The sequence below is a fragment of the Cherax quadricarinatus genome, chromosome 52 (genome assembly GCF_038502225.1).
Source record: "Cherax quadricarinatus isolate ZL_2023a chromosome 52, ASM3850222v1, whole genome shotgun sequence".
Taxonomy (NCBI): domain Eukaryota; kingdom Metazoa; phylum Arthropoda; class Malacostraca; order Decapoda; family Parastacidae; genus Cherax; species Cherax quadricarinatus.
Window position 1 is genome coordinate 11,847,754 of NC_091343.1, and position 72,089 is coordinate 11,919,842.

The following is a 72,089-nucleotide window of genomic DNA, read 5'->3' on the forward strand; positions in this document are numbered from 1 at the left end:
TTCAACACCTTCAAAACACCTTTGAACACCTTCAAAACACCTTTGAACACATTCAAAACACTCTCATAATCATTTGAACACACTCAAAACACCTTTGAATAACCTCAAAACACCTTCGAACACCTTCAAAACACCCTTGAACACCCTTGATCACCTTCAAAAAAAACAACATTTGAACACACTCAAAACACCTTTGAACACCTTTGAACATTTCCAAACAACACTGAAACACTTCCAAAAACACCATTTGAGTACTCCCAAATACACCACTGAATACTAAAACACCACTGAATACACTCAAAACACCACCAAAATCACCATAAACTAAGATCAACACCCACATCCCACAACACCCACAACCCACAACACCCACAATTTTTTCTCGTTTTATCTAATTTCATCAGAAAGTCACAACACCCACACCCCCCATTTTTTTTCTCGTTTTAACCCTTTTAGTTCATTAAAGTTAATAAGGGGCCACACTACATCAGAAAAAGTCACAAAAACAACCCACTTATAACGTCTTTTCGGTATCTCTAGTTCGACAACAACACCCACATCCCACATCACCCACATCCCACATCCCCCACACACACACACAGACACACACACACACACATCCCTAACCTAGCCTAACCTAACCTAACTTATCCTAACCTAACCTAACCTAACCTAACCTAACCTAACCTAACCTAACTTATCCTAACCTAGCCTAACCTAACCTAACCTTACCTAAATTATCCTAACCTAACCTAACCTAGCCTAACCTAACCTAACTTAACCTAACCTAACCTAACCTAACCGTACCTACCCTAACCTAACCTTACCTAACCTAACCTAGCCTAACCTAACCTAACCTAACTTAACCTAACCCAACCTAACCTAACCTAACCTAGCCTAACCTAACTTAACCTAACCTAACCTAACCTACCCTAACCTAACCTAACCTAACCTATCTTAACCTTACCTAACCTAACCTAGCCGAACCTATCCTAACCTAACCTAAAATATATTGGAACACTTCCAAAATACATTAGAGTACTCCAGAATTACTTTGAACGACTCCATTTTTGGATATTTCCAAATTAGTTTTGAAAACTTTATCGTAAAATCGAACATTATTTTCTTGTTGGTAAAACACACTCAATGGTAGAAATATTTACTCGATTTCCGAATAGAAGCACTGTCCTCGCTCTGAGAGACTCATTGTGGGTCACCCCAACACATGGTGTAATGCGCTTCACACCCAAGGTAGAACATAACACCTGCGTCAACTCAGGACAGACAGGCGCCATGTAATGCGGGTAACATCCAAGGTAGAAAATCATCTCTTTCCAGACCAACTGTCTATCCTAACCTAACCTAACCTAACCTAATTCCTAACCTAACCTAACCTCACCTAACCGAACCTAACCTAACTCCATCAATCACCTCTATCCTAACCTAACCTAACCTAACCTAACCCAACCTAACTCCATCAAACACCTCTATCCTAACCTAACCTAACCTATCCTAACCTAACCTAACTCCATCAAACACCTCGAATACTACCTAACTTAACCTAACCTAACCTTACCTAACCTACCGAACCTAACCTAACCTAACCTAACCTATCCTAACCTGTCCCAACCTAACCTAACCTAACCTATCCTAACCTAACCTAACCTAACTTATCCTAAGCTAACCTAACCTAACTTATCCTAACCTAACCTATCCTAACCTAACCTAAACACTGACTAACTTTGAACCAACTCTGAACACCACTGATCTTCTTCAAAAAATGCTCTGCACATCATTTGAACACCTTCAAAAAAAAAACACCATCAAACACCTCCGAATACTCCCAAAAAAACACTACTGATTACTACCAAATCACCACTGAATACTACCAATCACCGTCAAAATCACCAGAAACTAAGTTTAACATCACCATCTAACATCCTTTTTATAGAAATCCCCTCAAATCACTATAACCAAGAACTCCCTCCCCATTTGGCGCATAAAAAAAAAAGCATGAACACAAACCTAATACGCAAACACTTAGTACATGATCACCATCAACTGAAAACATATCTTATACACACACATAATATAAGACAATCACCAACTACAATCACCCATGTTCACTTACCTCAAAATCACTAATATCACAGAAAACAATCATTTTTATAAACATTTCACACACACACACACACACAAAAAAAAAATCATATTTGACAATATCTAAGCGCACTCACCTCACTACCACCAACACACGATGTCTCACCTCACAGGACCGACGAGCTCACCTCCAGTGACGTCACACTCCCATTGTGTTACTTGGTGGTTGGTAACATCACACCTAACCCCCCTTGTTTCAACCTGTTGTACCCTACATTATCTAAGAACACTATATCCAAGACGATTACCAGATTTTATGATCCCCAACACCAAGATCACAGAAAACACACATTTTTATAATTATTCACACAAAAATCACGATCACCAATTCCATATCATGTTTACCGTCATCTATCAACACTAATCACCAAGATCACCAAAAAATCTAAGATCATGCATCTCAAAACTACTATGATCACTGAAAACACTTATTTTTTAAACATTCGCACAAAAATAAGACATACACAAAAATACCACAACACTTCCACCAACATCTATAACATAACATGAGCACTATAACATATCACTATCACAAAAAAAAATAATACACAAACACCCACATATTATACATTTCAATTGGAAATTTAAGACATGAGACATACACACCAAATCTAAGACATTCACCTCCAACTAAGACATACACATCACCCTTAAAACTTCCTTCCTTATTCATTCCGCATATCTCCTAGAGCTGTTTTAACCCCGACGGTTCCATCACGACGTAGGAGCCAGAGGAACCATCACCACTCCAACACCACCTACTACACTCTGGCTCCTACGTCGTGGTGGAACCGTCGGGGTTAAAACAGCTCTAGGAGATATGCGGACTGAATAAGGAAGGAAGTTTTAAGGGTGATGTGTATGTCTTAGTTGGAGGTGAATGTCTTAGATTTGGTGTGTATGTCTCATGTCTTAAATTTCCAATTGAAATGTATAATATGTGGGTGTTTGTGTATTATTTTTTTTGTGATAGTGATATGTTATAGTGCTCATGTTATGTTATAGATGTTGGTGGAAGTGTTGTGGTATTTTTGTGTATGTCTTATTTTTGTGCGAATGTTTAAAAAATAAGTGTTTTCAGTGATCATAGTAGTTTTGAGATGCATGATCTTAGATTTTTTGGTGATCTTGGTGATTAGTGTTGATAGATGACGGTAAACATGATATGGAATTGGTGATCGTGATTTTTGTGTGAATAATTATAAAAATGTGTGTTTTCTGTGATCTTGGTGTTGGGGATCATAAAATCTGGTAATCGTCTTGGATATAGTGTTCTTAGATAATGTAGGGTACAACAGGTTGAAACAAGGGGGGTTAGGTGTGATGTTACCAACCACCAAGTAACACAATGGGAGTGTGACGTCACTGGAGGTGAGCTCGTCGGTCCTGTGAGGTGAGACATCGTGTGTTGGTGGTAGTGAGGTGAGTGCGCTTAGATATTGTCAAATATGATTTTTTTTTTGTGTGTGTGTGTGTGTGTGAAATGTTTATAAAAATGATTGTTTTCTGTGATATTAGTGATTTTGAGGTAAGTGAACATGGGTGATTGTAGTTGGTGATTGTCTTATATTATGTGTGTGTATAAGATATGTTTTCAGTTGATGGTGATCATGTACTAAGTGTTTGCGTATTAGGTTTGTGTTCATGCTTTTTTTTTTATGCGCCAAATGGGGAGGGAGTTCTTGGTTATAGTGATTTGAGGGGATTTCTATAAAAAGGATGTTAGATGGTGATGTTAAACTTAGTTTCTGGTGATTTTGACGGTGATTGGTAGTATTCAGTGGTGATTTGGTAGTAATCAGTAGTGTTTTTTTTGGGAGTATTCGGAGGTGTTTGATGGTGTTTTTTTTTTGAAGGTGTTCAAATGATGTGCAGAGCATTTTTTGAAGAAGATCAGTGGTGTTCAGAGTTGGTTCAAAGTTAGTCAGTGTTTAGGTTAGGTTAGGATAGGTTAGGTTAGGATAAGTTAGGTTAGGTTAGCTTAGGATAAGTTAGGTTAGGTTAGGTTAGGATAGGTTAGGTTAGGTTAGGTTGGGACAGGTTAGGATAGGTTAGGTTAGGTTAGGTTAGGTTCGGTAGGTTAGGTAAGGTTAGGTTAGGTTAAGTTAGGTAGTATTCGAGGTGTTTGATGGAGTTAGGTTAGGTTAGGATAGGTTAGGTTAGGTTAGGATAGAGGTGTTTGATGGAGTTAGGTTGGGTTAGGTTAGGTTAGGTTAGGTTAGGATAGAGGTGATTGATGGAGTTAGGTTAGGTTCGGTTAGGTGAGGTTAGGTTAGGTTAGGAATTAGGTTAGGTTAGGTTAGGTTAGGATAGACAGTTGGTCTGGAAAGAGATGATTTTCTACCTTGGATGTTACCCGCATTACATGGCGCCTGTCTGTCCTGAGTTGACGCAGGTGTTATGTTCTACCTTGGGTGTGAAGCGCATTACACCATGTGTTGGGGTGACCCACAATGAGTCTCTCAGAGCGAGGACAGTGCTTCTATTCGGAAATCGAGTAAATATTTCTACCATTGAGTGTGTTTTACCAACAAGAAAATAATGTTCGATTTTACGATAAAGTTTTCAAAACTAATTTGGAAATATCCAAAAAATGGAGTCGTTCAAAGTAATTCTGGAGTACTCTAATGTATTTTGGAAGTGTTCCAATATATTTTAGGTTAGGTTAGGATAGGTTCGGCTAGGTTAGGTTAGGTAAGGTTAAGATAGGTTAGGTTAGGTTAGGTTAGGGTAGGTTAGGTTAGGTTAGGTTAAGTTAGGTTAGGCTAGGTTAGGTTAGGTTAGGTTGGGTTAGGTTAAGTTAGGTTAGGTTAGGTTAGGCTAGGTTAGGTTAGGTAAGGTTAGGTTAGGGTAGGTTCGGTTAGGTTAGGTTAGGTTAAGTTAGGTTAGGTTAGGCTAGGTTAGGTTAGGTTAGGATAATTTAGGTAAGGTTAGGTTAGGTTAGGCTAGGTTAGGATAAGTTAGGTTAGGTTAGGTTAGGTTAGGTTAGGTTAGGTTAGGTTAGGATAAGTTAGGTTAGGTTAGGCTAGGTTAGGGATGTGTGTGTGTGTGTGTGTCTGTGTGTGTGGGGGATGTGGGATGTGGGTGATGTGGGATGTGGGTGTTGTTGTCGAACTAGAGATACCGAAAAGACGTTATAAGTGGGTTGTTTTTGTGACTTTTTCTGATGTAGTGTGGCCCCTTATTAACTTTAATGAACTAAAGGGGTTAAAACGAGAAAAAAATGGGGGGGGGGGTGTTGTGACTTTCTGATGAAATTAGATAAAACGAGAAAAAATTGTGGGTGTTGTGGGTTGTGGGTGTTGTGGGATGTGGGTGTTGATCTTAGTTTATGGTGATTTTGGTGGTGTTTTGAGTGTATTCAGTGGTGTTTTAGTATTCAGTGGTGTATTTGGGAGTACTCAAATGGTGTTTTTGGAAGTGTTTCAGTGTTGTTTGGAAATGTTCAAAGGTGTTCAAAGGTGTTTTGAGTGTGTTCAAATGTTGTTTTTTTTGAAGGTGATCAAGGGTGTTCAAGGGTGTTTTGAAGGTGTTCGAAGGTGTTTTGAGGTTATTCAAAGGTGTTTTGAGTGTGTTCAAATGATTATGAGAGTGTTTTGAATGTGTTCAAAGGTGTTTTGAAGGTGTTCAAAGGTGTTTTGAAGGTGTTGAAGGGTGTTTTGAGTGTGTTCAAGGGTGTTTGAAGGTGTTGAAGGGTGTTTTGATTGAATTCAGCGGTGTTTTAGTAGTAATCAGTGGTGTAATTGGGAGTACTCAAATGGTGTTTTTGGAAGTGTTTCAGTGTTGATTGGAAATGTTCAAAGGTGTTTTTGAAAAGTGTTCAAGAGTGTTTTGAAGGTGTTCAAGGGTGTTTGAAGGTGTTGAAGGGTGTTTTGATTGAATTCAGGGGTGTTTTAGTAGTAATCAGTGGTGTAATTGGGAGTACTCAAATAGTGTTTTGGAAATGTTCATGGGTGTTGTGGGATGTGGGTGTTGTGGGTGTTGTTGTCGAACTAGAGATACCGAAAAAAAAATGTTATAAGTGGGTTGTTGTTGGGACTTTTTCTGATGTAGTGTGTCCCCTTATTAACTTTAATGAACTAAAAGGGTTAAAACGAGAAAAAAATGGGGGGTGTGGGTGTTGTGACTTTCTGATGAAATTAGATAAAACGAGAAAAAAATGTGGGTGTTGTGGGTTGTGGGTGTTGTGGGATGTGGGTGTTGATCTTAGTTTATGGTGATTTTGGTGGTGTTTTGAGTGTATTCAGTGGTGTTTTAGTATTCAGTGGTGTATTTGGGAGTACTCAAATGGTGTTTTTGGAAGTGTTTCAGTGTTGTTTGGAAATGTTCAAAGGTGTTCAAAGGTGTTTTGAGTGTGTTCAAATGTTGTTTTTTTGAAGGTGTTCAAAGGTGTTCAAAGGTGTTTTGAAGGTGTTGAAGGGTGTTTTTATTGAATTCAGCGGTGTTTTAGTAGTATTCAGTGGTGTAATTGGGAGTACTCAAATTGTGTTTTTTTGGAAGTGTTTCAGTGTTGATTGGAAATGTTCAAAGGTGTTTTTGAAGGTGTCAAAGGTGTTTTTGAAGGTGTTCAAAGGTGTTTTGAAGGTGTTGAAGGGTGTTTTGATTGAATTCAGCGGTGTTTTAGTAGTATTCAGTGGTGTAATTGGGAGTACTCAAATTGTGTTTTTTGGAAGTGTTTCAGTGTTGATTGGAAATGTTCAAAGGTGTTTTTGAAAAGTGTTCAAGAGTGTTTTGAAGGTGTTCAAGGGTGTTTGAAGGTGTTGAAGGGTGTTTTTGATTGAATTCAGTGGTGTTTTAGTAGTAATCAGTGGTGTAATTGGGAGTACTCAAATAGTGTTTTGGAAATGTTCGTGGGTGTTGTGGGATGTGGGTGTTGTTGTCGAACTAGAGATACCGAAAAAAGATGTTATAAGTGGGTTGTTGTTGGGACTTTTTCTGATGTAGTGTGTCCCCTTATTAACTTTAATGAACTAAAAGGGTTAAAACGAGAAAAATTGTGGGTGTTGTGGGGTGTGTGTGTGCGTGTGTGTTAGGTGTCATAGAGTTTTTTTTTTTTTTTGTGAAAATCTTGGTTACAGTGATGACATTAGTTAAAACGTGTAAAATTTGTTGGTAATTGATGAGGGTAGTGTAGTCGAATTAGAGTTACCGAAAAAAGATGATGTAAGTGGGTTGTGGTGAAATTAGTTTAAAACGATATTCAAAGGTGTTTTGAAGGTGTTCAAGGGTGTTTATGTGAGTATTCAAATGATTATGAGAGTACTTTGGGGGTGTTCAAAGTAAAGTGTTTGAGTTAGTTTTTGTGACTTTTTTCTGATGTATTGTGTCCCCTTAATAACTTTAATGAACTAAAAGGGTAAAAACGAGAAAATGCCTAGTCTGGAGACTGAGGGATGAGTTGTAATTTAATGAAAGTGCAGATAAATTAGAGATGTAAAATCTTATTTGGGAGTACTCAAATAGTGTTTTGGAAATGTTCAAAGGTGTTTTGAGTGTGTTCAAATGTTGTTTTTGAAGGTGTTCAAGGGTGTTTTGAAGGTGTTCAAGGGTGTTTTGAAGGTGTTCAAAGGTGTTTTGAGGTTATTCAAAGGTGTTTTGAGTGTGTTCAAATGATTATGAGAGTGCTTTGAAGGTGTTTTGAAGGTGTTCAAGGGTGTTTATGTGAGTATTCAAAGGTGTTTTTTGAAGGTGTACAAATGATTATGAGAGTACTTATGAAGGTGTTCAAATGATGTGCAAGAGTATTTATGAAGGTGTTCTGGGAGTATTCAGAGGTGATTTGGGGGTGTTCGAATGATGTTTTTTGGAGTATTTCAGTGTTGTTTGGAAATGTATAAAGGTATTTTTTGTGAGTATTCAAATAATTTATGAGAGTGTTTTGAAGATGTTCAAAGTAAAAGTGCGTAATTTAACTTCGTAATATGTAAAATTGTGAGTAGTGAATTTAACGAAAGTGGATGCGGTGACTTTCTGATGCATGTGTCCCCTTATTAACTTTAATGAACTAAAAGGGTTAAAACGAGAAAAATTGGGGGTTATGAGTGAAAATTGTGAGGTGTTGGTTGGAGTGTGAGGGTTTGGGAGGGTGGGTAAAAGGGTAGACAAGATTCAACCTGTGTGCGCGGTCATCACGTGACGTCACTGACATAGGGGGCGACCTGATTCAACCTGTGTGCGCGTGACGTCACTGACCGTCGAGTAAACGCTTTTTTTAGTTCATTTAACTTAATGAGAGGAAACTTTTAGTTCATTTGACTTAATGAGCGGAAACTTTTAGTTCATTTTAAAATAATAAGGGGAAGATGTTTAGACCTGTAGTAAGCATGCCCCCATAGGAGGAGTTCATTTGAATGCTTACCCCCAGAGGGGGGATTCCAAAAACTTTGATCCGAGGAATTTCGAAAACCCCATAGGAGGGAATCCAAAAACTTGGTATTATCGAGAAAAATTTGAGGTTGGGGGGTGGGTGAAAGTGGGAGGGGTAATCCAAAAATTTGATCCAAGGTGATCATAAGAAATTCAAAACCCCCATAGGGGGGGAATCCAAAAACTTGTATTATCGAGAAATTTTTGGGATTGGGGGGGTGAAAGTGGGAGGGGGAACCTTAAAAATTTGATCTGAGGAGATGGAGTCATGGTATTGTCGAGAAAATTTGGGGTGAAAGTGGGAGGGGTAATCCAAAAATTTGATCCAAGGAGATGGAGAATTTCGAAAACCCCATAGGGGGGATCCAAAAAACTTGATCCGAGGAGATGGAGTCATGGTATTGTCGAGAAAATTTGGGGTGAAAGGAGGGGTACCCAAAAAAAAACTTGATCCAAGGAGATGGAGAATTTGATATTGAGAACCCCATAGGGGGGAGTATCCAAAACTTGTATTATCGAGAAAATTTGGGGATGGGGGTGAAAGGAGGGGTACCCAAAAAATTTGATCTGAGGAGATGGAGAATTTCGAAAAACCCCATAGGGGGGAATCCAAAAACCTTGATCCGAGGAGATGGAGAGCACAAGAAAAACCCGAGGAGATGGAGAATTTCGAAAAACCCCATAGGGGGGAATCCAAAAACCTTGATCCGAGGAGATCATAAGAAAAAAAAAATTCGAGGCGCGGGGGCGATCCGGACGACGCTGCAGAAGGCGCAGCAGAAGGCGCGGGCGGGCGCGCGGGCGGGCGCGCGGGCGGGGCGGGGCGCGCGGGCGGGCGCGCGGGCGGGCGCGCGGGCGCGCGGCGCGATGGTGGGGTCGCGAGGCGGGGGGTCGTGGGGGTGGGGGTATTGGTTGGGGGGGTCAAGGGTGAGGTAGTCTCGAGGGCGAGGTCATGGTCAAAACCGGAAGTAACACCTAGGTGTGAAAAGGTGACCCTCCAGCTGCTGGTCCTAGACCGGATACACCGCTCAGTGGAAGGCCTAGACCGGAAGGGACGCTCCAGTGAAAGGCCCTAAACCGGAAGGGACCCCCCAGAAGAAAAGTTGACTACTTATATATATATATACATATATACATATATATATATATACATATATACATATATATATATATATATACATATATACATATATATATATATATATACATATACATATATACATATATATATATATATATACATATACATATATACATATATATATATATATATATAGAACTTGCGATCTTGGCTTAAATAGCAACGCTCATCTTGCCATATAGGACAAGTGAAAATTTGTGTATGCAGTAATTTAGCCAAAATCATTCTGAACCTAACGAAAAAAATATATTTCACTGTGTTTGTTTAGTATTAAATTACTGTAAACAAATCTAAAATATATTTAGTTGGGTTAGGCTAAAATAAATTGTTCTTGCTATAATAAGGTTAGGTAAGTATTCTAAGATTCTTTTGGTGCAAAATTAAAAATTTTTACATCAATATTAATGAAAAAATATATCTTTAAACATATAAAAGAAAATTTCAGAAAGGACTTAAATTTAAATGAGTTCTTGCTAATTGGCCAGTTTTATATATTCGGCACGACATATATATATATATATATATATATATATATATATATATATATATATATATATATATATATATATATATATATATATATATATATATATATATATATATATATATATATATATATATATATATATATATATATATATATATATATATATATATATATATATATATATATATATATTCCAGCTAAAACGCTCCCCTAAACTAATCTGCTTGGACTTCATACTCATTTCTGCAACACTGGAAGCTCCTGATGATGTGTTGATTGCAACACGAAAGGCCTAGAACTATTAGTCAACTCCTCCTGTGGTTGATTTGCATATATTTACAGTACTCACACGCTGGCCGTCTCCCACTGAGGTAGAGTGACCAGAAAAAGAAACTATTTCATCGTTTACACTGTCACCGTCTTGCAGAGACGACCATTAAGATATTTGGTTTTGTAATCAACGTTAAGACGTAATTTTCACCTGTTTTAGATTTACGTTAATGTGTGAACGTGTGTTCCTACAGACAATGACTGGAGTCATCATCCTTCTGCTGGCCCTGGCGGCGCCAAACATGGCTGGTGGGGGCTTCGGAGGCGGCTTCGGAGGACCAGGTGGAGGTTATGGAGGAGGCGGTTATGGTGGAGGAGGTTTTGGAGGTGGGGTTTATAGAGGTGGCGGTTTTGGAAGTGGAGGCTATGGCGGTAGTGGTGGATTTGGAGGCGGCGGCTTCGGAGGTGGCGGCTTCGGAGGTGGTGGCTTTGGAGGTGGCGGCTTCGGAGGAGGTGGCTTCGGAGGCGGTGGCTTTGGAGGAGGTGGCTTCGGAGGTCGTGGCTTTGGAGGAGGTGGCGTCAGAGGAGAAGGTTCGGGAGTCCGCGCCGAAGTCTGTGAACCACAAGTGATCCTTAAGACCCACTACAAAACCAAGCTTAATGAGGTACGTTGTCCCCAGAGAGCGTAGTTGCCATACTAGTTTTGTGTTGTAGGGTGCCAGTGTCCGTGCCTGCCATGCTAGCTTTGTGTTGCAGGGTACCAGTGACCGTGCCTGCCATACTAGCTTTGTGTTGCAGGGTACCAGTGACCGTGCCTGCCATGCTAGCTTTGTGTTGCAGGGTACCAGTGACCGTGCCTGCCATACTAGCTTTGTGTTGCAGGGTACCAGTGACCGTGCTTGCCATGCTAGCTTTGTGTTGCAGGGTGCCAATGACGGTGCCTGCCATGCTAGCTGTGTGTTGCAGGGTACCAGTGATGCACCAGGAAACAGCGGTGTTACAGAAAACCATTCGTGGTACCTTCTTATACTGACTCAGTACCCACGACAAGGCAATGTGTACCACCGGGAGGTCGTGTAGTAGCGTGTATGTGTGTGTGTGTGTGTGTGTGTGTGTGTGTGTGTGTGTGTGTGTGTGTGTGTGTGTGTGTGTGTGTGTGTGTGTGTGTGTGTGTGTGTTTATGAATGCTTTTTGTAAGTACATTCATAAATTAGAGAAGTTGCAGAGGTTGGTGGATGAATTTGGTAGGGTATGCAAAAGAAGAAAATTAAAAGTGAATACAGGAAAGAGTAAGGTTATGAGGATAACAAAAAGACTAGGTGATGAAAGATTGGATATCAGATTGGAGGGAGAGAGTATGGAGGAGGTGAATGTATTCAGATATTTGGGAGTGGACGTGTCAGCGGATGGGTCTATGAAAGATGAGGTGAATCATAGAATTGATGAGGGGAAAAGGGTGAGCGGTGCACTTAGGAGTCTGTGGAGACAAAGAACTTTGTCCTTGGAGGCAAAGAGGGGAATGTATGAGAGTATAGTTTTACCAACGCTCTTATATGGGTGTGAAGCATGGGTGATGAATGTTGCAGCGAGGAGAAGGCTGGAGGCAGTGGAGATGTCATGTCTGAGGGCAATGTGTGGTGTGAATATAATGCAGAGAATTCGTAGTTTGGAAGTTAGGAGGAGGTGCGGGATTACCAAAACTGTTGTCCAGAGGGCTGAGGAAGGGTTGTTGAGGTGGTTCGGACATGTAGAGAGAATGGAGCGAAACAGAATGACTTCAAGAGTGTATCAGTCTGTAGTGGAAGGAAGGCGGGGTAGGGGTCGGCCTAGGAAAGGTTGGAGGGAGGGGGTAAAGGAGGTTTTGTGTGCTAGGGGCTTGGACTTCCAGCAGGCATGCGTGAGCGTGTTTGATAGGAGTGAATGGAGACAAATGGTTTTTAATACTTGACGTGCTGTTGGAGTGTGAGCAAAGTAACATTTATGAAGGGGTTCAGGGAAACCGGCAGGCCGGACTTGAGTCCTGAAGATGGGAAGTACAGTGCCTGCACTCTGAAGGAGGGGTGTTAATGTTGCAGTTTAAAAACTGTAGTGTAAAGCACCCTTCTGGCAAGACAGTGATGGAGTGAATGATGGTGAAAGTTTTTCTTTTTTTCGGGCCACCCTGCCTTGGTGGGAATCGGCCAGTGTGATAATAACAAAAATAAAAAAATATTCATAAATTATCACACACACTCTTGCAGGTACACAAAATATTAATTCAATTTAAAAACATCTGGTTTCTGATAATGGAATCATTTCAACGCTCTTATCAGGTCTCTATTATTTGCATTATAAATTTCCTTCGTAGCGAAATGATTGTAACATATCTATGCTTGAATTATATTCGTAAAAAAAACTTAGGAGTTTATAGAATCATTAGATCTTTGGTCTCGGGTTAGCGAGGTAATACCTAATAACACTGTATTACTACGGCGACAGGTACCTGTGTTGAAAACAGTGCTGAGTAAGAAGCTGGTACTGCAGCCGTACACTGAATATCTGTACAGCACTATCTACAAGGAGAACACTTTGTACCTCACCAAGACGGAATTTGTCACCAACACCGACTACGTCACCAGGGTTTGTATTGTAGTAGGAGTGTCTTATGTGGAGATAATGGGTGACAAGAGGAGTAATTGTAACAGTACTTGAAGTTATAGTAACAACAGACGTAGCAGTAGCCACAGTAGCAACAGCAGAAGCAATAGTAGCAGCAGTAGTAATAGCAGCAGCTGCAGTTTTAGTAGAAACAGTAGTAGTGGTAGTAGCTACAGTTGTAGTAGTAGTAGTAACAGCTGGAGCAGAAGTAATAGTAGTCGTTTTAACAAAATTATTAGTTGTCGTATCAGTAGCAGTGACAGTAGTTTTAACCGTAATAGTAGTACCAGTAATAGTAGCAGAAGTTGAATTTAATCAGACAAACGCACACACACACACACACACACACACACACACACACACACACACACACACACACACACATACCAACACATACAAACGCATACAAACACACACATGCACGCATCTAACCCTTTAAACTGGACTTAAAGAAAGACAACGTTTCGGTAGTCCACGAGGCCATTTTCAAGTACCGGATTGAATCGTTATCTTGTATTTCTAATTTTTACCTTATTTATGAACGACTCTAGCTAATGTATTGTAACCTTTAATCTTCTTTCCGACTCTTGTTCAGGTAACCCACAAGCGCTTCACGGAGACTCTCTCGAAGGTGTTGTACTACCCTGAGTACGCCACCTCCACGTACTCGGTGACACAATACCAACCGGTTCACTTAACCAACAACGTGTACACCACGGAGATCTCACCGTACGCCGTCACCAGCACTCAGGTGGAGACCGTCTACGACACCATCACCAAGGAAACAGTTATTACCCACAAGAGCGAAGTTCCCGTGGCCAGCACTTACGTACTTACCAAGACTTCCACTAAGTACCATAACATTGTGGTCACAGCCACCAAGCTTCCCTACGATGACCCCAAGCCAAACATTGTCCTCTTCACTAGCAAGATTATTAAACAGCAGCCCTCGTATTTCACCAGCACATTCGTGCACACTCACTACGTCACCACCACCAACATACTGAAAGTCCCATATTATGTGACGCAGACAGTGGCGAAGTATTGTGGCCCTTATGACTACGGGTACTCTAAAAAGCAAGTTTCCCTCCCAGGCAGCGGCAATGCTTAGTTTTGGCGCAGCTGTGAACTGTTTCTCAGGCAATGGGGTGTACGAGGGCCAGTACTTGCCCACACTCTGAGCGTCATACATACTCAGTGAATAAGTTTAGTATTGTCCACTTTTAAGAGTAATACTGGAAGAATTTACTCGTATTAGCTGCAGCGTCTGGCGAGGCACACGGGTCTCCAGTCTCACTCAGTCTTCTTAGTACTGTATATATAACAAAAGACCAGTCCATGGGATACTCAAGCTATGGGGGGAACTAAGATTTCGATTATTTTTTATATATCCAATATATTTTTTGCTACTGTTTGTTTAATAATTTCTAAGGATTTTTGTCTGAAAGGTTTCAGAACATTTTTAAAGTTAGTTATCTGTGTGTGTGTGTGTGTGTGTGTGTGTGTGTGTGTGTGTGTGTGTGTGTGTGTGTGTGTGTGTGTGTGTGTGTGTGTGTGTGTGTGTGTTAATAAAATAATAATACATTAATAGACTAATGCGTGACACATTAATGAGTTACAATACATTTTGCGTGAAGTCGTTGCCTGGACTATATTTCTGGCACCCCCCCCCCCAGCACCATAACATTCTCCCGTCATTCAACTATCACTCCCCCCAGCACCATAACATTCTCCCGTCATTCAACTATCACTCCCCCCAGCACCATAACATTCTCCCGTCATTCAACTATCACTCCCCCAGCACCATAACATTCTCCCGTCATTCAACTATCACTCCCCCCAGCACCATAACATTCTCCCGTCATTCAACTATCACTCCCCCCAGCACCATAACATTCTCCCGTCATTCAACTATCACTCCCCCCAGCACCATAACATTCTCCCGTCATTCAACTATCACTCCCCCCAGCACCATAACATTCTCCCATCATTCAACTATCACTCCCCCCAGCACCATAACATTCTCCCATCATTCAACTATCACTCCCCCAGCACCATAACATTCTCCCATCATTCAACTATCACTCCCCCCAGCACCATAACATTCTCCCATCATTCAACTATCACTCCCCAGCACCATAACATTCTCCCGTCATTCAAATATCACTCCCCCAGCACCATAACATTCTCCCATCATTCAACTATCACTCCCCCAAGCACCATAACATTCTCCCGTCATTCAACTATCACTCCCCAGCACCATAACATTCTCCCATCATTCAACTATCACTCCCCCAAGCACCATAACATTCTCCCGTCATTCAACTATCACTCCCCCCAGCACCATAACATTCTCCCGTCATTCAACTATCACTCCCCCAGCACCATAACATTCTCCCGTCATTCAACTATCACTCCCCAGCACCATAACATTCTCCCGTCATTCAACTATCACTCCCCCCAGCACCATAACATTCTCCCGTCATTCAACTATCACTCCCCCAGCACCATAACATTCTCCCGTCATTCAACTATCACTCCCCCAAGCACAATAACATTCTCCCGTCATTCAACTATCACTCCCCCCAGCACCATAACATTCTCCCGTCATTCAACTATCACTCCCCAGCACCATAACATTCTCCCGTCATTCAACTATCACTCCCCAGCACCATAACATTCTCCCATCATTCAACTATCACTCCCCCAAGCACAATAACATTCTCCCGTCATTCAACTATCACTCCTCCCAGCACCACAACATTCTCCCCGTCATTCAACTATCACTCCCCCAGCACCATAACATTCTCCCGTCATTCAACTATCACTCCCCCCCCCAGCACCACAACATTCTCCCGTCATTCAACTATCACTCCCCCAGCACCACAACATTCTCCCGTCATTCAACTATCACTCCCCCAGCACCACAACATTCTCCCGTCATTCAACTATCACTCCCCCAGCACCACAACATTCTCCCGTCATTCAACTATCACTCCCCCAGCACCACAACATTCTCCCGTCATTCAACTATCACTCCCCCAGCACCACAACATTCTCCCGTCATTCAACTATCACTCCCCAGCACCATAACATTCTCCCGTCATTCAACTATCACTCCCCAGCACCATAACATTCTCCCATCATTCAACTATCACTCCCCCAAGCACCATAACATTCTCCCGTCATTCAACTATCACTCCCCAGCACCACAACATTCTCCCATCATTCAACTATCACTCCCCAGCACCATAACATTCTCCCGTCATTCAACTATCACTCCCCAGCACCATAACATTCTCCCGTCATTCAACTATCACTCCCCAGCACCATAACATTCTCCCGTCATTCAACTATCACTCCCCAGCACCATAACATTCTCCCGTCATTCAACTATCACTCCCCAGTACCATAACATTCTCCCATCATTCAACTATCACTCCCCCAGTACCATAACATTCTCCCATCATTCAACTATCACTTCCCCCAGCACCATAACATTCTCCCGTCATTCAACTATCACTCCCCAGCACCATAACATTCTCCCGTCATTCAACTATCACTCCCCAGCACCACAACATTCTCCCGTCATTCAACTATCACTCCCGCAGCACCACAACATTCTCCCATCATTCAACTATCACTCCCCAGCACCACAACATTCTCCCATCATTCAACTATCACTCCCCCAATCACCATAACATTCTCCCATCATTCAACTATCACTTCCGGAAGCAACTACACTTTCTGCCTAAACTAAACTATAAAGTCTTGCTATATGGTGACCACGTTGGACGTAATATACAGCTGCCGCTGAAGAACTTCCAGAAGAAAACAATGAAAACAAAACATCTCTTAACATCAGTTTATGTTGCGAGTTTTAGCGAGTGGAATCAAACAATCTGAATTGTGTGTAAGAAATGTATAAAATACCGACAATATGAAAGTTAAGACACATGTGCAACATCTGGATATCTTTATTGTAGACGTTTCGCCAATCTGAATTGTCTTGGAATATAATTGTTTCAATGTGTTTTTCCTGTAGACTGGAAGATATAGTCACAATAACAATCTCCTTGACTATATAATTAATTTTTGTTAGTACTGTCATTATATATTTAAATTACTCTCTTTCGACTCATCTTCGCATAGTTGGTACAAATATTCGCTGTATGACCCTAGTGGGTTTAGCGCTTAGTTATGATCGAAATAATAAAAGAAAATGTTAATATATGTTAGTTGAGACAACGATCGTTGCTGTTATGTTTGTTGATAAGAGAGAATTTTATGTGTAAATATTTTTTGTATGTTTCCTTGTTAGCCGTGTTGTTAGGCAACGTTACTTTCTTGTTGAATATATCATGTTATCTGGTTATATTGTGTCTTTGTGTCAGTTATAAATATATTATCATACCAAAGTGATCTATTGTTTTACTTAAAGAACAAACTTACATGACAGACATTGATTTTTAGTTGCATTCAATTTGTGTAAGAACATCATGATGTGAAAAACAGCAAGACACATATTATATATATATATATATATATATATATATATATATATATATATATATATATATATATATATATATATATATATATATATATATATATATATATATATATATATATATATATATATATATATATATATATAAATATAGGGAGGTACCACTTCTAGAACTGTCGTAGGGACCCTCATCCTCAGAGAAAAGAATAAACTTGCTTCAGGGAAAACTTAAGGTTCTCCCTGAAGTTGTTTGAGAATTTTCTCCTACCACTTCCTATATTTCAAGTATGTTTTATTTAAAGACAAAATACATTGGCCAAACATTCACAAAAATACAACAGAAAGTAAAACAACATAGGTAACTCAGAGCTACATCTCGAATACTTCGTCCAGCTCCCCTGCGGTGGGCCGCGTGCCCAGAATGTTGCAGGCATTTCCTCTCTGGATCGCAACACTGAGTCTCTGAAAGAGGAAGCTGGTCGCCCTGTGGTCCTTGGTTTCTATCATGAGCTTTTCACCTAGCTCTTTGAGGAACTTTAGAGCACACTTGCCCCATGCTCCAAGCATCTCCGACCCTATTGGAATGAAGTTATAGCAAGGGGAAGGTCTTCATATTTTCGGATCTTCTGGGTCTCCCTGTGGCTGGCAGCTCCACCCCCTTCCACTACAGAGTATGGCAAGTAGGTGTCTGCCAATGTGGCAGCACAGGTGTAGTCCCATGCAATCTGCTTTCCATCCTTCCAGGGTAGCATAGTGGCTCCATCAGGACGCTTTTGACTTCCATCAAACCTCTGTACTTGGGGTTCCCGTTGAGCTGGGCAACGGGCTGTGGCGAGGCTTCTCTTTATTATATCATTGACCTCCTCATGTCTGGCATACTTCCCTTCTGCTGTGTGACACACGAGACCACGAAGTCCGAATTGATCAGCTGTCGCCCTGCCGCAAATACACCTATGTTCGGTGAGGATGGGGGCGGCTAGGCGAAGAGCAACACCAATCCGAATGGCCTGTGGGTCGAGACGGGTGCCCAGGGAGGAATTGGGAACAGCTAACAGGAAATCTCCTGAGTGTGGTGCCTTCACTGCCAGGAGACGAGCTTTGTTCTTTCCTGGAGCATTGGAGAGCATTGTGTTGGCGATTTTTTCCATGATCGGTTTGTCCCAGTGGGACTGTTTGTGCTGTTTGGGAGGAGCTGGTCTACTTGAGGAGTCTGTAAGGGTGTCCCACCGAATCGCTGCTTCAGTAAACCTGGGATCTTGAGCTCCTACCACATCTCTCAAGCGTTCGGGCACTATCTTCTTGACTAATGCACTGGAAGCCAAACACGAAGACAGAAAAGCAGGTAAAGCAACATGCGTTGCTTTACGCACCCTTATACCTCCCAGTCGCACTGGGAGGGTTGCCTGATCCCATTGCTCATCCTCTAGTGACAGGTTCAGTGCCTTCTTAAAAGTTGATCTCAGGTGTGCGTCATATTCATCGAGTGTTGGGTTGTCAAAAGAGGGTGCACACCTCAAGAAGTAAGTGAGTCTTGGCATAGTAAGACACCTTGTGAGGAGATACAGAGCATCATGGGCATCAAGATTGCTTATTCTCTCCTCCATTCTCATCAGGTCATTCAATTTGTCCCTGAGGACAGTATCGATGGCCTGATGACCCAGCGGTGTCCCAAGAGGGTACTGTTGGACGGAGTTGTATTTGAGACTTCTGGGAGGATTCTTCACACAGCATTGATTATTTCCTGGTTTGCTGTGATGATTTCACACTTGGAGGGATTGAGGATGAGTCCCAAGTCTTCTCCCTGTGTTTCCACCAGTTGTAGGTCCCCCACCAGGGACTCTTCAGTACCTGCCAGAGTGCCGTCATCCAGGTACCAGATATTGAGCTCACTGCGAAGGCTGGAAGTTAGTTCTCTTATTGCCAAGCAGAAAATAAGTGGAGCGAGTGGGTCACCCTGCTGAACACCCTCTGATGATTGAATTTCATGTTCTCCAAACAAAAGAATTGAGAGTTTGCTGTAGCCAGCTGAAATGAAGGGAAAGAGACTGGGGAACCGAACCCGAACAGCTGGCAAAATAGCATCTCTCTTCACCATATTAAAGACATTTCTAAAATCAAGTTTGACTATGGCCTTGTCTTCTGGTAGGTCCCTGATGTAGGCCCTTGCCGCATGAGCTGCAGCTTCACTGCCTCGAGAGACCCCAAAGTCCAGTTGGTGTGGCTGGAGTAAAGTGGCAGCTTCTAGGCGAATGTTTCTCACTGCTGCTTTAGCAACGAGACGGCGAAGAGTGTTTCCAACTGCAATGGGTCTGATTCCCCCATCCCTCTTCTTCAAAGCACATAGTGAGGCTCCAAAAAAGAAAGGTTTAATTTCTTCTGGGATTCGCCCAGCCAGGCAATTGTTGACGAAAGTTGTTAACTCGGTGAGAAGAATTGATGCAGATACACCGAGTACTGGATTTACCATCTCTTTGAGGTGCTGAGGTCGAATTCCAGTGTAACCTCCTGCAGATCCTGCTGGAAATGACACGATCGCCTTATAGACTTCCGATTCTGGCAAAATTAATTGTTCAGTGATGGGGTCTTCCTCAGGGTTGTCGTTGATGGCTATGGTGTCCCTGGTTGGATGCTTGTCTCTTAGTGCTTGGGCCGTGGTCTCATCCTTGGGGGCTATTGTGTCGTCACTTGTAATTATTCTTATTGCTCCCACTGTATTACCTTCTTCGATTTTTTTTTGCTAACCTGTGCGCAAATTTTCTCGTTTTCAGTAGGACTTTTCTTGGGTCTACCTCTTTGATTCCTGCGATGATGGGACAGAGGGACACAATTATCCGTTCTTGGGTAGTTGCGCACTGCCTTGATAACTGACGTGGTTAGCAGTTTGCCTCGTCTTTCAGGAACTGCAAGACAGACATTGCCGAACAAGAGTAGGTTGCGCCATGCTTGGATGGTGCCTCGGGCTTCTAAGTTGGTGGAACCTCCATTCACCCGCTTAAGAAGGTCTGTGAATTTCCCTGCTGCATATGGGCGAGCCGCTTTAGGGATGTGGGATAGTGTACTGCTAGCAGTGGATTTGAATGCCAACAGAAGGTTATCGCAAGTGACGAGGTTGCCATTGGAATTGTCATCTGCCTGTGGAGGCTGTGGGCTGCTCTCTGCTGGGGGCATATGTGATCCTGCACACCCATTGTGTGCACGAATGCGGCCATCATTGTTGCGTGCTCGAAACTCTCCACACACCTGACATGTGCCTCTTCTTTCATTGTTGGGTGCATTGTTTCCCTGGCTTTGTGGCTGGCTGGCTTCATCATCTACCATACCTCAAACTGTGTGGTAAGCCCAAGCTGAAGGGAAAATGGCGCATGGCACATACCGCATGTGGTTCATGGTGGTGGTGGAGGGGAGGAGAGGGATCTCCCGTCCTTGTACTCACCTATTTGTACTCACCTATTTGTGGTTGCAGGGGTCGAGTCATAGCTCCTGGCCCCGCCTCTTCACTGATTGCTACTAGGTCCTCTCTCTCCCTGCTCCATGAGCTTTATCATACCTCGCCTTAAAACTATGTATGGTTCCCGCCTCCACTACTTCACTTTCTAGACTATTCCACGACTTGACTACTCTATGACTGAAGAAATACTTCCTAACATCCCTTTGATTCATCTGAGTCTTCAACTTCCAATTGTGACCTCTTGTGTATGTGTCCCATCTCTGGAACATCCTGTCTTTGTCCACCGTGTCTATTCTGCGCAGTATTTTATATGTCGTTAACATGTCTCCCCTGACCCTCCTGGCCTCCAGTGTCGTCAGGCCGATTTCCCTCAACCTTTCTTCGTACGACAATCCCCGTAGCTCTGGGACTAGTCTTGTTGCAAACCTTTGCACTTTCTCTAATTTCTTGACGTGCTTGACTAGGTGTGGATTCCAAACTGGTGCTGCATACTCCAGTATGGGCCTGACGTAAATGGTATACAGTGTCTTGAACGACTCCTTATTGAGGTATCGGAACGCTATCCGTAGGTTTGCCAGGCGCCCGTATGCTGCAGCAGTTATCTGATTTATGTGCGCCTCAGGAGATATGCTCGGTGTTATACTCACCCCCAGATCTTTTTCCTTTAGTGAGGTTTGCAGTCTTTGGCCATCTAAACTATATTGTGTCTGCGGTCTTCTTTGCCCTTCCCCAAACTTCATGACTTTGCATTTGGCAGGGTTAAACTCAAGGAGCCAGTTTCTGGACCAGGCTTGTAGCCTGTCCAGGTCTCTTTGTAGTCCTGCCTGATCCTCATCCGATTTGATTCTTCTCATTAACTTCACATCATCTGCAAACAAGGACACTTCTGAGTCTATCCCTTCCGTTATGTCGTTCACATATACCAAGAACAGCACAGGTCCTAGGACTGACCCCTGTGGAACCCCGCTTGTCACAAGCGCCCACTCTGACACCTCGTCACGTACCATGACTCGTTGTTGCCTCCCTGTCAGGTATTCTCTGATCCATTGCAGTGCCTTTCCTGTTATGTGTGCCTGATCTTCTAGCTTTTTCAGTAACCTCTTGTGAGGAACTGTGTCGAAGGCCTTTTTGCAGTCCAAAAAAATGCAGTCGATCCATCCCTCTCTCTCTTGTCTTACTTCTGTCACCTTGTCATAAAACTCTAGTAGGTTTGTGACACAGGATTTTCCTTCCCTGAAACCATGCTGGTTGTCAATTATACACTTGTTTCTTTCCATGTGCTCCACCACTCTCCTCCTGATGATCTTCTCCATGACCTTGCATACTATACACGTTAGTGATACAGGTCTGTAGTTTAGTGCCTCATGTCTGTCTCCCTTTTTAAAAATTGGGACTACATTTGCCATCTTCCATACCTCAGGGAGTTGCCCAGTTTCAAATGATGTGTTGAAGATCTTTGTTAATGGCACACACAATATCTCTGCTCCCTCTTTAAGGACCCACGGAGAGATGTTGTCTGGTCCCACCGCCTTTGAGGTGTCAAGTTCGCATAGCAGCTTCTTCACTTCCTCCTTGGTTATATGTACCTCATCCAGCACTTGCTGGTGTGGTGGGCGGTGGAAGAAAGGGAGGAGTGGAAGATGTGTGATGAGGCAGAGTAGGGCACTCATTCCCTCCCAGGACAAGTCACTATACACCACAATGCTCTGTGCACATGTTACTATACACCACTATGCTCTGTGCACAGCCCCCACTATCAACGACACACCGCTATACACTTCACATGCTATGCGCATACCATGCACATACTATGCACTGTGCACTATTGACTATATACACTATACACACGGTGAACAAACACTCCATTGTTGTAACACGAGCACACGGTGTATGCCCGCCTGTGTGGGGAAGGGGGGGGACAGTTTTACCCCTCAACCTCCGCCTCCTCCTCCTCCTCCATGAGGCCTCCCCTCACGGACCTCTCCTACCCACAGGTGACCGTTATGTTCCCTCACTGAATTCACATACACAGAACTTTTCTTGATTCTGACGGAAGAGACGATATATATATATATATATATATATATATATATATATATATATATATATATATATATATATATATATATATATATATATATATATATATATATATATATATATATATATATATAAAGAGGGGCCACAGATATATTAGATCACTTTCTAGTTGTAGCTACACTGACAGCAAAAGGTAGATGGGATAATACAAGGAGAATAGAAGCATCAGGGAAGAGAGAGGTGAAGGTTTATAAACTAAAAGAGGAGGCAGTTAGGGTAAGATATAAACAGCTATTGGAGGATAGATGGGCTAATGAGAGCATAGGCAATGGGGTCGAAGAGGTATGGGGTAGGTTTAAAAATGTAGTGTTAGAGTGTTCAGCAGAAGTTTGTGGTTACAGGAAAGTGGGTGCGGGAGGGAAGAGGAGCGATTGGTGGAATGAAGAACATAAGAACATAAGAACGAAGGAACACTGCAGAAGGCCTACTGGCCCATGCGAGGCAGGTCCAAGTCTCCTACCGGCTTAAGCCAATGCACCCAACCTAGTCAGGTCAGGTCACATTGACTTAAGGGAGGAACACGGCAACCGACCTGGTAGCACAAGCTATCAGGTCTAACTCACACCCACCCACATCCACTCATGTATTTATCCAACCTATTTTTAAAGCTACACAACGTTCTGGCCTCTATAACTGTACTTGGGAGTTTGTTCCACTCATCCACAACTCTATTACCAAACCAGTACTTTCCTATATCCTTCCTGAATCTGAATTTTTCCAACTTAAAACCATTGCTGCGAGTCCTGTCTAGGCTAGATATTTTCAGCACACTATTTACATCCCCTTTATTTATTCCTGTCTTCCATTTATACACCTCAATCATATCCCCCCTAATTCTACGTCTTTCTAGAGAGTGCAGATTCAGGGCCCTTAGTCTATCCTCATAGGGAAGGTTTCTGATACATGGGATCAACTTTGTCATCCTCCTTTGTACATTTTCCAGAGAATTTATATCCATTCTGTAATAAGGTGACCAAAACTGTGCAGCATAATCTAAATGAGGCCTAACCAAGGATGTATAGAGTTGAAGAACAACCTGAGGACTCCTATTATTTATGCTTCTTGATATGAAGCCAAGGATTCTATTAGCTTTATTGCGAACACTTATGCACTGTTGTCTTGGTTTCAGATCACTGCTAACCAGAACTCCTAAATCTTTTTCGCAATCCGTAATATTAAGATCTACATTATTTAGTTTATATGTGGCACGGTTATTGTCCTGTCCAACATTTAGAACTTTGCATTTGTCTATATTAAACTGCATCTGCCACCTCTCCGACCACTGCATCAGTCTATTCAAATCTTCCTGGAGTGCTCGAATGTCCTCGTCAGAATGAATTCGACGGCCTATTTTGGTGTCATCGGCAAACTTGCCGATGTCGCTCTTTATGCCCTCATCTATGTCGTTTATGTAGATTGTGAACAGCAGGGGGCCCAACACTGACCCCTGTGGAACACCGCTCGTGACACTTCCCCACTCTGATTTCTCCCCATTTATGCAAACTCTCTGCTGCCTATTTGTCAACCATGCCTCTATCCAGGAAAAAATTTCTCCTCCTATTCCATGTGCTTTAATTTTCCTCAATAGTCTCTGATGTGGGACCCTGTCAAAAGCCTTACTGAAGTCCATATACACAATATCATATTCATTACCATGATCTACCTCCTCAAATACCTTAGTGAAAAAAGTTAATAAATTCGTAAGGCAGGAACGCCCCTTTGTAAAACCATGCTGAGATTCGTTGATTAATTTATGCTTTTCAAGGTGGCTACGAACTGCCTCGGCAATTATTGATTCCATAAATTTTCCCACTATGGAGGTTAGGCTTATTGGTCTATAGTTCGAAGCTAAGGACCTGTCACCTGTTTTGAAAATAGGTATCACATTTGCCATTTTCCACTTATCTGGCACCATGCCAGTTTGTAGTGATATGTTGAAAAGATTAGCCAAAGGTGTGCTAAGCACCTCTTTACATTCCTTTAGAACCCTTGCATACAGTTCATCAGGGCCTGGGGATTTGTTAGGTTTTAATTTATCTATTTGCCTAAGGACCATGTCACTTGTGACCCTAATAGTGCACAGTTTATTATCGTCCTGTTCTACATAATTTATCATTACTGGAATATCGCTGGTATCCTCATGTGTAAAAACTGAGAGGAAGTATGTGTTAAAAATTCTACACATTTCCTTATCACTGTCAGTGAGCTGACCCGAGGAACTTTTGAGTGGGCCTATCTTGTCCCTGATCTTACTTCTGTATACCTGAAAGAATCCTTTTGGGTTAGTCTTCGATTCTCTTGCAACTTTAACCTCATAATCTCTTTTTGCTTTTCTAATTCCCTTTTTTATTTCTCTCTTTAACTGAATATATCGATTTCTCAATTGCCCCTCTCCTCTTTTGATTTGCCTATATATGCCTCTCTTTTGACCAATCAGATATTTTAATCTATTGTTCATCCATTTAGGATCATTTTTGTTTGATCTGATTTCCCTATTTGGAACATAATTTGACTGAGCAGCTAGAACTATGCCCTGGAAAGCATCATATCGGCAACCATCACCACCTACCTGACCTTTAGTCAGGTCATTCCAGTTCAGCCCACCTAAGTAATTTTTCAGTCCTATGAAATCAGCCAAGCGAAAGTCAGGGACGGAGACTTGATTGAATGATGATGTAAAGAGAGTAGTAAGGGAGAAAAAGTTAGCGTATGAGAAGTTTTTACAAAGTAGAAGTGATGTAAGGAGGGAAGAGTATATGGAGAAAAAGAGAGAGGTTAAGAGAGTGGTGAAGCAATGTAAAAAGAGAGCAAATGAGAGAGTGGGTGAGATGTTATCAACAAATTTTGTTGAAAACGCAGGAGGGAGAGATACATGATTATATACACCTGGAAAATCCTAGAGGGACTAGTACCGAACTTGCACACGAAAATCACTCACTACGAAGGCAGAAGACTTGGCAGACGATGCGCCATCCCCCCAATGAAAAGCAGGGGTGTCACTAGCACGTTAAGAGACCATACAATAAGTGTCAGGGGCCCGAGACTGTTCAACTGCCTCCCAGCACACATAAGGGGGATTACCAACAGACCCCTGGCAGTCTTCAAGCTGGCACTGGACAAGCACCTAAAGTCAGTTCCTGATCAGCCGGGCTGTGGCTCGTACGTTGGTTTGCGTGCAGCCAGCAGCAACAGCCTGGTTGATCAGGAGCTGATCCACCAGGAGGCCTGGTCACAGACCGGGCCGCGGGGGCGTTGACCCCCGAAACTCTCTCCAGGTAAACTCCAGGTAAAATAAGAAAATGTTTTGGAGTGAGATTACCAAGTTAAGAAAGCCTAGAGAACAAATGGATTTGTCAGTTAAAAATAGGAGAGGAGAGTTATTAAATGGAGAGTTAGAGGTATTAGGAAGATGGAGGGAATATTTTGAGGAATTGTTAAATGTTGATGAAGATAGGGAAGCTGTGATTTCGTGTATAGGACAAGGAGGAATAACATCTTGTAGGAGTGAGGAAGAGCCAGTTGTGAGTGTGGGAGAAATTCGTGAGGCAGTAGGTAAAATGAAAGGGGGTAAGGCAGCCGGGATTGATGGGATAAAGATAGAAATGTTAAAAGCAGGTGGGGATATAGTTTTGGAGTGGTTGGTGCAATTATTTAATAAATGTATGGAAGAGGGTAAGGTACCTAGGGATTGGCAGAGAGCATGCATAGTTCCTTTGTATAAAGGCAAAGGGGATAAAAGAGAGTGCAAAAATTATAGGGGGATAAGTCTGCTGAGTATACCTGGTAAAGTGTATGGTAGAGTTATTATTGAAAGAATTAAGAGTAAGACGGAGAATAGGATAGCAGATGAACAAGGAGGCTTTAGGAAAGGTAGGGGGTGTGTGGACCAGGTGTTTACAGTGAAACATATAAGTGAACAGTATTTAGATAAGGCTAAAGAGGTCTTTGTGGCATTTATGGATTTGGAAAAGGCGTATGACAGGGTGGATAGGGGGGCAATGTGGCAGATGCTGCAAGTGCATAGTGTAGGAGGTAGGTTACTGAAAGCAGTGAAGAGTTTTTACGAGGATAGTGAGGCTCAAGTTAGAGTATGTAGGAAAGAGAGAAATAATTTCCCAGTAAAAGTAGGCCTTAGACAAGGATGTGTGATGTCACCGTGGTAGTTTAATATATTTATAGATGGGGTTGTAAGAGAAGTAAATGCGAGGGTCTTGGCAAGAGGCGTGGAGTTAAAAGATAAAGAATCACACACAAAGTGGGAGCTGTCACAGCTGCTCTTTGCTGATGACACTGTGCTCTTGGGAGATTCTGAAGAGAAGTTGCAGAGATTGGTGGACGAATTTGGTAGGGTGTGCAAAAGAAGAAAATTAAAGGTGAATACAGGAAAGAGTAAGGTTATGAGGATAACAAAAAGATTAGGTGATGAAAGATTGAATATCAGATTGGAGGGAGAGAGTATGGAGGAGGTGAATGTATTCAGATATTTGGGAGTGGACGTGTCAGCGGATGGGTCTATGAAAGATGAGGTGAATCATAGAATTGATGAGGGGAAAAGAGTGAGTGGTGCACTTAGGAGTCTGTGGAGACAAAGAACTTTGTCCTTGGAGGCAAAGAGGGGAATGTATGAGAGTATAGTTTTACCAACGCTCTTATATGGGTATGAAGCATGGGTGACGAATGTTGCAGCTAGGAGAAGGCTGGAGACAGTGGTGATGTCATGTCTGAGGGCAATGTGTGGTGTGAAAATAATGCAGAGAATTCGTAGTTTGAAAGTTAGGAGGAGGTGCGGGATTACCAAAACTGTTGACCAGAGGGCTGAGGAAGGGTTGTTGAGGTGGTTCGGACATGTAGAGAGAATGGAGCGAAACAGAATGACTTCAAGAGTGTATCAGTCTGTAGAGGAAGGAAGGCGGGGTAGGGGTCGGCCTAGGAAAGGTTGGAGAGAGGGAGTAAAGGAGGTTTTGTGTGCGAGGGGCTTGGACTTCCAGCAGGCATGCGTGAGCGTGTTTGATAGGAGTGAATGGAGACAAATGGTTTTTAATACTTGACGTGCTGTTGGAGTGTGAGCAAAGTAACATTTATGAAGGGGTTCAGGGAAACCGGCAGGCCGGACATGGGTCCTGGAGATGGGAAGTACAGTGCCTGCACTCTGAAGGAGGGGTGTTAATGTTGCAGTTTAAAAACTGTAGTGTAAAGCACCCTTCTGGCAAGACAGTGATGGAGTGAATGATGGTGAAAGTTTTTCTTTTTCGGGCCACCCTGCCTTGGTGGGAATCTGCCAGTGTGATAATAAAAAAATAATATATAAATATATATATATATATATATATATATATATATATATATATATATATATATATATTTATATATATATATGTATATATATATATATATATATATATATATATATATCTATATATATATATATATATATATAGATATATATATATATATATATATGTATATATATATATGATGAATGTTGCAGCGAGGAGAAGGCTGGAGGCAGTGGAGATGTCATGTCTGAGGGCAATGTGTGGTGTGAATATAATGCAGAGAATTCGTAGTTTGGAAGTTAGGAGGAGGTGCGGGATTACCAAAACTGTTGTCCGGAGGGCTGAGGAAGGGTTGTTGAGGTGGTTCGGACATGTAGAGAGAATGGAGCGAGACAGAATGACTTCAAGAGTGTATCAGTCTGTAGTGGAAGGAAGGAGGGGGAGGGATCGGCCTAGGAAAGGTTGGAGAGAGGGAGTAAAGGAGGTTTTGTGTGCGAGGGGCTTGGACTTCCAGCAGGCATGCGTGAGCGTGTTTGATAGGAGTGAATGGAGACAAATGGTTTTTAATACTTGACGTGCTGTTGGAGTGTGAGCGAAGTAACATTTATGAAGGGGGTTCAGGGAAACCGGCAGGCCGGACTTGAGTCCTGAAGATGGGAAGTACAGTGCCTGCACTCTGAAGGAGGGGTGTTAATGTTGCAGTTTAAAAACTGTAGTGTAAAGCACCCTTCTGTCAAGACAGTGATGGAGTGAATGATGGTGAAAGTTTTTCTTTTTCGGGCCACCCTGCCTTGGTGGGAATCGGAAAGTGTGATAATAAATATAAAATAAAAATATATATATATATTATATATATATATATATATATATATATATATATATATATATATATATATATAATATATATATATAATATATATATATAATATATATATATAATATATATATATAAAATATAGGGTGGTACCACCTCTAGAAATGTCGTAGGGACCCTCATCCTCAGAGAAAAGAATAAACTTGCTTCAGGGAAAACTCAAGGTTCTCCCTGAAGCTGTTTGAGAATTTTCTCCTACCACTTCCTATATTTCAGGTATGTTTTATTTAAAGACAAAATACATTGGCCAAACATTCACAAAAATACATCAGAAAGTAAAACAACATAGGTAACTCAGAGCTACATCTCGAATACTTCGTCCAGCTCCCCTGCGGTGGGCCGCGTGCCCAGAATGCTGCAGGCATTTCCTCTCTGGATCGCAACACTGAGTCTCTGAAAGAGGAAGCTGGTCGCCCTGTGGTCCTTGGTTTCTATGATGAGCTTTTCACCCAGCTCTTTGAGGAACTTTCGAGCACACTTGCCCCATGCTCCAAGGGTCTCCGACCCTATTGGAATGAAGTTATATCAAGGGGGAAGGTCTTCATATTTTCGGATCTTCTGGGTCTCCCTGTGCCAGTGCCATCACTGAATGGGAGACTCATGCTGCTCCATCACCAAACCCTAGTGCAGCACTGGCCTACAAACAGTCAAGCCGGGATGGCCCCATCCCTGAAAAGGCACTTACCAACATGTTCAGGGCTGTAACATCAGACAGGGAGACTGCTCGTATCCAAGCTGTGAGCACACATCACTCCGGGGACTTCCTCCAAACAGTTCCCATTTCAGCAACGGGAGTTTAATAATACATTGGACAAATAATAAACCTTATTTCTTGGGTAGAATATTTTGTTAGTGGGATGTCGTGAGGACCTGTCTAGTTGGACCAGCGGACCTACTGCAGTGTTCCTCTTTTCTTATGAGTCCGGTATTGTCGCGCGTCAGGTGTTTCTTTGTTGTGGGGGTTGACTGTGAGGTGTGGTCTAAGCCCTTTAATTGCCTTCCTTTGATGTATTACTTTCATAGTTCCTTGACAATGTGAGTAGTCACGAAAGCGCTTGGAATTTCACTACTCTTTCACAGTGGTTGTTTTGCATATTTTAAAATCACCTGTTTACTGTGATCTTATTGCATATATATATATATATATATATATATATATATATATATATATATATATATATATATATATATATATATATATATATATATATATATATATATATATATATATATATATACACATATACATACATACATGGAGTTGTAAGAGAAGTGGATCCTGGTATGTTGAGAAGAGTTGTGAAATTAAAAGATAACGAATATGAAACAATGTGGGAGTTATAACAGGTGTTTACTTTTTGTCTGTGGCACTGTGGCACTGTGGCACTGTGCTTCTGAGAGATTCTGGAAAGAAGCTGCGAAGATTGATGGAGGAATTTAGGACAGTATGGAAAAGAATGAAATTAAAAGCGAACATAGGAAAGAGAAAAGTAATGATAGTAACAAAAAATCTAGACAATAAAATATTGGATATTACATTAGAGGGAGGAAGAGTAGAAGTAAATGAGTTCAGATATTTAGGAGTGGACGTGTTGGCCGACGTATCTGTGAATAATGAGGTGAAATATAGGACTGACGAAGGAAAAAACATGGGTCGTACACTGAGGCATCAGTGGAGGCAAAGAATTTTATCCATGGAGACAAAAAAGGGGAATGAACCCTAGTATAGTGGTGCCAACATTATTATGTGGTTGTGAAGCATCGGTTGTGGCCAGGAACATCTCCATTCAAAGCAGGTGAAATCGCAGATCTAGAGAGTGTACAGAGATCCTTTACTGCACGTATAAGTTCTGTCAAGCACTTTAACTACTGGGAACGCTTGGAAGCACTTGACTTGTACTCGTTGGAACGCAGGAGGGAGAGATATATCATAATCTACACTTGGAAAATCCTGGAAGGAATGGTCCCAAATCTGCACACAGAAATCACTCCCTACGAAAGTAAAAGACGGGCAGGCGATGCAAAATGCCCCCAATAAAAAGTAGGGGCGCCATTGGTACACTAAGAGAAAACACCATAAGTGTCTGGGGCCCAAAACTGTTCAACAGCCTCCCATCAAGCATTAGGGGAATTGCCAATAAACCCCTGGCTGCCTTCAAGAGAGAGCTAGACAGATACCTAAAGTCAGTGCCTGATGACCCGGGCTGTGGCTCGTACGTTGGACTGCGTGCGGCCAGCAGTAACAGCCTAGTTGATCAGGCCCTGATCCATCGGGAGGCCTGGTCATGGACCGGGCCGCGGGGGCGTTGATCCCCGGAATAACCTCCAGGTAACCTCCAGGATGAGGCTGAAGTCGGTAAAGATGGCGTCCAAATTAGAAATAGATGGTGGCTTATTAAAAAATATTAATCAGAGGACATTCTTCAATTGCTCTGAATCCAACGATTCCAACATTTTTTAACAATTTCACTAAAATCCCAGATTTGCTCCTAAACAGCCTAGCCTTTTATAAAGGCTTCCATCTTTCCTAAGACTGTATCAGTGTTAATAATCTGAAGCCGATAATTGAGGCATTCTTTACTTATTACACGGACATTATTATCGCTATTTATTTAATAAAACTGGTATATTGAACCTTGCTTGCTGAAAATTTAAAACCAATCAGATCAGGCATTTTTATGACCATGATGACAGCTTAAAGAGAGAGAGAGAGAGAGAGAGAGAGAGAGAGAGAGAGAGAGAGAGAGAGAGAGAGAGAGAGAGAAATTTCCTGCCGTAGGTGCTACTACTGCTGTTGCTGCTGTTATTACTGTGATAGGCGTCGCTTCTATTGTTTCTTCTATACTGTTGCTACTGCCTTTGCTATTACTACTGTTGCTACAGCTTTTACTGCTACAGCTTCTGTTAGTGTTGTTGCTACTGCTGCTGCTGCTGCTACTGCTACTGCTGCTGCTGCTATTACTGTATTTGTTGATGAACTTCTGCTGCTGTTGCTACTGCTGCTATTGTTGCTGTGTATGCTGTTGTTGCTGTTCTTCCTGCTGCTGCTATTATTGTTGTTGTTGGTTTTGTAGCTGCAACTGTTGCTGTTCCTGCTTCTGCTACTGTTACTGCTATTGTTTTTGTTGCCGCTTATTCTGTTGTTGCTGTTGTGATGCTGTTGTTGTTGTTCTTGCTGCTACTTGGTGATGTTGCTGCAGTTGCTAGTGTTACCTTTGTTGGTGCTATTTCTTCTGCTGTTTCTGATATTGCTGTTATGACTGCTGCTTTTGTTGCTACTGCCGCTGTTACTGTTGTTGCTGGTGCTGTTAACACAGTTGTTGCTGCTGCAGTTGTTGTTGCTGCTGCAGTTGTTGTTGCTGCTGCAGTTGTTGTTGCTGCTGCAGTTGTTGTTGCTGCTGCAGTTGTTGTTGCTGCTGCAGTTGTTGCTATTGCTACAGTTGCTGTTGCTGTTACGTGTACAACTGCCGGCCACACACTGCTTCACCCGGGCGAGAACAAAAACTGGGTCTGGCGAGAGTGGCAAGTGAGAACCGAGCAGTTAAAAAGAAGCCACCAGCTGACCCGAGCCACAGTCGCCCGGTGAACGGCCCTTCAGTATGTGTTCGTCTGCAGGTAAGTAACAGCTCTCCGTCCCTCACACGGGTTTAGCGCTTCTTTTTTTTAACACGATAATAATCCGTAGTTAACAGCTCAGGAGAAAGTGTCTGGTGGTGTTTTATTAGTCAGGAAACAATAGTGTCTCCTAGTTTTAATTCCCTGCATATTTTGAGATTTATATATATATATATATATATATATATATATATATATATATATATATATATATATATATATATACATATATAGTAATAATTTTCATAACAGCCTTTGGATAAGATGTTATATTTAATATAAAACACAATGGTTCAGCCTTAATTAAGTTACAAACTAAGTCACTCTGGAGGCTCCAGTGAAGTAATATACTCCCTTACAGCGAGGTCTTACATGTGGTCAGTCCTGCTGGTGGCAGCCTCCCTGGCGGCTTTCGTTCAGACCGTTGGCGGAGGCAAATATGGTGGCTTCGGTGGCGGCGGTTTCGGTGGCGGCGGCTTCGGTGGCGGCGGCTTCGGTGGCGGCGGCTTCGGTGGCGGCGGCTTCGGTGGCGGCAGCTTCGGTGGCGGCGGCTACGGTGGCGGCGGCTACGGTGGCGGTGGGTTGGGAACGAAGCTTGTGCCACCCAAGAAACTTGGGCCGCCACCGAAACCAAAGAAGTGTCTCCCAATCACCAAGATCGTCACTGAGGGGAAGCTGGTGGACGTCTTGGTGAGTTGTGGCTCCTAACTGCTTAGTTTATGTTCTTCACTAATAGCCTCCACTTCACACAAATAACCTGTACATATGAAAATGAACGTATGGCGACGTTTTGGTCCGACTTGAACCATTAATTAGTTAATGGCCCAAGTCGGACCGAAACGTCGCCATAAGTTTCAGTCTCCTATGTGCGGGTTATTTGTGTTGTTCCAGTCACGGTGTTGTGCCTTTCTACTCTTTATAACCCCCACTTTAAAGAGGACGCTATAAATAGCTTTTTGTAACTTTCTACAACACATCTTAGTTTATTTTTGCTGGCAGTTTGCAACAATATTCAGATATTTACTTATTCCTTCTGTAAAATGACTTGAACATCATGAACCTCAATGGTACGTGCACCGAGCCTTGTGGTACTCCGCTTGTGATCCAACCCCCTACCATTTTATTTTTGTTCTGCCGTTTTCATAAATCACAAAGTCCAGATAGTTTGCCCTTTATTTGTCTGGCCTTTAGAAATTTCCAAATTAATATTTTGTTAAGGGATTTTTTTTATTTAAATACAATCAATGGAACCTCTCTCCCTCCTGAGCTACTTCGGGTTTCTGTCATCACTTAAGGGAAAAGTTCTTTATCGTGGCTGTCATAAATTTACGATTATCTGAGCCACAGGGGCTCGATACGGCGTGTGTTGTCAGTGGCCCTATAAACCCCAACAACAACATCTGAGCTACAGTTCTGAGGTGGGAAACATTAAACGACATTTCGGACCGTCTTAGGCCATTATCGAGTCACTACTTAATTATGGTTCAAAACGGACCGAAATGTCGTCTAAGGTTAGACATGTAACAGCTGTGTTTCACCCAACAAACAATTCTTTATCAGTTAGTTATTTCGTAAGCTTTCAGCCAATATTTTTAGTAATATCTTTCTCTTATATTTAACCAGCAACAACTGTCAGTGAGACGATCTGTCTTCTGTATCTCCATTTTCTCTATCTCCATCTTCTATTCTCTCTCTTCTTTTCTCTATCTTTTCATTTACCATTCTCCTTCAGGTTTACTCTTTAAGGAAAGTTAAGATAATCCGGAGTGGGTAATTAAGCTCCTCAGTGCATTCTTTTATTACCCAAGGTGATGTACTCTCTGGCCCTGGTGCTTTATTCTTTGTGAATATAAAAGAATAATATCAAATCAGTGCCTTCATTGCCACACGGTGCCACAATAAGCTAATTAATGTCTTACACTGATACAGAGCTTCAAATAATACCTCACTACGTATGTATATTCACTTCTCTTCTTCACTTTTCCGTGTCTGCAGGTTCCTATCTACAAGACTGATGTGAAGCTGATTGTGGTTCCCACCACCGTCTACGATACTATCTACGACACCCAATACAATGTCATCACCAAGCTTCTCTACACAACTCTCTACGACAACTACATAGAGTACGACTCCTCGGTAAGCGGTGGTGGTGGTGCTAGTCTTTGGCAAGCAGTGTGGTGCTAATCTATGAGTGGTGGTAGTAGTTTATGGTAGATAGCAGTGGTGCTAGTCTGTGAAATATTGGTGGTGCTTATTATAATGATGGTGTTGTGGTTCTGGTGATGAAGTTGTTGGTGACGCTGTTGATACTGCTTGAGATAAAATGCACTTTGACAAGAGGGACACATTCGGTGGGTGTCCTTAGAGAAGTGACATCGATGATCGAACTCGCAAACGGTGGCCTGAGGGACGAGCATCCGTCCAAGAGAGGTGAGATCGATGGTAGAACTCGTTGACAGTCGAACTCTCAGACGGTCGCCCGCCTCTTACCTTTTTTTTTCAGATCATATTTTTTTTCGTTTTCTGGTTTAACGACCGACTTTCACTGTTCTCTCTTTTTTTCAAGCATAATAACTGCTGCCCCTGTTTATCTTATGACTTGACAATGGTTGTTTCCTTTTATTTTGTATATTCGAAACCTAGTGGGGTCGGTAGCGGATTCCCAACAATGGGGTCGCCAAATTTATCCTACGTAATCCCCTCAAGGGAGGTTTCTTGACAATAGTGAGGGGGCTCTTGATTGAAAGAATCTTACCTGTCCTTCCCTTCCTTAGCTCAGGTCTAATTGCCTCCCATTTCCCAGATGTTGTATGACCCCTACGGGTTTACTGCTCCTCCTCTCTATAAAAATTATTGTCATTTTTTGTTTTTAATTATTTTTTATATCAGATAAGTTTCTTCAGATTTTTTTTTAAGTTTAATCACTACTGTATTGTGGATCTTTTATGTGTATTTTTGCGGGTGTCTACATTTTCTGTCTATCTTACTGCATCAGTGTCTTGCCGAAGCTGTATTTCGTTTCTGTGATACAGGTTTCTCAGTGTCTGTATCCTGATGTGTCAGAACATATGTATACGTTTTGCTAGGATAGTGTACATGTCTCAGTGTTTGTATTCAGTTCTCTCGTTGCGTCTGTGTATTGTGCTGTAACGGTGTACTTGTCTCACAGAATTTTTGTATCCACTTATGTACGTTAAACACCGTGTCACAACAGTTGGTTTCACCTTCACCTCCCAACAGAGCACTTCACCAACAGAGAACTTCACCAACAGAGCACTTTACCAACAGATCACTTCACCCCTCAAACTCTCCTTAAAAAGTGTTTTAAATATAAGGGGAATTTAAAGGGGAAAATTATGTACAAATCAGCGAGGGAATGCATTTATTCATTATGCTAATAATGAGAGTACTTCCGTGTCCTGTCATCACGGATTCAGAATAGAATTTTTATAGTTGAGGTAACAGTGTTAGGTGTTGAACAGGTGCGGTAACTAGTCAGTATGTTAAAAGTGGTATCGATGATAACTAAGGCTTGCCAGAGCTTACCATGTTCTTTTTACTTTCCAGGTGGCAGTTGGGACACGTTACGTTAGTGTGACGGACGTTCAACCGGTGCCAGCTGTGACCACCGTCACCAACATCAAGCTGCAGGTGGTGCCCTCAGTGGTCACCAACATCAAGGGGGTGACGGTAGGCTCAGCCAAGGTACTTACCGACACCGCCTACTTCACCAAGACCATCACCAAGCAGTCTGTCTACACTGCCACTCAGAAAGTGCCCTTCCCCATCATCACCACGCAGTACAAAGTCGTCACGGAGACGAAGATTGTTGCTGACACAGTCACCGTAACAGCTCCCTTAAAGAAGGCACCTCCAGTGATCTCCACCATCGAAAACACTGAAGTGCATTATAACCCAGTTATTCTCACTACCACTTTATTCACCACCATCTACGCCACAGTGGTGAAGCAGCAGCCTGTACCATTTACCGTGGTGACGTCTGTTTGCAGTGGCGGCGAAGTCCCGGCAGTAGCAAGTGATGTCAGTCCCTTGGCAGTAAGAAGCAACCTCGATGTAGGGGCAGCAGGAATAGGTGGGGAAATCGGAGGAGCAGGAATTGGTATAGGAACTGGAGAAGTAGGAATTGGAGGAATAGGAATTGGTGCGGGAATCGGAGCAGGAACTGGATTGGGAGTTGGTGGAACTGACATCAAAGAAATCCCTCTATTTTCTTCTCAAGGAGCCGTTTCCGGTAATAGTTATGCGTCATACGATAATTAAAAACAAATATTGAAAAAAAATGTCTCCAAGTTAACTTGAGAAGTCAGGCTGCAAGAGTATGGAATATGTCTTGCTATTAGCGAACGGAGGATCAGGCCTCAACCGCTCAATGCACTGAATGACCCACAAGGTGCCTTAATAAAACAACCAGTGCTACTGTGTTCCCATAATGGAGAATGTTCTGCAGCAGCCATAACGTACTGTGATTTTATAGAAGTAAGACAAAGCACTCACGACGTGTACTCAGGTTATTTGTACCAGATTATGACGTGTGAACAAACATTTAAGGTATTTCATTATCGATGTTTCGGTCCTGGTAGCTTGTTGACACGTAATATGAGTTAACACCAAACATAAGCTCATTTATACACTGTATAGGCAAGGGTATATGTGAGGTAAGCTGAGATTACCTTATGAAGTTCAATGAAGAGAAATTTCATCTACTCAGATATGGAAAACTTGAGGAAATTAAAACTTTATCATGGTATACAACAAATTCTAACCACACAGTAGAGCTAAAAACTAATGTGAAGGACCTGGGAGTGATAATGTCAGAGGATCTCATTTTCAAAGACCACAACATCTGCTAAAAAAAAATGATAGGATAGATAATGAGAACTTTCAAAACTAGGGACGCCAAGCCCATGATGATTCTCTTCAGATCGCTTGTCCTCTCTGGGTTGGAATACTGCTGTATACTAGCTGACCCTTTCAAGGTAGGCAAAATTTCTGACCTGAAGAATGTACAGATGACTTTCACGGCACACAAGTACGATAAAACACCTAAATTACTGGGAACGGTTGAGGTCCTTTGATTTATATTCCCTGGAATGCAGGCGAGAAAGATACATGATAATATACACTTGGAAAATCCTAGAGGGATTAGTACCAAACTTGCACACGAAAATCACTCCCTATGAAAGCAAAAGACTGGGCAGGAGATGCAGCATTCCCCAGTGAAAAGCAGGGGCGACACTGAGAGACAACACAACAAGTTTCAGGGGCCCAAGACTGTTCAACTGCCTCCCAACATACATAAAGGGGATTACCAATAGACCTTGGGCTGTCTTCAAGAAGGCGCTGACACCGTCGGTTTATGTGCGGCCAGCATTAACAACCAGGTTGATCAGACCCTGATCCACAACGAGGCCTAGTCTCAGACCGGGCCTCAGGGGCGTTGATCCCCAAAACTCTCTCCAGGTATACTCCAGGTGGTCATGTTCGTGAAGCATGCGTGTCAACATGGCAGATGTGTTATAACCATCAGGGATGCTTCAGAACACCGGGGTCTCCATAAATCCAACTCTCTGATAATCACTTTGGCTTCGTTCCATTTCATTAAATGCCTCTCACAGTATCTATACATCATGTATCCCTTACTTTGCTCATCTCTGCTGCACGCATAATTATATACTTTTATCTTAATCGACCTATGCCAGTCTCCTTCACGTACTTATATTGTCTCCACGGAACAATGTAAACACCAGCAGTGAAGTCGTCATGCACAGTCACTAAGAAACATCTCATGAAATGGAATGAAGCTCATCTGGTCATCAAGAGCCTGATTTAAGGAGACGCCAGTGTTCAGAAGCATTCCTGATACTGGTAACTAATATGGAAGTGCAGAAAGCAGGACTCTAACATAATCGGCCAGAAATTTCTTGACCACGTTTCGCCCTGCTTACCTTGGGACACAGCCATCAGGTGACCTCACTACAGTCGGCTCACCTGACCCTCACTATACATCAGCTTAACTCACACGTACCTTTACCCATATAAACTTATGTTTCTCATTCTTTATGTATATTTGGAACGCACCGAAGCGTATGTATAAAATATGCCTTAAATCTTTGCTCTCATGACTCTCCACAACTTACCAGTCACCAGTGTACCAGGTTACTTGTACACTGAACTTGTACACCAAGGTTACTTGCACACTGGACTAGTACACCAAGATTTCTTGTACGCTGGACTTGTACATCAAGTTAAGTGTACAAATGACTTTTACACCAAATGACTTGTGCAAAGTCACGTATAATAAGCGTATTTTTAGTAAGCTTAAGGTTTGATAGTCCCGTAAATATTGTCTGTTGTTACATTATATTGTTATGTTGATAAATTTTTGTCAAATTTAATTTGATTTATTAACAACAATGAAAGCCTATAAGGATAAAGGATATTTAGAGAAATATTACAAAAAGTCTTTGAGTAAAGTACGGAAAGATTATTTCAGAATTATTGAAACTATTGAGGAAAATATTAAACGATATACCAAAAATATTATATAGGTTTTGAAAATTGAATAACGATATTAAAATGAGGATTAACATAACTGGACAATGAATATTTAAAATAAAAGGAAGTAGGTTTCTCTTTAATTAAATATAGACAGTGAAGGAATTAGAAAGATTATATTATGAAGCGACAACGAATATACGGAGAGAGTAGAGACACATGGTGAGAGAGAGAGAGAGAGAGAGAGAGAGAGAGAGAGAGAGAGAGAATAAACGAACGGAATCAGTGAGACTAATACTGTTTGGTGGGATTATTTTAGTATTATAAGCATGAGGAAGTCCTAAGCCCGTAGGGGTCACACAGCATCTGGAGAATACACAAATTCTAAATATGGTAAAGCAGGCAGCTGGCCAACACTGTGTGCTGGAGGTAACAGCGTCTGAAACCAACGTTAATATCTTTCAGGACAGGTGATAGCTGTCACCCGAGCTTGAGCTTGTCTTCCCACTCACCTCCAGCTGTATACCGTATACAGTGTATACGGTATACAGCTGGAGGTGAATAGCTCTTAGCAAGATTATATACACCTGGGGATGCATGTCTCTCCTTTTATATACGCTGAGAGTTTGCTTTAATTCATGTTTTAGAGATTAAAGTTTTCTGGACTGGTGACGTATAGATGACATGCAGCTTTAATAACTCTCGTGTGGTAGACAGGTTTGAAATCTCATAAACCAACCAAACCATCTCTTAGAGAATATACACTGATAAATGTTAATGCATATAGGCAAACTGTGATTTCATGCATTGGGCAGGGAGGTATAACATCTTGTAAGAATGAGGAGCAGCCAGTTGTGAGTGTGGGGAAGATGCACGAGGCAGTGGGTAGAATGAAAGGGGATAAAGCAGCTGAGATTGATGGGATAAAGATAGAAATGTTAACAGCAGGAAGGGTTGGTGCTTTTATTTAATAAATGTATGGAAGAGTGGAAGATGCCTAGGAATTGGCAAGAGTATGCCTAGTTCCTTTGTATAAAGGTAAAGAGGACAAAAGAGAGTGCAGAAATTATAGGGGAATAAGCCTGTTGAGTATACCTGATAAATCAAGTTAATAAAATTACTCACAGTGTCCAGAATATCTTGCTGCCAATTTTGGCAGGGCTGGGGGGAAGAGAGCACAACTTTGTAGTACCCACAGTCAGTGGCCAGGCTTCAAACACCTTTTATTGTACAGCAATAAAGGAATGGAACAGACTGCCTGCACCTGTCAAAGCCAGTCATAGCATGAACCAGTTCAAGAAGAGAGCCAAAAGGTGCCTAATGAGTGTAGCGACGCATGGTGACCTGATGACTGCCATATTGGGATGAGGACGGGTAGACGATGAGATCATATGACTCCTGTGTTGCTGGGTAGGTGATGCTTTTCCTGGTTGTTTATCATGTATGCTAATGTTTTAGAAATTTTGTGGTTTCCAGTGTTACGTTCTATTGTGTCGGTGACGGCGATTAGCGAGGCTTCTAGACACCGTCGGCGTGTAAGGTCTTGTTCGGTGAGAACGAATTGCGCCTCATCCCAGTTCATCAAATGCCCCGTGGAGTCTGTGGAGTACACAGGAGTACCTTAAGTCTTCTCTGTTATTGGCATTTCGATGCTCGTTCAGGCGGACCGCAAGATCTCTGCCTGTTTCTCCAATATATTTCTTGGGACAATCCACAGGGAATGATGTAGTGTTTGCTTACGTATTTTTCTAAACAAACTTGTCGGTATTTTCTACCAAGGTTTATACCAGAGTTATGTTTAATCCCTATTTTAGGGATTAAAGTATTCTCGACGGGTCTTGAATCCAATTAATCAACCAACCTTCACCTACTCTCTCTCCCACCTGATGACTGTCAGTACCTGAAGAATTAAACACATAAATTAAGACCCCAGTGGAAATAAGTCACTTTGACTTTTTGGGGCTATCCTAGGTTCTCTACATATATGCTGCTATGTATAATAATCTATGTAACTGTATTTGTGTATACCTAAATAAACTTACTTAACAACTAGGTATCTTTATTTTGTAGACGTTTCGCCAACCAGTGGTTTTATCAGTACAATACATGGTCAAAAGCAGAAGCTGCAGATATAATCAGTCCCTCTGCCTGGGAGCAGGTGTTCAGTACCTGCTCCTATGGGCATCTCTACAACTGTTGCCTCGATTCACCTAACAGTGAATAGGCACCTGGGTGTTAGTCTAGTGTTGTGGGTGGTTTCCTTGGAGGTTATGCATCTTAGGCAGAACTTGCCTTTGACACGGGATGAGCTAGTACATCAGCTCTAGACCTGTAAAGTCAGGTTGGTAGGTAAGACACAGAGGCAACAGTTAGGCAACTTTATTCCGGAACGTTTCGCCTACACAGTAGGCTTCTTCAGTCGAGTACAGAAAGTAGACAGGAACAGTAGAGATATAAAGACGATGTAATCAGTCCATCACCCTTGATTTGAGGTTGTCAGTCCCTCAGCCATTTTAATATTCACTTGTAAATTCAAACGGTGCAAGATAAAAGAATTTTATATAATACAAACTTCAACACTTACATTTTAGTTATGTTGGAGAACTCAAGAGTACAACAGAAAGTTCTTCGTCTGTTTGTTTTTGTGTTCCAGTAAAGTTGCGTCAGTCAACACAAAATAAACTTAACAATTTCCTCGCATGAGTGAGTAAATTTTCTTTCTTAAACCAGATACAGAACCTGAAAAAAAAAAACACAATTTTTTTAAACATCTCTGAAAAAAATTACCTTTCAGTACTGATATCTTTTCCCAGGAAAATAACTGAATAACGAGCAGAGTTTTATGTTATGAAAATAATAACTGTGTTTATTTTATTAATTTAGCATTTATTTATTTATATTTATTATTATTATTATTATTAATTCAGCTTCAAATTAATAACTCTTTAATCACTGATGATAAAAATTTAAATGTCTTGTGGCCTGAAGAGGCTGATCTATAAATATTTGTCTGATTCCTAGTAGCAAGTGGTTGGTTCCTAGTACCACGCGGTTGGTTCCTAGTACCACGTGGTTGGTTCCTAGTACCACGTGGTTGGTTCCTAGTACCACGTGGCTGGTTCCTAGTAGCACGTGGCTGGTTCCTAGTAGCACGTGGTTGGTTCCTAGTACCACGTGGTTGGTTCCTAGTACCACGTGGTTGGTTCCTAGTACCACGTGGCTGGTTCCTAGTACCACGTGGTTGGTTCCTAGTACCACGTTGCTGGTTCCTAGTACCACGTGGCTGGTTCCTAGTAGCACGTTGCTAGTTCCTAGTACCACGTGGGTGGTTCCGAGTAGCACGTGGCTGGTTCCTAGTAGCACGTGGCTGGTTCCTAGTAGCACGTGGCTGGTTCCTAGTACCACGTGGCTGGTTCCTACTACCACGTGGCTGGTTCCTAGTACCACGTGGCTGGTTTCTAGTGCCACGTGGCTGGTTCCTAGTACCACGTTGCTGGTTCCTACTACCACGTGGCTGGTTCCTAGTACCACGTGGCTGGTTCCTAGTACCACGTGGTTGGTTCCTAGTACCATGTGGCTGGTTCCTAGTACCACGTGGTTGGTTCCTTGTAGCACGTGGCTGGTTCCTAGTACCACGTGGTTGGTTCCTAGTACCACGTGGTTTGTTCCTAGTACCACGTGGCTGGTTCCTAGTACCACGTGGCTGGTTCCTAGTACCACGTGGCTGGTTCCTAGTACCACGTGACTGGTTCCTAGTAACACGTGGCTGGATCCTAGTAACACGTGACTGGATCCTAGTACCACGGGACTGGTTCCTAGTGCCACGTGGCTGGTTCCTAGTGCCACGTGGCTGGTTCCTAGTAACACGTGGCTGGATCTTAGTACCACGTGGGTGGTTCCTAGTGCCACGTGGCTGGTTCCTAGTACCACGTGGCTGGTTCCTAGTACCACCTGGTTGGTTCCTAGTACCACGTGACTGATTCCTAGTACCACGTGGCTGGTTCCTAGTACCACGTGGCTGGTTCCTAGTGCCACGTGGCTGATTCCTAGTACCACGTGGCTGGTTCCTAGTGCCAAGTGGCTAGTTCCTAGTACCACGTGACTGGTTGCTAGTACTATTTGTCTCTTATGTAGAGTCTAAAAGATGGAAAGAAACAAGAATAGGTGGGAAGGAGAAGGGAAAAAATAGGAAACAGCAAGCAGAAAACAGATGGGAAGAAACAATAAGAGAACAGGAGGTGAGAAGTTGGAAAAAGAATAAGTGAGAAGTACGAGGAAAAGAGCAAGTAGGCGAGAGAAAATTTTCCAATTGTGTTGTGTGTTTTCATCGCCAGGACTGATGCACGAGACCATGAAAACAAAAGTCGTGTTATTTTTGTTGTCTCCCATTCACTGACAGATGACTTCGTGGTAAGTGTGTTGGAGTGACGGCGACCAGGATCCAGGGTCGATCAACCCCCGCTGCCCTTGTGTTGAGTTAGTAGCATGGTAATTGAGACGTTTGTGCAACATCTGGGTATCTTTATTCTGGGAACGTCTAGCCAGCTAGTGGCTTCTTCAGTCCAGTGCAAAGAATGGTGGAAGATGAGGAGGATTTTGGCGTAATCAGTCCCTCAGCCTGGAGTCCAGACTGAGAGACTTGGTTTTCTGAAGCATTTATTCAAAAGAGTTAGCAGAATGTTGACAATAGTGTTATGTGGACCTCAGTGACCCCAGCGGTAATAAGCCTCATTGCTTGGGTTATCATGGGTTAACAATCCATATAATTCACTCTGCTTGAGAGTAAATAATTCGAAGTCTTGGACAGACGACGAGACGCTTGGCTTACGGAGGAAGAATTCTTTTCCACTTCTCCATGGAGATAAGAAGAAATAAAGAAAAAGAACTATTAGGAAAATAGAAGAGAACCAGATTGGTGTGTATAAGCATATGCGTGTGTAGTGTAATCTAAGTATAAGTAAAAGTAGCAAGATATACCTGTTATCCCACGTGTTTGAGACAAATAAAAAGACACCAGCAATCCTACCATCATGTAAAACAATTACAGGTATTCACTTCACACTCACTTGGCAGGACGGTAGTACCTGCCTGGGCAGTTTCTGTCTACCAACCTACAATGTATATATATATATATATATATATATATATATATATATATATATATATATATATATATATATATATATATATATATATATATATATATATATATATATATATATATATATATATATATATATATATATATATATATATATATATATATATATATATATATATATGTATATATATATATATATATATATATATATATATATATACACATATGTATATATATATATGTATATATATATATATATATATATATATATATATATATATATATATATATATATATATATATATATATTATAGATATGTATATATATATATACATATGTATATATATATATATATGTATATATATATATATATGTATATATATATATATATATATATATGTATATATATATATATATATGTATATATATATATATATCTATATATATATATTTATATATATATATATATGTATATATATATATATATCTATATATCTATATATATATAGATATGTCTATATATATATATTTATATATATATATATATGTATATATATATATATATATATGTATATATATATGTATATATATGTATATATAGATATACATATATATATATATATATATATATATATATATATATATATATATATATATATATTTATATATATATGTATATATATATATATATATATATATATATATATATATATATTTATATATATATATGTACATATATATATATATATATATATATATATATATATATATATATATATATATATATATATATATATATATATATATATATATATATATATATATATATATATATATATATATATATATATATATGTATATATATATATATATATATATATATATATATATATATATATATATATATATATATATATATATATATATATATATATATGTATATATATATATATATGTATATATATATATATATATATATATATATATATATATATATATATATATATATATATATATATATATATATATATATATATATATATATATATATATATATATATATATATATATATATATATATATATATATATATATATATATAGGGAGGTACTACCTCTAGAACTGTCCTGGGGACCCTCATCCTCAGAGAAAAGAATAAACTTGCTTCAGAGAAAACTCAAGGTTCTCCCTGATGCTGTTTGAAAATTTTCTCCTACCACCCGCTGTATATTCTACATATGCTTTATTTAAAAACAAGATACATTGACAAAATACATTGACAAAAATACAGTATGGAGTAAAACAACATATACTATAAGATTCCTTGTAAAATTTGTAATAAAGTTTATTACGGTCAAACTGGTAAAAATCTCGAACTAAGATTAAAACAACATAAATATAGCATTAGAACTGGACAAGATTCCAATGCTCTGTTTATTCATGTAAGAGATTCTAACCATCCAATTGATTTTCAAAAAGTTGAGAAAGTTGTATCAAGCAAGTCCATGGTCGACAGGAATATAATTGAATCATGTTTCATAAAAAGCAGTTTTGAAACTAATATGAATATTACTTTTGGTTTATATAAACTAGATTCACTTATAATTAATAAAATTTGGGAAGAATTTAATAATACATTGGACAAATAATAAATCTTAATTCTTGGGTAGAGTACTAGGGTTGGGTTAATATTTTGTTGTGGAAAAAGACACTTATGTACGGCTCAGGACATTTATTAAAGGACACGTTTCGCCACGAGTGACTTTTTTCAGTAATAATACAGAGAAAACTAAGAAAACGCGTATATATAGTGGCAGGAGTCAAGTGGATTGACGTGTGGGTAGTTACGAAATCGTAATGACACGATTGCAAACAAACCATAAAATGGGCGGGATTTGAACCCGCGGTCAGAGAGTCTCAAAACTCCAGGCCGTCGCGTTAACCACTGGGCCAGCTAGCTTCAATAAGATTCGTCCAACTAGGGGGCTCAAATCCCGCCCGTGGTATGGTTTGTTTACAATCGTGTCCTTACGATTTCGTGAGTCATGTTGACGGCTTTGAGGGGACTTGAGCTAGAGTTCGTCACGGCCACGCTAGCGGGAGATTCGTCTGTAAAAACTTTCATTTGTGGACACAGTGGTGCCTGTGCTAACCTTCCTATGGTGTAGAAATACACCTAGTTGGACGAATCTTATTGAAGCTAGCTGGTCCAGTGGCTAACGCGACGGTCTGGAGTTTGAGACTCTCTGACCGCGGGTTCAAATCCCGCCCGTGGCATGGTTTGTGGGTAGAGGTAGTAGTAGTAGTAGTGGAACTAAGGAGGTGAGACGGATGGCTACAGAGGGACCTGTTGACATCATGTAACAGCAGTTTATAGAATAGGTAATATCGTGTTGATTAGCAATTTTGAGATACTGTAACTACCGGACTTTTGCCTTATAGTGTTACTGACAGCAATTAGGGCAGCTTCTATGCATTTTCTCCGTCTTATTTTTTCCATACTTCTGATCTGTGCTGCTAAATTTGAAAGGGAGAGACAGAGCTGCGTAGTGAGGTAGCAATATTGCTTAAGGTTGGGATAATAATCAGCCTCACAGAGAGGGAGTGTAAGATGTAGATGTATAAGCAAGGGGTCGTGAACCATGCAAACACCCGGTGTAAGGCAGAAAAAATGTTCTTAGTGGGAGCATTTAGTTTGTTGATGAAAGAAAAAGTAGTAGAACTAGCTGGAGCTAATTAGCTGGAGCTAATTAGCTGTGGTGGGAGAGTGAACCAGTTAGCTTAAAAGACTATCGTCTACATATAGTTCCTATATATAATTTATAATGTATATAATCTCACACAAAGAAAGACTATAGTCAGCACAATTCGAAACAAAGTGTGAGAAGTGACATAATTCACCAAGTGACGCTTTAGACCACAATGATAAAATATTTTATTTTTAGACCAGACCTGACTTGGAAGCCTCGTCTAACTTAAACTAGCGTATTTTTTTTCTAGCTAAATTCTGCTATATATAGCAAGGTCGGTTTAAATTTATTTAATATTACATAAAATAAAAATGTTCGGATTGATTTCCGCTGATTTACGGCAAAAACAAATTTTAATTTCGCTAATTAGGCAGAATAGGTCAAACTCGCAGGTTCGGCTTAATCGGCAGAAACAGAGATTTATTATCAAATTTCATCTGACTGACGAAGATTTGAACGGGACGAGGACAATGTATCTTTCTGGTTCACAAGGTTTGTATTGTATGAACCTCGGTCCCAGGAATTGGTGGTCTCGTGAAAACTATTCCTCTCACTCCTGTGTGCGTGGACAGTTGCTGTTCTGTGGGTGGAGAGTTGCTGTTCTGTAAGTATAGAGTTGCTGTTCTGTGAGTAGAAAATTGTGTCCTGGTTGGGAGCTTCGGTTGCCAAAAAACATTCGCACGGTGTTTGATTCCCAAGTCTGACTGATTAGTAGAGCAATGATAAAACATTGTGGTAGGCTCCTGTGTGGGGGTGAAACGTATGGGCAAGTCTCCTTTATCCCCGCTGCTCTCCACCTAGCATTGAACAGGTCCCTAGGTGTTGGTTGACTTAAATAAATCTCTAGATGTTGGTTGACTTAAATAGGTCCCTAGGTGTTGGTTGACTTAAATAGGTCCCTAGGTGTTGGTTGACTTAAATAGGTCCCTAGGTGTTGGTTGACTTAAATAGGTCCCTAGATGTTGGTTGACTTAAATAGGTCCCCTAGGTGTTGGTTGACTTAAATAGGTCCCTAGATGTTGGTTGAGTTAAATAGGTTCTTAGATGTTGGTTGACTTAAATAGGCCCCTAGATGTTGGTTGACTTAAATAGGACCTTAGATGTTGGTTGACTTAAATAGGACCTTAGATGTTGGTTGACTTAAATAGGTCCCTAGATGTTGGTTGACTTAAATAGGTCCCTGGGTGTTGGTTGACTGTGGTGCATCGCATTTTAAGAGAAGACCTCTAAACGCAAACAGAAATAAGCCACATTCCTCAACTCTTAGTTATCTGTATGTCTTCTTCAGCCTCTGCCCAAGACATCAATATCTCTGATAGTTTTTATCCGAGGAAATTACTTAAATCCCTGTGATTATACAATACAAAAACGGGCACTTAATTATTATTCTCACAATTTACACCAAAGAATTCTGAATCATCTTTCATGAGCTGTGCCTGGCAGGTACATAATATCTGCATATATTTTCAAGGTGTACTTTAATCGGTTAGGTTAGGTAAGGTTCGTCAGGAAACAGGACAAATGTTTCCTGACGCGGGTCTTAGTCAGATGATGACCCGCCTTTGGAGCTTTTGGCCATCTGACCGAGGCCTTCCGCTGGCTTACCGGTCCACCCCTTTAAAAATTATGGTCATTTATAACCTTTTATGATGTATGAACTTTAATCGTTGTACTGGAGACGAAATTATACTTGAAGGTTAGTAACAGTATATATTGTGATTTTTATGATGAAAAACATGATATTCAAACACTGGCAGTTCGGTTTAGTCGGTCCTACCATTCCACAGCGCCGTATGATCCTTTTGGATTTAGCTCTTCCTCGTGGATAATATAAAAAACAGCGTAACAGGAAAAAATGTGGGTGAGACGGCCTTAAACCTTAACTGATTCATTGTCAAGGACGGCATCCTTGATCTCATAAATTAATAGCCTATTAAATGTTTTTTTTTTTATCTGTCCTTGATGTTGCTCTTAACATCGTCTCTATTACCTGGGATTTTTTCTCTGATGTTTAGCAGACTTGTTGGATGGTTTAATAAAATACAGAAGGAAGATGCGAGGCCTTGCAGCGCTGTATGACCCTTGAGGGTTTAGCGCCTACTTTTGATTATAATAATAAATATCAGATGTTTTCGTACTACCAGACACCTGCGACATGTTTTAAATATTCCAAGTATTGCAGATATTATTTTTGTAATTAAAGCCTATAATAACAAACAGACAGAACCACCATACCCCTCGCAGGGCCAGACAGAACCACCATAACCCTGGCAGGGCCAGACAGAACCACCATAACCCTGGCAGGGCCAGACAGAACCACCATAACCCTGGCAGGGCCAGACAGAACCACCATAACCCTGGCAGGGCCAGACAGAACCACCATAACCCTGGCAGGGCCAGACAGAACCACCATAACCCTGGCAGGGCCAGACAGAACCACCGTAACCCTGGCAGGGCCAGACAGAACCACCGTAACCCTGGCAGGGCCAGACAGAACCACCAAAACCCTGGCAGGGCCAGACAGAACCACCGTAACCCTGGCAGGGCCAGACAGAACCACCATAACCCTGGCAGGGCCAGACAGAACCACCAAAACCCTGGCAGGGACAGACAGAACAACCATAACTCTGGCAGGGCCAGACAAAACCACCATAACCCTGGCAGGGCCAGACAGAACCACCGTAACCCTGGCAGGGCCAGACAGAACCACCAAAACCCTGGCAGGGCCAGACAGAACCACCAAAACCCTGGCAGGGCCAGACAGAACCACCGTAACCCTGGCAGGGCCAGACAGAACCACCGTAACCCTGGCAGGGCCAGACAGAACCACCAAAACCCTGGCAGGGCCAGACAGAACCACCGTAACCCTGGCAGGGCCAGACAGAACCACCATAACCCTGGCAGGGCCAGACAGAACCACCGTAACCCTGGCAGGGCCAGACAGAACCACCAAAACCCTGGCAGGGACAGACAGAACAACCATAACTCTGGCAGGGCCAGACAAAACCACCATAACCCTGGCAGAGCCAGACAGAACCACCAAAACCCTGGCAGAGACAAACAGAACCACCATAACTCTGGCAGGGCCAGACAGAACCACCAAAACCCTGGCAGGGACAGACACAACCACCATAACTCTGGCAGGGCCAGACAGAACCACTAAAACCCTGGCAGGGCCAGACAGAACCACCATAACCCTGGCAGGGCCAGACAAAGCCACCATAACCCTGGCAGGGCCAGACAGAACCACCAAAACCCTGGCAGGGACAGACAGAACCACCATAACTCTGGCAGGGCCAGACAGAACCACCATAACCCTGGCAGGGCCAGACAAAACCACCATAACCCTGGCAGGGCCAGACAGAACCACCAAAACCCTGGCAGGGCCAGACAGAACCACCAAAACCCTGGCAGGGACTGACAAAACCACCATAACTCTGGCAGGGCCAGACAGAACCACCAAAACCCTGGCAGGGACAGACAGAACCACCATAACTCTGGCAGGGCCAGACAGAACCACCAAAACCCTGGCAGGGCCAGACAGAACCACCATAACCCTTGCAGGGACAGACAGAACCACCATAACTCTGGCAGGGCCAGACAGAACCACCAAAACCCTGGCAGGGACAGGCAGAACCACCATAAGTCTGGCAGGGCCAGACAGAACCACCAAAACCCTGGCAGGGCCAGGCAGAACCACCATAACCCTGGCAGGGCCAGACAAAACCACCATAACCCTGGCAGGGCCAGACAGAACCACCAAAACCCTGGCAGGGACAGACAGAACCACCATAACTCTGGCAGGGACAGACAGAACCACCATAACTCTGGCAGGGCAGTCCCACTACTGCACTCACCACCACACAGTCCCAAGACTGCACTCGCCACCTTACAGTCTCACCACCCTATCACACCTGGATCACCACCACACCATACAAGCTCACCACCCCTCCCATCCACTCACCAGCATCACTATACCATTAACCTCCACCAACACACACAACTGTAATAATATATACGCATGAAAGAAAAAACTTGGCAGCATTTTACCTTAAAGTCAAACATGTTTTTGTCTCGACCAGATTGCGAGAACTTTGTCCAGGTCTGAAAGTTTACACGGGAAGGAGAGTAAAAGTCGTTCACCCGCTTTCTCCCTTCTCTGTATGAAAGGAAGTAAAAAATAATTGCTTGATATGGTCAGCCAAAACTTGCCAGTGCTGGAGTGCAAAGCTCACAACACGAGGAAAGGGTTGCATCCTGGGAGAGGCGAGAAGCATGAGCAAGTCCCTTTTACACCTGCTGTCCCTATTCATCAAGAAGTAGCTAGGTACCTAAGAGTAATGGGTTGTTGTGTGTCGTATCCTAAGAATGAAAACTCAAGGATTTCGTCAATATATATATATATATATATATATATATATATATATATATATATATATATATATATATATATATATATATATATATATATATATATATATATACTATTTCAGATCGCTTCAAAGCCCCAGCCCTCAGATCGGGCTGGGGCTGAGGAAGGGGCTCACACTAGTCGACAAACACCCAGGTACATACTGCTATGTGAACCGGGACACCAGGCGTAAAGAAACACGCCCAGTGTTTCCACCCACACTGGGGATCGAACCACGGACACTGTGAGCTGAGTGCGCTACCAACCAAGCTACGGGACACCTATAAGCTAAGACCAATATAAAAGCGGAGGAACACTTCAGTAGTCCTACTGGCCCATACCAGGCAAGTCCTTCTCAATACTAACCATTATCACCCACCGTGGGGAACTTTGAAAATAAGTTAGACAGTTATATAAGTGAGATTGGTAGGGTTTGATTAGGACTTGCCAATCGTGAGGTACTGAGGTTAACTTCTTGGGTATCACTGGGTATGGGCTGGACAAATATGTGGGAGGAAATGGAGAGAACTGGCATAAAATACCGACAAGGTGAATGAAGACAAATGCAGTATAATGGGATTTTTTTTTTCGACGATTTTTCGCCCACATAGTGGGCTCTAACGAGCCACAAACTTGATGAAACCCACTGTGTGGGCGAGACGTTGTCAATAAAGGATCATACACAAGATCAAGATCAAGAGAATGTAAGTAAGAGCATTGTGGGGTGAGCGGGTGTTACGTCCAGATGCGGCGTCTCTATATACATGTCTTGCATTTTTGTTCATCTATCTAATATTACATTGCGATTATCATCGTTAATAGCTAAAACCATGTTAATCAGCTTTATAATATTATATATTCGTTTTCACCTTTCTCATGTTTTCATTATATATATATATATATATATATATATATATATATATATATATATATATATATATATATATATATATATATATATATATATATATATATATATATATGCAAAACAACCACTCTGAAAGAATAGAGAAATTCCAAGCGCTTTCGTGACTACTCACATTATCAAGGAACCTTGATAATGTTCCTTGATAATGTGAGTAGTCACGAAAGCGCTTGGAATTTCTCTATTCTTTCAGAGTGGTTGTTTTGCATATTTTGAAATCACCTGTTTACTGTGATCTTATTGCATATATATATATATATATATATATATATATATATATATATATATATATATATATATATATATATATATATATATATATATATATATATTGGATGGATCATTGACCAGTGGTAATAACCATTTAATGTTTGTAGGACCTCACCTCTGGTTACTACTCGAGAGACGCGAATTTACGTCAGAGGTGAGTGGAGTAGTCAGTACAGCACCTCTCTGGGTATAGAGGTCTTCATTGCTCACTCATTTTAACTTAAATTGAGAAGCTATTGGTCTAGAGCTTTATTCTTTAAAGTCACCAGAAATTGTGAGATCTTGTGAAACTTTCATTGTATAGAAGTTCTCATGTGTTAAGAGGCATCAAGTATTCTGGTCAACACTCTAATCATCTCAGAAAATAGAGACGCTGTAACTTTATTGATCATATTTATATTAAAGGCCAGTTCAGCTAGAATGAAGGTCATGGTAATTTATAAGTTGTGTATAAAGTCTGTGTTTATATATAATAACTAAGAGAAAGGTACAATTAAAATAACTTAAGTCAATAACATTATCTACGTTATATTAAAAATATATTTTACAAAGGTTTTCGATCTTCTTATTAATCTATATACAAGATTAAATTATATCATCAGAAATGAATCCTTATTACGATATAACTGGAGTATGATTCTCTGTCAAAATCCCGTAGACTAACACCGCTTATTATTTGTAAAGTTTATCGTAATAGCGGGGAAGTTGGGATAGTGGAATAGTAGATTGGTGAGAGGAACGTTATAAGTGGAAGGGATAGTACCAGGACTTAACCCAGTAACTAATACTATCGTGGGTCTGAGACTGGTGTGGCGAGGTGGACTGATAAGGCAAAACGGACTGGGTGGACGCCAAAACGCACGTGAGCAAGGTACCTGGGAGAAAATCCAATGGTGATGTAAGGAGGGGGGCGGGGGATTTTAGAAAAGGTCCATTTTTTGAAAGATCCACACCTGTTAAGACAGGCTGGATCATATATTGCATTTGTGTCTGTAGATAGATGGCCAATTATCGTTGTATGGGAGATTAAAAAAATTGATCCAAGGAGGCAAAACGATTGATCCAATTCCTTGTATTACGAACCTTTCACCAATGTAGAGCCCCCCCTCCCTCTCCACCTCCCCCTCCCCCTCCCCCTCCCTCTCCCTCTCCCTCTTTGAAAGGAAAAGTGGTTAAGAGAAGGAAAAACTACTTCATCCAATAGTTTTTTTTGTATGGTTATCAAATAAATGGTATAAAATACAACACGATGGAAAACTAAGCACAAATGCAGTATAATGCGATCCTTTATTGACAACGTTTCGCCCACACAGTGAGTACCTGAGTATTTATAGGGCGACAAGTCAGGTGGAGAATGCTGGGTAGGTTAGTTTTGACAAGGACGTGTAAGGTCCACGGTTATCACACTGCGAAATATAAAGTGTAAAAAGTGTCAGTAAAATTAGTTGGCAATTTTGTCAAACTAGCGTTCATTTACACCCGGACTTTAATTAATGTTGTAGTGGAGTCAAATATTCTTTGCATTATTAACTCAGGAGAATCCAGGCTTACATGGTGCACTTAGGAGTCTGAGGAGACAAAGAACTTTGTCTGTGGAAGCAAAAAAGGGAATGTATGAGAGTATAGTTGTATCACACTATTACAACCTAGGATTTCAAAGGCCTGTTATCCCAGGTGTAATGGGAGCAAAAGAAACACAGCAGAAAAAGTTTAGACTTATATTATCCTTCACCAATTTAGAACAGCAATATGTACACTATGTACAGTAATAAGTATAGTGCACGTCACGGTAAGCAAGGCAGAAATAGAAGCCACAAGATAGCAGACCGTGCTCAACCAGCTCTAGAATGGGAATGACAAGGGCAGACAGGAGAGCGGTATCCACATAACCTCTGCGATTGCCAATCCCACCTTCTTATTGGCTAGAACCTGGTCACTAGTTGAACGATGGGGCCCCATCACCAACTCTTAGCAACCTGGTTCGCTGGTTGGGGGAGATAGCCTGTAAATGAGGGTGTGTCCATGCGCCGAATAAAGGTTACGTACTCTTTGCATGCCACACCCCCACCCCCGAGAAGGCTCAGGATTAGGCTGCCACCTCCCAGTGGTAACCGTGCCGCCATGGCACAAAATAATGGGACCGCCTATCCTCTCCACCATCCAACTCTTAGATAGAGCTCAGCTTTCCTAGTGACCAAAAGCCAAACCCTAAACTTAGAGTGAGACAGCAGTCAGACAGGCTAGCATAGGTCCAAGATACAGGCGGACGGTAGCCCGCATCCCCTCACTAAAAAAAAACCCCACATCAGGGGATAAAAAAAGAGCTTGAAAGGGGGTTACCACAAATACATCCTAACCTAAATAAAATATTAAACTAGACTCTTGACAAAGAGTCTGCCAACACATTTTCTTTGCCGGCAATATATTTAATTTTTATGTTGTAGGGCTGCAGCCTGAGCGTCCAACGCATAAGCCTTGTGTTGTGATTCTTCATGGCTTGGAGATAGACTAACGGGTTGTGATCACTGTAGACTGTGACCACCTGCGATGTCTGGCCCACATAAACATCGAAATGCTCCAAAGCCAGTACCAGCGCGAGGGCTTCTTTTTCAATGGTAGAGTAAGCTCTCTGATGTGGCTGGAACTTGGCTGAAAAGTATGCGATTGGCTGCAGCTCCTTGTTCCCGATTTGTAATAGTACCGCCCCAACCCCAGACTCACAAGCATCAACCTGTAATGAAAAAGGTTTGGAGAAGTCTGGAGACAGGAGAATGGGTGCAGAGCACAATAATCTTTTTGCTTTATTAAAAGCAGTGTTACAATCTGACGTCCAATTAAAGGGAACTTTATGACTGGTAAGAGAGGTAAGAGGGGCTACAATATCTGAGAAATTCTTACAGAATCTTCTGTAAAATCCTATCATGCCTAGGAAACGTTGAAGAGATTTCATATCATGAGGAACTGGATAATCTTTAATCGAAAGAACTTTAGCAAGTTTAGGTGCAACATTACCACTACCTACTTCATGGCCTAGAAAAGTGACAGTGGCCTGGCCAAAGGAAGATTTAGATAAATTAACTGTTAAATGGGAACTCTTAAAGGTCTCAAACAGAGCCTTAAGTCTAAGTAGGTGTTGATCCCAAGTATCAGACACCACAACAATATCATCTAGGTACGCTGCCGTGCCTTCAAGTCCTTTAATAGCCTGATGGATAAGTTTCTGGAATGAAGAGGGGGAATTTTTCATTCCGAAGGGGGTAACTGTGTATTGATAATGACCTCCTGGAATTACGAAGGCAGAGATTTCCTTCGCCTTATCTGTCAAAGGTACCTGATAGTAACCTTTAAGGAGATCTAATTTGGACACAAAAGTAGCCTTACCCACAAAGTCAATTACGTCATCCAGACGAGGAAGAGGGTAAGCATCTGTAATTGTGACCTCGTTCACTTTACGGTAGTCTGTGCACATACGAAACCCTCCATCAGCCTTTTTTACTAGGATGCACGGTGAAGCCCATGGACTAGATGACTCCTCCACTAAACCATGTTCTAACAAGAAGTCTACTTCCTGCTGAAGTAGCCTTTGCTTTTCAGGATTAGCTCTGTAGGGGGAGAGTTTAATTGGTTTAGATTTTCCCACATCTACATCATGGTAACCTAACGTACATTTTTTCGGCACATCCGAAAAAATATTAGGATATGACTGTAGAAGCTCAGTTAAATTGGTTGCTTTTATTTCAGATAATCCATCCATTAACGGGCTAGGATCCTTGAGGAGGACAGAATTTGAAAGTTTAGTATTAATTTCAGAGATAGAGTGCAAAGAGTCAGAGTCGTCCTCAGAGGTAGAGGACAGAGTCATTACTGGGACTTTATCTGGTGTATGAAAGGCCTTGATTTGATTAATGTGGTAAGTTTTTGTTTTTGAGGTCTTATCAATGGGAGCTACCACATAATTTAAATCAGATAATCTACTTACTATCTGCATAGGTCCCGTAAATCTAGCTTTCAAGGTGTGGCCAGGTATAGGTTCCTGCACAAACACCTTGTCTCCTGGATGGAAGGAGCGGAATTGTGCACTTCTGTCATACCTCTGTTTCATCTTACTTTGAGCTGTCTTTAGGTTAGCCTTGGCTAACTCACGTGCCACCTGCAACCTTGAAGACGGGTTGTAGAGTGCTGAGCTTACGTCTTCTCCCATCCATCCTTTGAGCACCCGAAGAGGACCTCGTACATTGTGCCCAAAGATCAGCTCAAACGGACTATACCCTGTAGACTCTTGCACCGTCTCTCGTACTGAGAACAGCAACAACGGTAGAGATTCATCCCAATCTGTCGGAAAGTGCATGCAAAAACTTCTCATCATTGTTTTTAATGTTTGGTGGAATCTTTCCAAGGCGCCTTGGGACTGAGGGTGATAGGCAGTGGATAAGTTGTGAATTATCCCTAACCTAGTTAATACTTCCCTAAATGCTTTGGCAGTGAAGTTAGTACCTTGATCACTTTGTATAGTTTTAGGAATGCCAAAACAAGAAATGAATTTTGTTAAAGCTTTGAGAATAGCTTTAGTATTGATACTACGCATAGGGATTGCTTCAGGATATCTGGTTACTTTATCCATAATTGTAAATAAATACTGGTTTCCAGACTTTGACTTAGGTAGTGGACCTACACAATCTATAATTAAATCTGCAAAAGGTTCTCCATCAGCAGGTATGGGTTGGAGAGGTGCAGGTTTAATGGAATGTCCAGGTTTTCCAACTTGCTGACATTCTCGGCAACACCTAATATGATTCTTCACATCTTTCTTTAATTTTGGCCAATAAAATTCTTTTGTGATTCTATACAAGGTTTTTGTAATTCCTAAGTGACCTCCTAATGACGTATTATGAGCTATATTTAATATCTGAGGTCTATACTTGGTTGGAACCACTAACCTGTCGTATAATTGCCGGCCCTCTATCTCCTTACCAGTCTCAGTGCAGACCAAATAATCATTTTTAACTTCATACTTGACTGGATGACCCAAAGAGGATTTACCCATGGCTGCCTCAAAAGCGAATTTTAAAGAAGGGTCCTTTCGTTGTTCCTCCCGGAAGGACAGTCCCTCGGGCATGGAAACAGAGACATCTGGCAATCCTGCAACCTGGGAATAGGAAGGCTTGATCGGGGTCTGTTCACTTGATCTACGAGGCTCTGGCCAGTTTTCCTCGTAAAACAATGTGGCTATTCCGAGATCGGAGTCGTCCAAGGATAGGTCAACATTCTCTCCAGACAACCCTTGGGATGTTGCCCGAGTTATGGCCAACACCGGAGAAGAATTAATCATTATAGGTTCAGGACACGAACTAACAGTAGTAATGTTATTACCCAGTAATAACATGGCATTTTTCATGGGAAATCCTTTTGAGACACCTACAGTCAAGTACCCAGTGTAATATTTGCACTGTACATAAATTTTATGCAAAGGAACAGAATATATAGCTCCTCCAAATGCTTCCAATAAAACTGAGGAATTCAAAGAAGTATTCTCTGAAAGGGGTAATATTCCTTCTCTGACAAGTGAGCAATATGCTCCAGTATCTCTAAAGGTATTTACTTTAGTTGGTTCTGAGTTTTCCTGAAGGGAAATAAGACTTTCGCAATAATAAGGGGCCATACCTTTTTCTACTTCTCTAGGGGACATGTTACTAGGGATATTAGAGATTTTCCCGATGGGTTGAGGTTTTTGGGGGCAGTTGGAACTGATGTGACCTACTTTATTACACCTGAAGCAGACGACAGGCTTGCCCTTTACTCCCTGATGACGTTGCAAGTGGTGTCGTTCTGGCTGGTGCCTCTCTGGATATTGTTGTCGAGATGCTCCATAAGTAGTTTGCCTCTCCGCAGGGGAACCATATGTTGAGAAGCGTGGCTCACCAGGTGACTTAGTTGGATGACGTAGACGCTCTCCCTCCGGCTGGCACTTCATTCTCCAATGTTGTCGATCTCTGCTCACGCCAGACTGTTGAAAAGAGAGACGGGACCGCTCGGACAAGGAGCGGTTCGTTTCGAAGGTATCAGCCCACCTGGCTGCCTCCAATGCAGTGGTTAAGTCACGATCCTGCAGAAAGACACGAACCTCGGGTCCCACAGACTCCAGCAGGTTATCAATCAGAATAAGCTGCACCAGCTCCTCAAAGTTAGAGACACCACTCGCTTTATACCAGCTGGTAAAAGCTTTGGTTTGCTGTCTCACAAAGTCCACCAGGGATTGACCAAGCTGCCGCCTGTTCAATTTGAAGGTCTTACGATATTTAGCTGGGATACATGTATATGCTCCCAACACTGTGGTCTTCACTATTTGATAATCAGAGAATTCAGCGTCAGTTAATACCGACGTAAATTCCTGTGCCTTACCCAATAATGCTGTATGAACCAACGCTGCCCAGTGCTGTTCCGGCCACCTCAAGGCTCGAGCCTGATTTTCGAAGCTTTCGAAAAATTGCTCTGGTTCGGCCTCATTGAAGCGGGGAACAAGCTGTACTGCTTTTTGTAAACTGAAATCGTTTACAGAATGCGAAAACTGCCTCCTTTCTCTTTCCCTATCAAATTCTTCCCTTGCGAATGCTCTCTGTTCCCTAGTTTGCTCCAGCGTGATTTTTGCCAGCTCAAGTGCCAAGGACGCTGATTCACCTCGAGACAACCCAGCTGCACTATACTGACCATCTTGCTCCGTAGGTGTATCATCTTCCTCATGCGAGAACATAGGAGTTTTTTCCCTAGCTCCCGTAGAGGGAGGAGTTTGATGTGCCATCTCTTCTTCAATAAGTTTGTCAGCAATAAGTGAACGCAGTTGCGCAGCTGTAAGAGTGCTTTTATAGGGAATGCCAATGGAACGAGCAATTTGCCAATAACGCTGTAGGGACAATTTAGGTAGGTTATGCAAAGTATATGCCGACACCAGGCGTTTGACTCGTCTAGGTGGCTTAAGTTATTCGCTATGCACAGTACAAATACCCCAACGTAACACGTTAATTTGCAGAACACGCTTAGCTATGCACAGTACGATTCCAGAATACGCATACAAGCAAAGCCGACTGCACACAAGATTGACCGTAGCGAAGCGAGCACACTGAACAAGCTAGTAGCGAGCTGTTGAACGATCACACAATAGCAAGGCTGATCATAAGCAACTGACACGCAAAATTTGTAAAGCGAAGCGAGACAGCAAGCTACACAATGTTCCTGCTACAAGCTTCACCCTAAGCTCAACCGTTTCTCTAAGTCCAGCTCCAGATCCCGGACAGGCCCCCATATTACAACCTAGGATTTCAAAGGCCTGTTATCCCAGGTGTAATGGGAGCAAAAGAAACACAGCAGAAAAAGTTTAGACTTATATTATCCTTCACCAATTTAGAACAGCAATATGTACACTATGTACAGTAATAAGTATAGTGCACGTCACGGTAAGCAAGGCAGAAATAGAAGCCACAAGATAGCAGACAGTGCTCAACCAGCTCTAGAATGGGAATGACAAGGGCAGACAGGAGAGCGGTATCCACATAACCTCTGCGATTGCCAATCCCACCTTCTTATTGGCTAGAACCTGGTCACTAGTTGAACGATGGGGCCCCATCACCAACTCTTAGCAACCTGGTTCGCTGGTTGGGGGAGATAGCCTGTAAATGAGGGTGTGTCCATGCGCCGAATAAAGGTTACGTACTCTTTGCATGCCACACACACTCTTGTATGGGAGTGAAGCATGGGTGATGAATGTTGCAACGAGGAGGAGGCTGGAGGTAGTGGAGATGTCATGTCTGAGGGCAATGTGTGGTGTGAATATAATGCAGAGGATTCGTAGTTTGGGAATTAGGAGAAGGTGTGGGATTACTACTATTATCCAGAGGGCTGAGTAGGGGTTGTTGAGGTGGTTTGGACATGTAGAGACAATGGAACAAAGCAGAATGACTTCGAGAGTGTATAAATCTGTAGTGGAGGGAAGGAAGGGGTAGGGGTAGGTCTAGGAAGGGGTGGAGGGAGGGGGTAAAGGAGGTTTTGTGTGCGAGGGGCTTGGACTTCCAGCAAGCATGCGTGAGCGTATTTGATAGGAGTGAGTGGAGACAAATGGTTTTAATACTTGACGTGCTGTTGGAATGTGAGCAAAGTAATATTTATGAAGGGGTTCAGGGAAACCGGCAGGCCGGACTTGAGTCCTGGAGATGGGAAGTACAGCATCTGCACTCTGAAGGAGGGGTGTTAATGTTGCAGTTTTATAACTGTAGTGTAAAGCACCCCTCTGGTAAGACAGTGATGTATATATGTATATATATATATATATATATATATATATATATATATATATATATATATATATATATATACATATATATACATATATATACATATATATACATCTTTCTTCTTTCAACACATCGGCCGTATCCCACCAAGGCAGGGTGGCCCAAAAGGAAAAACGAAAGTTTCTCCTTTTACATTTAGTAATATATACAGGAGAAGAGGTTACTAGCCCCTTGCTCCCGGCATTTTAGTCGCCTCTTACAACACGCATGGCTTACGGAGGAAGAATTCTATTCCACTTCCCCATGGAGAACATATATATACATACATACATATATATACATATATATACATACATACATATATATACATACATATATATACATACATACATATACATACATACATATATATACATATATATATATATATATACATATATATATATATATATATAATATATATATATATATATATATATATATATATATATATATATATATATATATATATATATATATATATATATATATATATACTGTATCTTTCTTTCAACACACCGGCCATATCCCACCAAGGTAGGGTGGCCCAAAAAGGAAAAACGAAAGTTTCTCTTTTAAATTTAGTAATTTATACGGGAGAAGGGGTTACTAGCCCCTTGCTCCCGGCATTTTAGTCGCCTCTTACAACACGCATGGCTTACGGAGGAAGAATTCTTTTCCATTTCCCCATGGAGAATATATACTGTATATATATATATATATATATATATATATATATATATATATATATATATATATATATATATATATATATATATATATATATATATATATATATATAATGATCCTAGGTAGTACGCTGGGAGACAGCAACCGCCCAGGGAGGTACGACCATCCTGCCAAGTGAGTGTAAAACGAAAGCCTGTAATTGTTTTACATGATGGTAGGATTGCTGGTGTCCTTTTTTCTGTCTCATTAACATGCAAGATTTCAGGTACGTCTTGCTACTTCTACTTACACTTAGGTCACACTACACATACATGTACAAATATATATAACATATATGGTGGCCTGGTGGTTAACGCTCTCGCTTCACACGGTGAGGGCCTGGGTTCGATTCCCAGCCAGAGTAGAAACATTGGACGTGTTTCTTTCCACCTGTTGTCTATGTTCCCCATCAGTAAAATGGGTACCTGGGTGTTAGTCGACTGGTCTGGGTCGCATCCTGGGACACTGACCTAAGGAGGCCTGGTCACAGACCGGGCCGCGGGGGCGTTGACCCCCGGAACTCTCTCCAGATAAACTCCAGATAAACCCCTCTGGGTTTTCTAATATTTTCTTTCTAGTTCTTATTCTTGTTTATTTCCTCTTAGCTCCATGGGGAAGTGGAACAGAATTCTTCCTCCGTAAGCCATGCGTGTTGTAAGAGGCGACTAAAATGCTTGGAGCAAGGGGCTAGTAACCCCTTCTCCTGTATAAATTACTAAATTTAAAAAGAGAAACTTTTGTTTTTCTTTTTGGGCCACAAAATAGAGCGAAACACCAACGTCAAAGACCTGGGAGTGATCATGTCGGAGGATCTCACCTTCAAGGACCATAACATTGTATCAATCGCATCTGCTAGAAAAATGACAGGATGGATAATGAGAACCTTCAAAACTAGGGAGGCCAAGCCCATGATGACACTCTTCAGGTCACTTGTTCTATCTAGGCTGGAATATTGCTGCACACTAACAGCACCTTTCAAGGCAGGTGAAATTGCTGACCTAGAAAATGTACAGAGAACCTTCACGGCGCGCATAACGGAGATAAAACACCTCAATTACTGGGAGCGCTTGAGGTTCCTAAACCTGTATTCCCTGGAACGCAGGCGGGAGAGATACATGATTATATACACCTGGAAAATCCTAGAGGGACTAGTACCGAACTTGCACACGAAAATCACTCACAACGAAAGCAAAAGACTTGGCAGACGATGCAACATCCCCCCAATGAAAAGCAGGGGTGTCACTAGCACGTTAAGAGACCATACAATAAGTGTCAGGGGCCCGAGACTGTTCAACTGCCTCCCAGCATACATAAGGGGGATTACAAACAGACCCCTGGCAGTCTTCAAGCTGGCACTGGATAAGCACCTAAAGTCGGTTCCTGACCAGCCGGGCTGTGGCTCGTACGTTGGTTTGCGTGCAGCCAGCAGCAACAGCCTGGTTGATCAGGCTCTGATCCACCAGGAGGCCTGGTCACAGACCGGGCCGCGGGGGCGTTGACCCCCGGAACTCTCTCCAGGTAAACTCCAGGTAAAACCCTGCCTCGGTGGGATACGGCCAGTTTGTTGAAAGAAGAAGAATATATAATGATAGCGAGGTTCACGTTAGAAAATATAGAGGGGAGAATATTTTCCAGATAAAGTAGGCCTTTGACAGTGATGCGTGATGTGTCCATGATTGTTTAATATACTTATAGATGGTGTTGCAAGAGAAATTAATGTAGTGGGTGTTGGGTATAGGTGTGGGATTGGAAAATAAAGAATCTAACACAAAGTGGGAGTTGTCACAGCTGCGTTTTGCTGATGACACTGTGCTGTTGGGAGAATCTGAAGAGAAGTTGCTAAAGTTGGTGGACGAATTTGGGTGGATTTGTAAAAGAAGGAAATTAAAAGTGAACATTAGAAAGAGCAAGGTCATTAGGGTAACAAAAAATTTAGATAATGAAAGATTAGATATCAGAGTGGACGGAGGGAGTATTAGGAAGTAAATGTGTTCAGATATATGGGATTGAACTTGTCAGCAGATGGGTCTATGAAAGACGAGGTAACCAAAGAATTAACGAGGGAAAAAAGGTAAGTGGTGCACTGAGGCATCTGTGGAGACAACGTTATCCATGGAAGTAAAATGGGGAATGTATGAGAGTATAGTATCACCAACACTCTTATATAGATGTGAAGCATGGGTTGTGAACATTGCAGTAATGAGAGGAGGTTGCAGGCAGTGGCGACGTCGTGTCTGAGGGCAATGTGTGGTTTGAATATTATGCAGAAAATTCCTAGCTTGGAGATTTGGAGGAGATGCGGATTTACTAAAAGTATTATTCAGTGGACTGAAGAGGGGTTGTTGAGATGGTTCGGACATTTAGAAAGGATCTAGAGAAGGGGTTAAGGAGATTTTGCGTGCTAGGGGCTTAGACTTCCAGCAAACGTATGTGAGCGTATCAGAATGGAGTGAAGACAAATGGTTTTTATGGCTTGATGTGCTGTTGGACTGTGAGGAAGGTAACATATATGAAGGATTCAGGGGAACCGGTTAGCCAGAACTGAGTCTTGGAGATGGGTAGTACAGTGCCTGCACTTTGAAGGAGCGGTGCGAATATTTGCAGTTTTGAACTGTAGTATCGGGGCCCCTCTGACAGTGGAGTGAGTGATCGTGAAAGTGCATTTATTTTTCGGGGAAACTACCTCGGTGGGAGACGGCCGGTTTGTTGAAAAGTATTTATATAGTGCATGCAAAAAGAATCGTAAACACGTTTATTATCATCTTAGTAGTACTGTATAACCAGTATTAAAGCATTCGTATTTTGAGGGGCAGTGACCTACATTCTGAGGGGCAGTGACACGCATTTAGAGGGACAGTGATTTGCATTTAGAGGGGACAATGACCCGCATTTAGAAGGAATAGTGACCCGCATTTAGAGGGTCAGCGACCCGCGTTTAGAGGGGCAGTGACCCGCGCTTAGAGGGGCAGTGACCCGCGTTTAGAGGGGCAGTGACCCGCGTTTAGAGGGGCAGTGACCTGAATTTACAGGGGCAAAGACCAATGGCATACACATTCTCAAGAGACAACCGGCTGGTGGACACCAACTGGAAAAGACCCGAGCCAGGACAACACCGGCGAACCACATCAGGTGTCGGCGCACAGAGAGAGCTAAGCCTGGCAGACCAGCTTGAAATCTGACGCACAGAAGAAAAACAAGTAACGAAGCAGTGAGAGAAATATATTTTTTATGTATTTTTCTTTTTCTTACGAACTGAACATGTGGTTAATGTTACGCAACAGGAAGCGAAATTTATCTGGTGAAGTGGATGACCATATCAACACACACAAACAGGTTCGGAGGCTTTTGTCTATAAGAAAAATTGGATGAACTCAGTGGAAAATTATAACATAAGCAGGGGCATTTTTTGGCGTGTATGATTGATCTTCTGAACAAGTTGAAGATGAGTAGGTTAGAAACCAGGTGAGGTTGAAAAGGTGTACAATACAGACAAGTCGATGATTAAGACACATGTGCAACAGTTGGATATCTTCATTGATAAAATGTTTCGCCTACAGTGTAGGCTTCTTCAGTCTAATACAGAGGAGTAGGTGTAGTATTGAAATGAAGATATTGTAATCAGTCCATCAACTTTGATAAATAGTATCTGAGGTGGTCAGTCCCTCAGTCTGGAGAATAGTTCATCTCCTTGGAGCTGGGAAGCCTTGATCCTGGTTTAGGGCTCTTGATCCAAAAAAAATAGTTACCCTCCCCTTCCAAAAATCAAACTTCATTATCTCACATTTCCTATGTGCTATATGATTCCTATTGTTTTAGCGGTTTTAGATATAATAATAATAAACCATTTTTTTTCAGGCAAACATTTACTTCCAGCTCCAGAGAAATGTTTAAAGTGAGTTCTTCGCTTCAAGAATAAATTGTTTACAGTGTGTGTGTGTGTGTGTGTGTGTGTGTGTGTGTGTGTGTGTGTGTGCGCGCGCGTCTGCAGCTGCCTGTCCGAGTGTTCTTGCACGACAGCTTGTCGTGCAGGATGGCCCAGGACACCTCCAGACAAGTAATAACCTCATGAGTTTTCATTCCTTTTACCCCACCAGGAAAATATAAAGTGTGAGTAAAGAAGTTGGTATGTGGAGTGAGTGGATGAGTCAGCCAGCAGGTCTCATCCAGTTCTGAAGATCATCTCCTCCAACAGTGACCTTAACACTATATTATCACCACCATAAGAGCCTGAGCTTGCTACCACCTGCAGCTCACAAGACTGCCATCCCCAAGAGCCCCTTTGGGGCGGGGCAGATGGCAGACCATAGGCCTAGCTTCTCCCTACGAGCCCCGTGAGGGCGGGGAATGTGGCTAGGCATGGGGACAGTTGGTCCCAAAGATGAGGGGGTACTTGTACCTCCTCCCATGGGAGACTTATATAGGGAGCCAAGGCCGGGTCACCACTACTTGGAAAAGACCCGGGCCGGGAGAATACCGGCGAATAAAAAAAAAAAAAAAAAAAAAACACCATAACATTAACGTTACTGATGCTATATCCATTGTTCACCCTCCCATTCCACGGCTTAAATCTGACTGCCTATCATTCCCCACGCTCTGTACATGTCTTAGGGGTTTAGCGCTTCCTCCTCAACACAAAAGTGAAGAAAAACCTTCTTTTGCCAACACTACATGAAGCAATATGAAACAAATGCAATAAATTCAAAAATAATTTATAATGAAGGATTCAAAGAACTAGTCGTTATAAATGCATTTTTAATAAGGCAACTACTATATGCCATATAAGAAGTGTTTACAAGATATTACTGGAAATAAGTAATTTTTTCCCATAGGAAGAGCGCTATTTTTTTTTTTTTGCACTTTTGGTCTGATTTATCAGATGACCACAAGTGATTTAAGATGATCAAAGAATGTGTGGAAAAAATCCGGTTTTTTCCCCCGTTCAAGAGATTTTGAACCACCACGAGGGAGAGGGATGGAGGGGTTGGTGGAGAAGAGCCTGGCTCTTCCTTCCTCAGAGCCTGGCTCTTCCTTCCTCAGAGCCTGGCTCTTCCTTCCCCAAAGCCTGGCTCTTCCTCCCCCAGAGCCTGGCTCTTCCTCCCACAGAGCCTGGCTCTTCCTCCCCCAGAGCCTGGCTCTTCCTTCCTCAGAGCCTGGATCTTCCTTCCTCAGAGCCTGACTCTTCCTCCCTCAGAGCATGGCTCTTCCTCCCCCAGAGCCTGGCTCTTCCTTCCTCATAGCCTGGCTCTTTCTCCCCCAGAGCCTGGCTCTTCCTTCCTCAGAGACTGGTTCTTCCTCCCCCAAAGCCTGGCTCTTCCTCCCTCAGAGCCTGGCTCTTCCTTTCTCAGAGCCTGGCTCTTCCTCCCTCAGAGCCTGGCTCTTCCTTCCCCAAAGCCTGGCTCTTCCTCCCCCAGAGCCTGGCTCTTCCTCCCCCAGAGCCTGGCTCTTCCTCCCCCAGAGCCTGGCTCTTCCTTCCTCAGAGCCTGGATCTTCCTTCCTCAGAGCCTGACTCTTCCTCCCTCAGAGCATGGCTCTTCCTCCCCCAGAGCCTGGCTCTTCCTTCCTCATAGCCTGGCTCTTTCTCCCCCAGAGCCTGGCTCTTCCTTCCTCAGAGACTGGTTCTTCCTCCCCCAGAGCCTGGCTCTTCCTCCCTCAGAGCCTGGCTCTTCCTTCCTCAGAGCCTGGCTCTTATTCTCAGAGCCTGGCTCTTCCTTCCTCAGAGCCTGGCTCTTCCTCCCCCAGAGCCTGGCTCTTCCTCCCCCATAGCCTGGCTCTTTCTCCCCCAGAGCCTGGCTCTTCCTCCTCAGAGCCTGGCTCTTCCTTCCTCAGAGCCTGACTCTTCCTTTTTCAGAGCCTGGCTCATCTTTCCTCATAGCCTGGCTCTTCCTCCCCCAAAGCCTGGCTCTTCCTGTTTCAGAGCCTGGCTCATCCTTCCTCATAGCCTGGCTCTTCCTCCCCCAGAGCCTGGCTCTTCCTTCCTCAGAGCCTGGCTCTTCCTTCCTCAGAGCCTGGCTCTTCCTTCCTCAGAGCCTGGCTCTTCCTCCCCCAAAGCCTGGCTCTTCCTATTTCAGAGCCTGGCTCATCCTTCCTCATAGCCTGGCTCTTCCTCCCCCAGAGCCTGGGTCTTCCTTCCTCAGAGTCTGGCTCTTCCTTCCTCAGAGCCTGGCTCTTACTCCCCAAGAGCCTGGCTCTTCCTCCCTCAGAGCCTGGCTCTTCCTCCCCCAGAACCTGGCACTTCCTTCCTCAGAGCCTGGCTCTTCCTCCCTCATAGCCTGGCTCTTCCTTCCTCAGAGCCTGGCTCTTCCTTCCTCATAGCTTGGCTCTTTCTCCCCCAGAGCCTGGCTCTTCCTTCCTCAGAGACTGGTTCTTCCTCCCCCAGAGCCTGGCTCTTCCTCCCTCAGAGCCTGGCTCTTCCTTCCTCAGAGCCTGGCTCTTATTCTCAGAGCCTGGCTCTTCCTCCCCCATAGCCTGGCTCTTCCTCCCCCAGAGCCTGGCTCTTCCTCCTCAGAGCCTGGCTCTTCCTTCCTCAGAGCCTGACTCTTCCTTTTTCAGAGCCTGGCTCATCCTTCCTCATAGCCTGGCTCTTCCTCCCCCAAAGCCTGGCTCTTCCTTTTTCAGAGCCCGGCTCATCCTTCCTCATAGCCTGGCTCTTCCTCCCCCAGAGCCTGGCTCTTCCTTCCTCAGAACCTGGCTCTTCCTTCCTCAGAGCCTGGCACTTCCTTCCTAAAAGCCTGGCTCTTCCTACCTCAGAGCCTGGCTCTTCCTCCCCCAGAGCCTGGCTCTTCCTCCCCCAGAGCCTGGGTCTTCCTTCCTCAGAGCCTGGCTTTTCCTTCCTCAGAGCCTGACTCTTCCTCCCTCAGAGCATGGCTCTTCCTCCCCCAGAGCCTGGCTCTTCCTTCCTCATAGCCTGGCTCTTTCTCCCCTAGAGCCTGGCTCTTCCTTCCTCAGAGACTGGTTCTTCCTCCCCCAGAGCCTGGCTCTTCCTCCCTCAGAGCCTGGCTCTTCCTTCCTCAGAGCCTGGCTCTTATTCTCAGAGCCTGGCTCTTCCTTCCTCAGAGCCTGGCTCTTCCTCCCCCAGAGCCTGGCTCTTCCTCCCCCATAGCCTGGCTCTTTCTCCCCCAGAGCCTGGCTCTTCCTCCTCAGAGCCTGGCTCTTCCTTCCTCAGAGCCTGACTCTTCCTTTTTCAGAGCCTGGCTCATCTTTCCTCATAGCCTGGCTCTTCCTCCCCCAAAGCCTGGCTCTTCCTTTTTCAGAGCTTGGCTCATCCTTCCTCATAGCCTGGCTCTTCCTCCCTCAGAGCCTGGCTCTTCCTTCCTCAGAGCCTGGCTCTTCCTTCCTCAGAGCCTGGCTCTTCCTTCCTCAGAGCCTGGCTCTTCCTCCCCCAAAGCCTGGCTCTTCCTTTTTCAGAGCCTGGCTCATCCTTCCCCATAGCCTGGCTCTTCCTCCCCCAGAGCCTGGGTCTTCCTTCCTCAGAGTCTGGCTCTTCCTCCCCAAGAGCCTGGCTCTTCCTCCCTCAGAGCCTGGCTCTTCCTCCCCCAGAACCTGGCACTTCCTTCCTCAGAGCCTGGCTCTTCCTCCCTCATAGCCTGGCTCTTCCTTCCTCAGAGCCTGGCTCTTCCTCCCCCAGAGCCTGGCTCTTCCTTCCTCATAGCTTGGCTCTTTCTCCCCCAGAGCCTGGCTCTTCCTTCCTCAGAGACTGGTTCTTCCTCCCCCAGAGCCTGGCTCTTCCTCCCTCAGAGCCTGGCTCTTCCTTCCTCAGAGCCTGGCTCTTATTCTCAGAGCCTGGCTCTTCCTTCCTCAGAGCCTGGCTCTTCCTCCCCCAGAGCCTGGCTCTTCCTCCCCCATAGCCTAACTCTTCCTCCCCCAGAGCCTGGCTCTTCCTCCTCAGAGCCTGGCTCTTCCTTCCTCAGAGCCTGACTCTTCCTTTTTCAGAGCCTGGCTCATCCTTCCTCATAGCCTGGCTCTTCCTCCCCCAAAGCCTGGCTCTTCCTTTTTCAGAGCCCGGCTCATCCTTCCTCATAGCCTGGCTCTTCCTCCCCCAGAGCCTGGCTCTTCCTTCCTCAGAGCCTGGCTCTTCCTTCCTCAGAGCCTGGCTCTTCCTTCCTCAGAGCCTGGCACTTCCTTCCTCAAAGCCTGGCTCTTCCTTCCTCAGAGCCTGGCTCTTCCTCCCCCAGAGCCTGGCTCTTCCTCCCCCAGAGCCTGGGTCTTCCTTCCTCAGAGTCTGGCTCTTCCTTCCTCAGAGCCTGGCTCTTCCTCCCCAAGACCCTGGCTCTTCCTCCCTCAGAGCCTGGCTCTTCCTCCCCCAGAACCTGGCACTTCCTTCCTCAGAGCCTGGCTCTTCCTCCCTCAGAGCCTGGCTCTTCCTTCCTCAGAGCCTGGCTCTTCCTCCCCCAGAGCCTGGCACTTCCTTCCTCAGAGCCTGGCTCTTCCTCCCTCATAGCCTGGCTCTTCCTTCCTCAGAGCGTGGCCCTTCCTCCCCCAGAGCCTGGCTCTTCCTTCCTCAGAGCCTGGCTCTTCCTCCCCCAGAACCTGGCACTTCCTTCCTCAGAGCCTGGCTTCTCCTCCCTCAGAGCTTGGCTCTTCCTTCCTCAGAGCCTGGCTCTTCCTCCCCCAGAGCCTGGCACTTCCTTCCTCAGAGCCTGGCTCTTCCTCCCTCAGAGCCTGGCTCTTCCTCCCCCAGACTTGGCTCTTCCTCCCCCATAGCCTGGCTCTTCCTTCCTCAGAGCATGGCTCTTCCTCCCCCAGAACCTGGCACTTCCTTCCTCAGAGCCTGGCTTCTCCTTCCTCAGAGCTTGGCTCTTCCTTCCTCAGAGCCTGGCTCTTCCTCCCCCAGAGCCTGGCACTTCCTTCCTCAGAGCCTGGCTCTTCCTCCCTCAGAGCCTGGCTCTTCCTTCCTCAGAGCCTGGCTCTTCCTTCTTCAGAGCCTGGCTCATCCTTCCTCAGAGCCTGGCTCTTCCTCCCTCAGAGCCTGGCTCTTCCTCCCCCAGACTTGGCTCTTCCTCCCCCATAGCCTGGCTCTTCCTTCCTCAGAGCCTGGCTCTTTCTCCCCCCAGAGCCTGGCTCTTCCTTCCTTAGAGCCTGGATCTTCCTCCCCAAGAGCCTGGCTATTCCTCCCTCAGAGCCTGGCTCCTCCTTCCTCAAAGCCTGGCTCTTATTTTCAGAGCCTGGCTCTTCCTCCCTCAGAGCCTGGCTCTTCCTCCCTCAGAGTCTGGCTCTTCCTTCCTCAGAGTCTGGCTCTTCCTCCCTCAGAGCCTGGCTCTTCCTTCCTCAGAGCCTGGCTCTTCCTTCCTCAGAGCCTGGCTCTGCCTCCCCCTGAGTCTGGCTCTTCCTCCCCCAGAACCTGGCTCTTCCTTCCCAAGAGCCTGGCTCTTCCTCCCCCAGAGCCTGGCTCTTCCTCCCCCAGAGCCTGGCTCTTCCTCCCCCAGAGCCTGGCTCTTCCTTCCTCAGAGCCTGGCTCTTCCTTTCTCAGAGCCTGGCTCTTCCTCCCGCAGAGCCTGGCTCTTCCTTCCTCAGAGCCTGGCTCTTCCTTCCTCAGAGCCTGGCTCTTCCTTCCTCAGAGCCTGGCTCTTCCTCCCACACAGCCTGGCTCTTCCTTCCTCAAAATCTGCCTCTTCCTCCCCCAGAGACTGGCTCTTCCTTCCTCAGAGCCAGGCTCTTCCTTCCTCAGAGCCTGGCTCTTCCTCCCACACAGCCTGGCTCTTCCTTCCTCAGAGCCTGGCTCTTCCTCCCCCAGAGCCTGGCTCTTCCTCCCCCAGAGCCTGGCTCTTCCTTCCCCAGAGCCTGGCTCTTCCTCCCCCAGAGCCTGGCTCTTCCTCCCCCAGAGCCTGGCTCTTTCTTTCTCAGAGCCTGGCTCTTCCTTCCTCATAGCCTTGCTCTTCCTTCCTCTGAGCCTGGCTCTTCCTTCCTCAGAGCCTGGCTCTTCATTCCTCAGAGCCTGGCTCTTCCTCCCTCAGAGCCTGGCTCTTCCTTCCTCAGAGCCTGATTTTTCCTCCCTCAGAGCCTGGCTCTTCCTCCCCAGAGCCTGGCTCTTCCTTCCTCAGAGCCTGGGTCTTCCTTCCTCCGAGCCTGGCTCTTCCTCCCCCAGAGCCTGGCTATTCCTCCCACAGAGCCTGGCTCTTCCTTCCTCATAGCCTGGCTCTTCCTCCCCCAGAGCCTGGCTCTTCCTTCCTCAGAACCTGGCTCTT

At 43.0% G+C, this 72,089-nt stretch overlaps 2 protein-coding genes across 2 annotated transcripts in view; both read left to right on the forward strand.

Annotated features, from left to right (window-relative positions):
- The window catches only part of LOC128696819 (uncharacterized), a 21,774-nt gene extending 7,154 nt beyond the window's left edge, over positions 1-14,620 (forward strand). The window contains exons 2-4 of the mRNA XM_070095984.1: positions 10,679-11,089; positions 12,903-13,043; positions 13,657-14,620. Of these exons, the coding sequence (XP_069952085.1) occupies positions 10,682-11,089; positions 12,903-13,043; positions 13,657-14,172 (1,065 nt within the window). The 5' untranslated portion in view covers positions 10,679-10,681 and the 3' untranslated portion in view covers positions 14,173-14,620. The remainder of the gene's footprint in view (positions 1-10,678; positions 11,090-12,902; positions 13,044-13,656) is intronic.
- Positions 14,621-32,789: 18,169 nt separating this feature from the next.
- On the forward strand, positions 32,790-41,115 carry LOC128696792 (uncharacterized). The gene is made up of 4 exons (XM_070096051.1): positions 32,790-32,884; positions 33,246-33,574; positions 34,880-35,020; positions 36,452-41,115. The coding sequence occupies exons 1-4, from the start codon at positions 32,869-32,871 to the stop codon at positions 37,163-37,165; spliced, it is 1,200 nt and encodes a 399-aa protein (XP_069952152.1). The 5' UTR covers positions 32,790-32,868; the 3' UTR covers positions 37,166-41,115.
- Positions 41,116-72,089: the final 30,974 nt, after the last annotated feature.

Excerpts from the sequence above, each read along its gene's own strand:
- LOC128696792 (XM_070096051.1), top strand. Across the intron at positions 33,575-34,879 it reads GGAAGCTGGTGGACGTCTTG|GTTCCTATCTACAAGACTGA; the intron begins GTGAGTTGTGGC and ends CCGTGTCTGCAG. Across the intron at positions 35,021-36,451 it reads ACATAGAGTACGACTCCTCG|GTGGCAGTTGGGACACGTTA; the intron begins GTAAGCGGTGGT and ends TTTACTTTCCAG.